The sequence below is a fragment of the Thalia democratica genome, chromosome 5, assembly GCF_965202585.1.
Source record: "Thalia democratica chromosome 5, ktThaDemo2.hap1.1, whole genome shotgun sequence".
In the NCBI taxonomy this organism is placed as follows: domain Eukaryota; kingdom Metazoa; phylum Chordata; class Thaliacea; order Salpida; family Salpidae; genus Thalia; species Thalia democratica.
In genome coordinates, this window is record NC_139169.1 from 42086288 (window position 1) to 42158376 (window position 72089).

Here is a 72089-nt window from a genome sequence, read left to right on the forward strand (position 1 = left end):
ATGGAATATATGCAGCTACATGCAACATATGCTAAAATTTATACATTAGACAAACTATGAAAAGCTTTACTAAGAGATGAAATGCCCACAGAAACACAATAAAGCTAAACCATGAAATAAAAGACCAATTCGCTCTAATTATACACTATAATAAATTTCACAAAAAAATATACCACAACAGATTGAAAATGCATACACAATCCAGTTTTTAGAAAGCCCTATAAGAACTAATTTAGACTATACAGAACAATGTTGGATTAACAAAACTAAGGCAAATATTAATTTAAACAGTGTTTTTAAGGAATAGTTTTAATAAAAAACTCAAAATTTCATCAAAATGTTTTCTTTATCAAGTACAATATTAGGGGAATTTTTTTTAATTGTTTGTTGTTTATAAAAATAATTTTTCTTAGTTACAGTAAACAAAATTAATTTTCTCAGTTTCTCAAATTGAAAAAGTTAAATCAAACATTACTGACTAATCTCAAATATAAGTGTTCTATTAATTTTGTAGTAAAAGTATAAAATTCAGTATTTTAGTAAAATGGTAATTTCTATTTATATTTTTTTTTACAAAATATATTTAATTTTCTCTAGTTGCTAGTATATTTTTTTCGTTTTCTACAGAATTGAAACTCTTTGTTTTTTAATAAACGAAAGATCTCTTCAAAGCATTTGTATAAGACTGAGACTGATTCTTTTGATGCTTCTAACCATTTTTTATATTCGTAAACTTTTTTAGGGTCTATTTTTAGTTTAAAGTTAAGTTTAAGGTAAAAAATGTGCTAAGTAATATGAAAACTTTGAATTGATACTGTTAAGCTACTTTAAATGTTAAAATAAAAATATCTATGACAGACTTTTTGTGTCAAATCGAAATTTTTCTACTTAACATTAAACACTGTTAAAAATCCCAGGTTTTCTAGTCTAAATTTTCAAATTCCAGGTTTTTCCAGGCAATCCTGATCAATTAAAACCTTACAAGAAATACTTGTCCTATTTTTATGTAGATACATTTTTATAAACATAATTATATTTACTTTTTGAATTCAAAAAAAAACTGAATAGCTAAGTGTTAGTAGTTATTTCAGTTTATACAATCAGCTAAAATTAACAACACATAAAAAATGTCACTGTAAAAAACATCACTCGTTTCTGATTATTTTAAGTTAACATAATTATACAATTTTTTGAAGATCAGTTAAGAAATTAAACAAAGTAAAATGAAAATGTAAGATGACAGGCTTACATATACTTGATTATGTATAACGTTGAAGTTTAAAAAATATTAGTTTTCAGTAGCAATTAAAACTATATGACATATATAAAAACAAAAGTTTTCAATGACAGTTAGGCAGAACTCTTTACACAAAAATTTACATGCTTAGAACAAAAATCTACAGAAAAGGTAAGAGACTACATACTTTTAGCAAAAAAATTTTAGCAACACTACAAATAAAATCAAAGTTCTTTAGTTCTTTTAGTACAAAAATTTAAACTTAGTTTAAATAGGTTCAAAAAAAAAAAACGATATATTCAAAATAAAAACATTTAGCTTTAAAAACTGTAAAATTATTTCGTAAAGTTTGATAAAATGTGTACATTTATTCTAATTAATCAAAAGCAAATGTTTTCAAATGTTTACAGTTTTTTTGAAAAAACACTTTTTGGTACAAATAACCAATTTATGATTAACTTAACTAATGTTTTACAAAAAGTTCTAAAATATTAGCACAATCAAAAAATAAATCTTACACAATCACGAGAAATCCAAACTACTTTGTAAAATCTTCATCGGTAAAAGCAAAGTACTTACCGGAGTTTTTTTCGAGAAAGGAGAAAAACTTCTCGCTCGTCTTCTCCGTCTCGTCGACGTGAACCTGCTCCAAGTAGCACTGGGACAGCAAACTGCCGAACACGGTGAACATCCTCAGCAGGTGCGCCGCCCCGTACACGTCGCTCAGCTTCCTGTCCGGGTCGCGCTTCAGCACCTCCCTCGCCTGCCTCCTCTCGTGCGGGTAGAGCAGCTTGCACGCCACCGACTGATCCATGAACTCCTGGATCGTCCTGCCGTACTCCAGGAAGCTGCTCTTCTCGGCGCGGCCGGATCCCGAGCCCACGAACTCCCGCACGATCTTCTCCGTGGTCCACCTGACCGGCAGCTTGTAGACGAGGTTGTTCCTGGTGACGTTCTCGTGGTCGGTGACGAGGAAGGGGTGGAAGGAGGAGGGGAGCTTTATTTTTATTTTCAGGTCCTGAGGGTTGTCTTCGTTTTCGACGTCTGTTTCGGTGATGTCAGTGACCTTTGAAAATTAAAAGTAAATGGTGTAAGTTAAATATGATAGGTGGTAAATACCTTCTCTACGAAACTTAATAATTTTACAAAAACATTTTTTTAATAAAAAACTTTTATCAGTAATAAAAAAACTTTAATTAAATTTACTATCACATTAGTTTATTTAAAACGTTGCAATGATATATAAAAACACAATAAAAATCATACCTCACTATCCATTCTACTTCTTTTGCTAGAAGTTTCATCCTGGGATTCTGTTATTAAAAAATATATTTAAAAAGGCAAAACTTAACGTATACATTTTCCATAAGACTAAAAAAAAGTCTATAGTTACTTTATTAAATCATTTTGATAGGTATTACACTAAACAATTATGTGCAACGTTAGTTTGGTCGATTGTTCTAATTTTTTCAAATAAATTAGTTAGAACTACTCTAGTTTTTATTTATATTATATCCTGTGAAAAATGTTAAACTCGACAAGCTTAAGTCATAAATGTTTATTCTTATACCAACTAGCAAATGAACACAAAATGTAAAAATGATAGAAGTTGTATTTTATATATTTGTTTAATCGGAAATAGTTAATAGAAACTGTTTGCTAAATACAGAGTTAAGAACTATCGTTTAAAATATTTAGTTACTGTTAATTAAAAGTATGTGTAACAACAGTTATTTATATACATTTATACACATTAGTATACTTGAAAAAAAAGTTTTAAGTTTCGTGACAAATTCATGATTAATTCAACTTCTTTTAATATTTTAGAACTAAATTATTTTCAAATTGTTCTTTTAGCTATAAAGATAGTTTTTTATTATATGCGATTACATTTATTTTTAAAGGTTTACAAATATAAAAATTGCACCCATATTGTTTAGGATACCAGATGTTACAGTTTTAAAAGATATTTTTAATACTATGGTATTAGATTAAATAATATTATAAATAACTATTTAGCTATTTAATTAGCAAATCATTAGCACTAAAATTGAAGATAAAAAAGGATCTTTTTGGTATAAAGCTTAAAAAACAAAAACTTTAAACTAAAATTATCTAAATGAAGAAAGTTTCAAAAGAGCATTCCTGATAAAAAAATTTATTATAAAAAACACTTTCACCTTTTTTGTCATTGGGAGTTTTCGAGAGGAGATTTTTGACAGGAGGAAGTTTTCTTTTTTTGTTTTTGGTGAGAGGAGTGTTCATGTTACCACCCTCCTTTAATTTTTTTGCTATGTGCTCAGCCTAAAGTTAAAAGAGTATGTTGAACTGAAGAATAAAAATGCACAAGAAACAAATTTTAATGTACACATAGTACATGTTAATACTCATATTTCAATAATAAGTAGAATGAGACTTTAGATTTTAATCCTATTTACTTTAAAAATGATCTCAATATATACTTATGGCTAAAATACTCTGTATTTATATTTAATTTGCAAAAAAAAATTAAATTATTTATTTAATTACGAGAGACAAAATGTATTTAAGGTAGCTAAATGCTGCACCCCATCACATGATAACCACTGATAAATACCTATTTCATCAAAAGTTTTAAAACTAAACCGTTAGCCCTAACCTGTTTTACCTAAACAGTTTGAAATAATAATGTTTAAAAATAAAAGTTCTTAATACTTATAAAATAATTGACTAATATTGTTTAATTTAAAAACTATGAACATGATAGTTGATAAAAAACTCCTTATGATTAAGGCCATAGGGGGGGGTAGGTTTTTTATAAGTTGATCTTATTTTATAGAGTTTTTACTAAGCTTCAAGTTGCTTTTTACCGTTTTTAAAAACTCAAACTAGTTTTTGAAATATGACCGGCCAAAGTCGGGCCGCATAACAGGTTCCTTATGGGGAAGGAAAAACTAAAACGGCGAAAAAAGACTAATGCCTTCAAAATCTATCTCCTCCTTCATTTTTTAAGCAATCTTCTTCAAACTTTCACAGTCTATTCTTTATACAATAACAAAAAAAACGTTATTTGTGACTTTAAAAAATTCTGTAATCACTTTTTTTTTTTCTTTTTTTTTTGTCATAAAATTTTTATTTTTTAAAATTATTAAAATTCACAAATAACGTTTTTTTCTCATAATGTAAGGAACATTTCCTGAAAATTTGAAGAAGATTGCTTGAAAAATGAAGGAGAAGATAGATTTTAAAGCCAATTTTTTATAATCTCGAGAAAAACGGCTTTAAAGTTACCCTTTATATACCCTTTATAAAGACAACCCTTTATATAACCGGTCATAAAAAAAAAGTTACTTAATATTTTTAAAATCTAAAAAAAGCACATGAAAGATTATAAAATTTACTATAATATAAGTCTATATGTTATTTTTGGTCAAAAAATGGCTTCTACCCCCCTATGGCCTTAAATACTTTATTAATAATGGAAATCTGAAACAATATTAAGTATAAATATAAACACCCATTAATAGTATGAACAATAATATATAGTAAAATGAGCTAAAGTTCAATTATTCTACAGTAGTCAAAACAGCAACTTGAAAAATTAAAATAGAAGTTCTTAAGACTTAGAAGCACTGTACATCTCGCTTAACTTTAATGTACTTATTATAAAAAAAATTCTAACTTGTTCCTTTTTCAAGTTTGTACTATTAAATTTAAGAACTCGTGCTTCATCAACCCATTCATCCCATTTACTCTTCCAATTGACATAATGAACTCTGTATTCAGGATTTCCATTTGATGAAACTCTCACCTAGTTGTTAATAACTTTTAATTAATTTGCATAAAAATAGTTTAAGCACATATTTTAATCAAATGTTCTACACAAATTTCCAGAACAAAACAAATTCAAAGAAAAATGAAGAGTACAAACAATTGGTAGCACTTTGACTTAACATGTGAACTCATAATTTGGGAAAAACAAACACATCTTTATTTTAATAGAAAAGCAACTTATAAACTTAAATTTGTCTATCCTTATTTTAGTAAGGTGTAATAAATGATATTTAATCTAAAAATTTACTCTTTGAAGCAAAACAAGCCCACCTAATTCTTTCAAAACTAACCTGAGTGACTAGATAGTCAGAGTTGGTTAGTTAAGCTACTATGGCCATAGAAGAAGATGTCAATACTAAAAAATACTAAAAACAATAACAAAAAGCAAAGTCTTAAAATTTCAGACTGAAATACCCTAACTTTGACTGACATTTCCTAACTCTTGTTTGTTGGCATCCGGGCTTATAACCAGATGAAACTATATGGGCAAACAGTTATGCAAAGCCTGTTAATTGTAAGACTTTTTAGTACATTTTTAAAATCTAAACTTATTTTATTAGAAAATGGAATATCTGGAAAATATCATAAGAATGAGACTTTTAATCTTGAACTGTAATGTAACTGCCTTAATACATATTTAACATTTCAATTATAAAGTCCTAGCTCACAGAGTCCTTTCTACAAAATCAAATGCTTTTTTAGAATTAAATTCATAGTTTAATAACCAATATGAAATAATAAAAAAAACTGAACCTCAAATTTATCTAGAAATTCATAAATTTTCTAACACTTGTACTGGTAAAACCTGATTTTTTGCCAATAATGCCTTAATTTTAGTAAAGTTAAGGTTGCTTATTTGGAAAGAAGTTTAAAATTTGATAATGTTTAAAAAAAAAAGTGATTCTTATATTTCTTTTAGAATCTCAAAAAAACTTAGAGCATTTGTATTGACAAACCAGAAAATTTTGCCAATATTTTTGCTAAGTAAATTAATAACAAAATAATCAGTGTTCTACTAGATCAAAAAAAAAAGTCATAAAAGCAATTGTATCCAGTCTTGGCTGGATTTTCATTTGATTGGTTTTTTCTGGTTTTAATTGGACAAAAATTTAGATTAAAGTTCCGAATCTGGCATAGGTTTGCCTGATAATAAGCTTAAGTTTGGATCTTTAATCTAAATTTATGTTCAATCAAAACAAGATAAAACTAATTTAACAAACAAAGATCAGCCGGTACTGGATAATAATGTTTTTTCATCAAAATTTTAGTTTGATTCAGAACTTAGCAAAATCCATAGTTTAAACTTGGTAGAACACTAAAAAAAGAAATTCAAAATTTATTAATCTACTTAGAATGCACTTATTTTCAATTCTATTTTAATAACTTACAAATTTTAAAGCATTTGAACTGACAAAAACTGAATTTTTGCCAATATTTCTGAAATAACTAATTTAATTTGATTTAGTCTGACTCGTTTGAACCATGATTACCTCTATACATGCCTAAGAAACTAATAAAATAACTTAAATACTTATAAACTGACTTTTTTTTTTTTTTAATTCTTAATAAAATGATTTGGTATAACTATTATTGTTGATTGAAAATGCAAGAAAAAATATTGTGTTTGAATAATTTTTTGTATGATATCTAAAGTTTATTATTTTTTATCTAAAAATTGTTTGAAATTCTAAGTTATTCCAGGTTTTTGGCAACCCTGTTTACTGTAATAATAGAAAAAAAATACTCTTTACTATAAGAAAAACCCTTTTTATATTTTAGAAAAATTGTATCTTACTTTCAGGATATTTATAATAACTACATAGAAAAAAAGATACTTTAGGACTTATATAATAAATAACAAACAAGTTATAATCTACTTTTTACATATATTTTAACTTGTAAATAAAAACTGTATATTTCTACCTGAGTACATTTAGCTGGGTACAACTTCTGACGATGATAGCACAAAACCTTTTCTCCTTCATCAAACTTGGCTCCCTTGATAACTGCCATTTTCATATACTTAGTATTTATGAAAAAAGTTGTCAAACTACCCTGAAAAGAGTTGCTTTATTTAATTTCAAAATCAACTAAATTTAGGTTTTTATGCTTCTTTATTAATATAATTTTGTAAGTTAATAATTAAAACTTGCTGTTATTGAGTTTTGTGTCTTAAAAATGATATGATAAAGTTTTAAAAACTCATGCCACTTAAAATTTGTAAGACCAATTTGTGAAAGTTGAGTATTTTTAAACAACATATAAAAGTATAGTGTAAATTCATCTTAAATTTAATCAACTATAATAAAGATTAGTAAAATAACTATATTTGAAATCAAAATTATTGTAATCCTTATTTTCAGATAGATTAGAGCCAATCAAAATATTCAAAACCAGTTTATCTATGGTTTTCTTCTTTATTTTGTAAGATTATTTTTAGTTATTTTAACAAAAACAACCAGTAAAAGTTCAATAGTTAATTATATTAATCAATATTTCAAATTTTAACAAGTCGTAAAAAGCAACTAGTAGCTTAGTTGTTAATGAAAAAATTGAGTCAATAAAAAAAAAGGTTTTACCCCCTTCCCATGCCCTTAAATTAAGGATCACTAGTACTTTTCTTCCACCAAAACTCGTCTGCTTCAGTTTCTTAAAGTAGCGTTATTCACTTTTTTTAGTTTTTGACTGCATTGGCGCCGTCATTTGCAAGCAACTCTTACTAATAAGTTCTTTTGTTCAAGCTTTTTAGGATCCGTTGCATACCCCCTTAAGAATAGTTTTGGGCCACCTTGATTGCGTTAGACAACAATGAACTTGCATACAATAGACAATTTTAGACTTGCTTATCCTCTTCTTTAGAACATGAACAAGCCAACAAGCATTCACTGACTGAGGGTAAAGTACATGGTGGTAAAACTGGTCTCAACACTTCCTAGTTAGTGAATGTTTGTTGCCATGCAATTCTAAGGATGCAACTAAGGCAACATAAGTGTAAGGTTTTGATTTTCTTCTCCTGCACGCTAAACAAGTCAATGTTTTGCTACAGTATAGCAGAGTACTGCATAACGGTGGCTTTTGTGTGAATGTTTTAATTTCAGTTATCTCAACTTATTACAATCAAAAAATAAAAAATGCCTGAGGCCTTACCAATAAGACAATTGATTTCTGTGTCTAAAGATGCGTTTTATGCAACATTTCAGTTAAGGTACACAAGTTTTTTTCATTTTTGATATTATTGACATCAATCTTGATTGATGGCAGAGTATCTGTTCCTAAACTTAGGACAAAGTTTTTTGAGACTTATTGTAAGGCAAAAATCTGAGCAGTATGAAAACTGACTTAGTAGTGTCTGCAGGTCATGGGAAGAGTGAGTTACAAGTTAAACATCATCAACAAAAATAAGATTTTGTACTTTAGTAATCTTCAGATTTCCTCAAACTTTCAGACGTTAATCTCAGGTTATAAATTTACAAGAACTATTACATTTTGCAATGCACTTATCCAAAAAAAACTTAAAACATTTTATTAAAGTAGAGCTAGCTATAAGAAAAACAAATTACCAAAGTGGCGGACACTAATTTTTTAGAAAATTCTTTAAGATTATTTTAGTTTATCCCAGGTTTTAACAAATACTACCTTTATTAACCTTATTAGTATAAAATTACTGAAAACATACTGTAATGCTACTTGTATGTATTTGTAAATGTATTTTATAATAGTTAAAATTCCAAATAGTGTATAAATGTTAACGTTAACTATTGAGTTTAAAACAAATAAGACACAGTAATTGATCCACAGGGGTTCAATTGTTTGTGTTTATAGATTATAATTTAATATTTCTTATAATATAGGTTGTTTAAAATTAATATTTTTCTAAATGTTTTATTTTCTTGTTAAAAAAATTAAATCAAACAAATTTTAAATTATTTTACATTTTTACCATTATTATTTTATCACAGATCTCGTTTAAAAATTCAGTGAAACATTGTAATTGTTTTTCTTTAAAGTAATAAATTATTAGATATTATATAGTATAGTTTAGTTATTTCTTATCTAATATAAACTTCAGCATTCTGTACATAAGAACAAAATTAAGTGACTATTATTTAAAAAGTATCATGTTTAATTTTTTTTTTAATCCCAACTTCAAATTCTTGGTTTTAAAGGTAAAATGGCCATCCTAAGTTTAGATAACAAATAAAACAATTATGTCATATAACAAATGATTGAACACAAGAAAAACGAATAAAATAGTATTTAACTAAATCTTGCTTGAATTACAACATAAAACCAGCCTAAGTGTACTAAAAAGTTGTGTTTTAGTATTAAAAACAAACTTAAATTAGGGTAGCAAATTAGCACCAGGCATTTAAAACTTAAGACCAAAACAACCTGAGGAATTTTACTTTTGAAAAAAAACTTGTATATTTGAGCTAAAATTGCTAAAAAAAATTGTAAACCTGAATTTTTGAAGAACTTTACATCTAAAAAAAATTAATATAAGAAAAATATACAAAAAAAAGCATAATTTAGAACTTTGTTTATTTGAAAAAAACATTTAAAGTAGCATTACAGAGTTTTTTCACTAATTTAAATACATCTTAAACCATAATTTTATCCTAAAAAACAAAAAGGAAAGTTGTACTTTTAAAAACCTGGAATAAAATCAGAAAAACAAGAAAATTAAAAAAAAACAGTAACCACCCTATTTTATAAGAATATATGCAGTAGCTACTTTATTATTAGTTAAATAATTTTGGGTACTCTAACAAAGGGGTTGGCCCCCAAATTCAAAATCTTGTGTCTACTAATTTAATATAGTTTTGTTTTCAAAAAAAAATTAGTTTGATTTTTAAAAGATAATTTATAACCTTTTTTTGTTCAAAAGGTAGTAAAAATATTTCTTTTTAAGTACATTGAAATTATCCTTTTTTTTTTTTGACCAGCAAGCCACTGCTTTAACCTGTAGTTAAAAATACCATATAACTATACTGAGTCTTAAGTAGTCTTTCTAACTCTTTACTTTTTTTCAACTAGTCTGAATTAACTTGAATAAGTTTACAAAGACATTATTAGGATCCCTACACCATCAGGCCACACATCAGGCAATTGAGGAGTTATTGTAGGTTTTATTTTAGTTTTTGGTATCTTGTTGTTTGGTAGGGGTGGAGGGTAGCTTTTAAAACCTATAACTAATTTGCATATAAGCTGAGCTTACATTTTTTTTTCAATGTTATTTCTAAATTTTAATTTTTTAGTTCTTTTTTTTTGAGTAACGTAAAAGGTTGTTGATTAAAAAATATATTAAAAAAAATTATTTTAGATATAAATAACTGATTATATACTACCAGAATACTAATGTTTTAAAGTATTACAAGCTAAGTAAAGCTAATTTAAATTTACTTTGCAGCTTTTTCAAAAAAGGTGTTTTTATATCAGTAAGACTACAATAGAAGCACTTCTAAGCAAAATATTGCAATTAATAATAATAATAATAATAATAATAATAATAATAATAAAAATAATAATAATAATAATAATAATAAAATAATAATAATAATAATAATAATAATAATAATAATAACAATAACAATAACAATAACAATAATAATAATAATAATAATAATAATAATAATAATAATAATAATAATAATAATAATAATAATAATAATAATAATAATAATAATAATAATAATAATAATAATAATAATAATAATAATAATAATAATAATAATAATAACAATAATAATAATAATAACAATAAATGTTTTTAGTTATTTAGTGCCAAAGCTATAAGTTATGGTATCAAATGTGAAAAATAGCAGAATTATAAAATAACTTTATACTGCTTGCTTAATTGTAATAAAAAAAGTATATTTTTGTTCTTAATAAGCTCATTGCTTTCATTAAAGGAATTTAAGTTTTGAAGTGAAAACATTGATTTTAAATGAATATATTAAATCTACTTCTCGATTGAAACCGACTTGATTAAGGAGAGACCGGATAAGCAAGCGTCGGATAAACGAGGATGTACTGTAATCTAAGTACTTAACCCTTTTTAAAACAAAAACTTGAGCTTAAAAACTTTTATCAGCCTGTTTGCATTATCATTATTTGATTTTAAACTGTAAACTTTTTGCTTGTTTATTTTGTTTACAATCATCAACAATTGCATTCTAGGTCTTTGCATTAGTTAGACTTAGATGAAAATATAAATCCAAAATTAATAATAATGACACTTTACTTGATTTTCGAAAAGCTCAGTAAATGGGTACATAAACTGTCATAATAGAAACAGTTTTATTTTGCACAATAGTTTTATTGGATCAAAAAGTAGTTTTAAATCATAATGTATTAGTTATTAAAACATATTTCGCTAGTTTTAAAAAAGTGTTAACCTATCTAAAACTTATAAGAATTTTTTTTCGTAATCATATTTTTTTCAGCAAACTTAAATATTCCTAAATAATCTAGTGCGCTCATATATTTTTTTTGATGATTCGTTGTGCAAAACTCCTAAAAAGTTTGAAAGCCATTACACTGTGGTATTGTTTAATAGGTAGACAATGTATATAATAAACTCATAATTCATTACAGCGTTGTACATTTGTTGGTTTTGAAATTACTTTACGTTCTTTTTGTTAAGATTTGAATATTTTATTTTATTAAGGTAACAACTTTATTATAAACAAGAAAACAACAACATCTATCTCAATTTTGATATAATCAATTAAAAAACATCGATCAAAGTCTTAAGAGCAACAGCCTAGAGACTCTTATTTGCCGAGAAACAGCCTTTAGTTAAAATGCATTTTGATAACTGTTGCGTTGTTTGCAGGGTTGCGACTCGTTTTTTCAAAAATTTTTCTCAGGTTTTTCAAATTTCTTCCAGGTTTTTAAAAGTACAAATTTTTGGGTCTGTTTTTAGTTTAAAGTTAAGCTTAAGGTAACAAACTGTGTTAAAAAGTATAAAAATATTGAAAAGATGCTGTAATGTTACTTTAAATATATTTTTAATAAATAAAAAATTTGCTGATGACAAAATTTTTTTGTTTATACGATAGATTTTTTGAGTCAAACCGAAATTTTACTACTAAACATGTGAAAATTGATAAAATTCCAGGTTTTTTTAGTGACTTTTGTTAAAAATTCCATGCTTTTCCAGTTTTTTTTGCCTAAATTGTCAAATTCTAGGTTTACAGGTAAAGTGGCAAGATAAACCCAGTGTTTGGTAGACACTTGTTTTTATACAAATTTCTTTAAACAACTATCATTACAAAAACATTCCAACTTATATACTGTTATACTCAACACACACATAATAATCTTTAAACATATGATAAAACAGAACAGATGTTTTACATAAATATACGATAGTCAAATTTTAAGTACTAAACTTTGTTAGTTAGGCATAAATTTTCACTAAATTTTTAACATACTTTTTCAGCTTTCTTTTACAAAATTAAGCAAGATTATATTAAAAATCTTCATGCGATCTCCTTTGAATAAAAATTTATAAAATTCTTAAAGAAAAAACATTAAGAAACAAGAGTAGATTTACTACTTACTTGTTATATACGTAGAATAATAGTAATAAAGATGTTTTATTAAAATTTGGTTAACCTAATTTACCTTTATACTAAAAATTTTTTAACATTCTACAAGTGAAGTATTTATAAGGCAATTAAATATAAAACTTAAAAAATACAGCAGTAACGGATATATAAATAAAATATTGCTAAAAACAAGTAACAGTTAATCAACAAATACTTTTAATTTTACTGACAAATTAATACTTAAGCTAACATAAAGGCTTAAAAGGTTAATGTATAATATGTCAATCGCATCGTTGCTAAAAAACATTTTAATCTTTTTAATTTAGCATGGGTTTTTAAAAAGCTTTATATTGGATTTTATAGTTATATTATTTTCTAAATATAAACATTTACTTATTAAAAATACCTAAGACTATATAAATTTATCAATTTATGTTATTACTTTTGATCTTTTACAAGAAATAAACACAATAAATTGTTTTATAGCTCTTATAACTTTGTTAGCTTTTAAGTATTTGTGTTAGTAATATTTACTAAATAGGAGAATTGTAAAAAGTAAACAAAAAGTTAAAAGTATTTGTTAAAATCAGATGATAAGTAATTGATAAAAAGAAAGTTTTAAAATGACTATATTTAACTTTTAATAGTTATTAACTAAAAGTATACTTGTATATCGTTTTAAAGTATCTATTAAAATCAATAAATCTAAAATAAAACCCAGCTTAAAAAAGTTTACAAAATAAAAAATTTTGCAACTTAATTATTAACATGTGTAAATAATTTTTCTAACTTTTCATTTATTTTTGGTTTACTAGTCAGCTCAAATTTGCTTAATTTTATTCTAAACATGAAAACAGTCTTAAACTATCACAACTATGGTCATCGAGCTATATATTGCACATTTGTACTGGCTACTTTTGTTAGGTTTATCAATAATGAAACTTGTATTAAAAAATTCCAAGTGTTTAACTAAAAATATTCTAGATTAAAAAACAATTAGCTAGTATGTTGCTTACAATTTTCGGTACATTTATCTAAGCAAAAAAAAAAACGTTTACTTCTTATCTGTTATTGCAAACTTAGATAAATAACTAATTAGCAACTACATAGTTTTATTATTTTCAACAATGGAAGAAGATTTCGTCATGTGTGGGCCGCTCCAGGCCGAAGAGTATGAGAGATTCAAAAACGAAGAAGGAAGAATTGAGAATATCGAAGAACTGAAGAAAATGATCTACCAAAGAGGTATCTGTTCTGAACTAAGAAGAGAAGTCTGGAAGCACCAGCTGGGTCATTTGCACTGGGACAAAAGCACTGATGAAAACGAAGAAATCAGACAAAATAAAGAGCTTTTGTACAAAAACATGAGAGCTACATGGAAAAATTTAACAGAAAAAAGTACCGGGCTAAATTTAACTAAAACGCTTACGCTGATCGACAAAGACGTAAGAAGAACTGGTTTGGATAGAAATTTCTTCAAAAGCAACAATAATAAAAGACATCAGAGCTTGCGCGAAATTTTAAATGTGTACTGTGCGTTCCACGACCCCCATAACGGGTACAAGCAGGGGATGAACGACTTGGCTGCTGTTGTTTTGGAAGTCATCGAAACCGACTCGGACGCTTACTGGTGCTTCGTCAAACTGATGGACCGCTACAAAGGAAACTTTGTGAAAGACGGCATAATGGAACAATTGGACCACCTCAAAAGCATGCTTAGAGTTCTTGATTACGAGCTTTACAAGTATCTGAAGGAGAGAGAGTCCGACGACTTCACGTTTTGCTTCCAGTGGATCTTGCTGCTATTCAAAAGGCAGTTTGGTTTTGAAGACCTGCTTAAGCTGTGGGATGTCTTCTTCACCGATCCGCATTTTCTTCAGTGCAAAAGTTTTCACTTGGTTTTCTGCTTGGCCGTCTTAATAAACAAAAAATCTGCGTTTATGGACAAAGCAAACGTTGACTTTAGCGACATAATAGAGTGCGCGAACGAATTGCAAGGAAGTTTGAGTGTTGAGAAAAATTTGGAGAAGGCGAAAATTTTGGTTGATAAAATTTCTGCTTCAAAAGTTAATTTAGCGTGCAAATTCAACATGGTTTGCAATTCGAGCTTGTTTGAGAGTTGCGGAGGCTGGATGCAATAATTTGGCGGGATAATTTGCTTTAAAATTTCACACCAACACGCAGACTGATTGATGTTCTGTGTTTTTTTAAGAACAAAAAAATTAAGTAATCAACTATCACCGTTACCTACTGAAGTTATATTGAAGAAATACATTTAAATGAAGCAATTGTATTTGAAATGTATTTGTACTGTAATAAAGATTATTTTTTTTCGATTTATTCAAAGGGAAGCTTTCAAAAACAAAGTTAACAAATTAAATTAAAATAATAGCGCATAACTTTGATGGTTCTATATAGACATTTCATTTAAATACAGGTGAGAAATTTATTTTGTACTACTTACTTATTACTACTTTTTTAATAAATAACTTAGTTATATATATTGCAATGTAAATTTTTGTAAATCATAACTGATATTATAAAGTTTATTATTTTTTTGTTTCAATTGTATTTTTTACAAGTAATGCTAATAGTGATGAACATTACACACAATTTTTGTAGTTTCTGTTACAAATAACTGTTATAAAATCATATTTAAAGCTTCAAGTTTAAATTTTAAACTTTCATGAATTAAGTCATCATACATAGTCGCAATCTTTCATCTTGTATTGTTTTCAATCTTCCCTTTATTCCTTTTAATCGAAAAAAACATATAAATAGCTCTAAAATAATTTGAGAAGGTTTTATCGTTAAACCTTACTAAAAACAAAGTTAAAAGTTTTAGGATGACTGTTTTGAGAGTTATTTTCTGTTAGTCATGTTACAAAATACAACAACAGCTTATAAACTTATCTAAAGAGTAAAATAACTGGAAATTGTAACTGTTGTAACAAAAACAAGTACAAAAATAAAAAGACTTTAAAACTATATTTTAATATTTACTTTCTTTCATTTTCCTTTTGTTTAACTGATTGTTTTGTTACTAAATATTTAAATATTTAAATGATAAAAAAAGCTATGTGTAATAGCTCGTAAGAAACTTTATAAGCATGAGGTGTACGACTCGATAACCGAAAGGTTCCTTTGTACACCTGGTCGTTAGACCAACTTTTTGAGCGTTTTTTTTATCGTGCAATAAACAATATATAATATAAAGTTTTTCTTTAGTAAACTATTTCAAAACCTACTTTAAACAAGTATAAGACTGTAGAGCTCTTAATGAATACTATTGAAAAATTATTTCGAAAAACAATTACAGACCTTATAACTAGCCGTATTGTTTTTTTTTACAATTTCAGTTTTCGAAAAAGTAGGAAGACAAATAAATATTTTAAATGCATAATAGCATAATAGATTTATTGTAATACAAAGTTTTTCAAAATTTAATTAGCAACTATTATAAAGTTTGTTAACAATCAAAGTATAAAATATATAACATTTAGAAAAATTAGCAGCCGAAAAACCCAGACAATTTGAGAATTTTTAGTGTTTAACACAAGCATATTTTTACCAAAAAATTTTTGACCTTTTTTTAAACATATAAAGAATTAATGGTGTGAGAAATTTCGATCAAAAGAATACAAAGTTGCTATTTAATGTTTAAATTTTTTTGAATATATTTTAAATATAATAATATAGATATTTTTAGTTATAGGCTTTAGAAAAAAAGAACTATATGTATATAAAAGCAGCTAAATTAATTTTACACCATTAAATGTTATCCCATTACATTCCAAACAACTGTAAATTTTACCTTTGATAAACTAAGTTTAGCATGCTTAACGCATGTAATCTTTTTAAACAAAGCGTTTAACTTATGTTTTAAGCAGCAAACATTGCTTCACTTAATTTAATAAAATCTTTAATAACTTCTAATTGATATATGTCTAAAATTTTATAGTTCTAATTAGTGAAAATTTCATAGTTTTTTTTTACAGTATTGATCAGCTTTAGTTCTAACAGTATTTTACCTTAAGTAATATTCATAAAAGAGTTACTAATGTTTATAACTTTATAGTGAACCCTGATAAGGCTTGTTAAAGTGAGCGTTTTACATACTAGAAAATAAAACAACTATAATGTTTGTTTTCTTATATAAACTAAGCTAGCGATGCATTTTTCTTTAAAACTTAAATTCTTAAAAACTACTGAAAACGTTTAAAATACATTAAAATAAAAGAAGTAGTGTAAAAAAACAATTTAATTTTATCTCTATGTTTCAACTTTTTTAAAATTTTATACTTTGATGTTTTTTTATGTACAGTTTCTGTCAGTAAGTTTGCTTCTTGAAAATATTTTTATAAAAGATCGAGCATTAGGATGAGAGTATGTATTGAAAACCGCAATTTGAAAACGTAATAACTTCAATTTCAAGATAAAAACATCGATAAATTGATAATTATTTGTAGGTTAGGAACGGTTGATAATTTTGTTTGATGTACAAACAAAAGCTTGTGTATTTTTATCTGATGGCATCCGACAGCAGTCTAAAATAGTAGTAAGCTGTCTGAAACTCTTACAATCATCGTTACTGCTTGAAATATTAACAAGTTACAATAAGCTTAGTCTTTTTTACAAAGCTTTTTTATGCTACTAAAGATAGCTGGATTAAAATTTTATTTTGGTACATTTCTAAAATAATAAAATAACTTAAGCAAGTTTATTATTTTCTTCTTACAGCGTAAATATTTAAGTAAATGAATAAGGTATTAAGGTATTGTAATTAGTAAATTAAGTTAACAAAAGTTAGTTTATTTATTGATTAATCTAATTTGTATTTGTAACTAATGTAATTTTGATCAAATCTCCTCTTCATCTTAACCAAGTTTAAATTAATTTACTTTGAATGTGCTACTCTGCAATCGTTATATAATCTTTTTAATAACTTTTTAGCAACACACTGCGCTAACTTAAAGTTTATATTTTAATAATTCTTTCAGTTAAATCTTTTTTTTTCGCCAAAACTATTTAAATTCATCATTTGTTTTGCAAATGAGATATTGTATAAATGCATTTAGTAGTAATAAGCTTATGTTTATTTTGTTATATACCTACAGTGTACATACTAACTCTTATGACTATATATAATCTTATCTGCTTATAAATACTACTTAAAAAGTTTTCCAATATTTTAACTCTGCATACCAACGGAAACTGATTTTTATATTAAGTTAACTTTTATAAAACTAAGTAGTTAGTGTAGATAATTTTTAGTATAACATAAACAGTATTAGAAATTATAGTTAGTACGTATAAACTTTTTAATTCTAAAATAATATGGTAGTTAACTTTTGAATTTTACAAAACATTATCAATTAAGTTGTAATTATATGTACTACTCGTTTACAATTAAAAATAAACTTAAGTCTTTTTCGTATTAGATATCACGCTATAATTGTCTAGTTGTTTTAAAACATTGCTAAATAAGCTTCGAGCTCTTGAAAACCTATTGAATGTTTTGCGTCTAACTCTTCTCACAATGTTGCATAGTTCTAATAGTTTTATATTGCTTTTATATAAGTAATATTTGCAACAATATTGCGAGTATTGATAGATAGTTTGCACAAAACTGTGCTTAAGTATCATGATTCTTATCGAAAATGTTTTAATAACTTTAAATTAATATTTTAGGCTTATAACTTGATTAGTTAATTTTTATTTAATTTTTGGTAATTACTTCTCAGATATTGTTTTATTAAATAGCAGCAGTTTTTTTAGACATAGTTCTATTAGTTTTAATCTATATAAGTTAATATTTACTGAAGCTTATAAAGAACTACAGTTCAAAAATTCCAATAGTATGCAATTAGTTTTTTGTAGTTTCGATAATTTTATTTCTGATAACAACAACAAAAATATTATAAGAATTACCACAAAACATATAATTCAAAAATTATAAAAAAAAAACACAAAAAGACTTTAACCTAGTTTATGTTATAAATATATAAGATATATAAAAAAACTAATTGCACTGGTTTAGGCTAAAAACAAATGAAACAAAAAAGTTTTATTAAAATTAAAGTTAATAGTTAGAAATCGGAAGCTTTTAAATTAAAAATATAATGAAAAAGATTCGTATATAAACGTTAATATTGGTTAAAGTTTAAATATTGTTCTTGTATCTAAAATATAAAAAATAACTATTGCAACGTCAACAGTTTTATTTGTCAGTTTAGTTTCTGGATAAAATAAATCTTGTTTATGTTTTTTTAATCAATAGAAGCTTTTAGAAGTTTAAGAGTTTTGTCTGTTATTAAATTAGCCAGCTTTAAAAAAAAATCATTTAAGTTGTTTAAAAGAATTAAGAGAACTTAGTTTCCTTAAAACTTTATAAAGTGTCATTTATATTATTGGCTTTAACTATTCTATTCTAAAAACAACTTCAACAAAGTGAATGAGAAAAACATAATATATTTGTTTCAAATTTAAAAATTACATAACAGTATCAATCACTGTTATCAGAATTGTAGTGTATTTCCTTAAAACTTTATAAAATGTCATTTATATTATTAACTTTAACTGTTATACTCTAAAAACTACTTCAACAAAATGAATGAAAAAAACATAATATATTTGTTTCAAACTTAAAAGTAACATAACAGTATCAATCACTATTATCAGGATTAGTCCACATATATTAGTTCGTTTATGCAAATTCATCTATTATAAAAAGACTAATTGAATGACTTCAACTTTGTTACTATAACTTGTAGCTTTTTTTTCTATGCTTATGTTGTTATACTCTATTTCACAAAAAGGCTATAAATTGTGGCCTTCAAATAGCAACACACTTATAAAAATTACAATTTTTAGTTTTGTCAACCATAAAAAAAACTTTTTAAGGAAATTTTATGATAGTATTAAACTGTCACATTAACTATGAGATCTTTTACTTAAAAAGCTTGTGTACTTTTTTTTGTTTCTAAGGATAATAAGTAAAATTTAACTGAACAATACCTAATACTTTAAGATTTAACTATAATTGAAAACTCAACTTTTTCGACAACTCGATATAGTTTACCTCTTAAAAAAATAAGTAAAGGAGACAGCTTTGTTTTAAGTTAAGAATCATAAAGCCAATCAATTTGTTACAGATTTTTACGTATAGTTAAATATACAAAAAAATGGGTCGCAACAACACAGCAAGTTACACTCAGGCATCACACAACGACGAAAAGTGTTTGCAAAACTTCAGCTCGGTAGAAAGTAGCGATGTGTCATCAGCGGAAAACGACCAGGGCAGAGAAAATTGGTCGAACAAAGCAGAGTACTTGCTGGCACTAGTCGGAAACGCTGTTGGAATTGGAAATATTTGGAGGTTTCCTTTTCAGTGTAAAATGTACGGCGGAGGTAAGCTTTTTATATAATTGGTATATAAGTACTAAAAATTTTAGACAATATATTTTTGTGTAGCTTTTGCTATAAGTTTTCTAAGTATAGGAAAATAATCTTTTTAGGTTAAATTTTATCTTATTTAATAAAACTAGTATATGTTTTTCAAATTTAAGTTATTTAAAATTTTCGTGCTCGATATTATCATCTAATGAAAAAAATAACATTAAAAAGTTTACTAAGTTGATTAAGAATGAATAAATTTTATAATTTAGAAAAAAAAAATTAAAAGTTTTACTTTTAAAATAAATTTTAGCCATTTTTATGATAAAATAAGGCAGAAAATGTGTTATTAAAGTCTTGAAGTTTAAATAACAATCTTAAAATTAATAAAAAGTAAATTGTGTTTCTTTTGTGTCTGTTATTGTTGCTTTTAAAGTAACTAAATTTAAAACTTCTAATATTTTTTTAAGTATAAAAATGTTTTTGAATAAAACTATTACAGAATCTGTACATATAGATGCATATGGCATTATTTAGTTTCTAATTTCTAAAACAACCTAAAATGAAAAATATATAATTATTCTTTCAAAACATTTATTCTACATCCAGCAGTTGAGGTCTCTCTATTTGTTTACTTACAACCAAAACATATAATAAAAAAATATATTTGTAAAAGGTGCATTTTTGATTCCTTATTTCATTATTCTGATGATGATCGGCTACCCGCTCTTGCTGATGGAGATAGGACTCGGCCAGAAGTTTCAGTGCGGGTCGGTTGCGATGTGGAGGAAGTTGTCACCCTATGCTGCCGGTGTTGGCGTGTGCTCTTTGATTGTTAGTTACATTGTTGCCTGTTTTTTTATGGTGTTAACTAAAACTTCAGTTACAGTTATGAGTTTGTATATGAGAGCGTCTTTTGAAAATGATACGTAGTTTATATTGATTGCTTTAAAACTAAACACTTAAATGTAGTAAATTTTAAATGTATATTAGTGCGTAACAAAAGTAAGTTGCTTTTCACTTTTAAGTATTTAAATTATTATTTTATTTCGTTTTTTATTTAGTTTAAAAGTAACTTGAATTTTGATAAAATAATTAAAACTAACCTGTTTACAATAGCATTAAAAAAAAAATCCCTTATTAAGCACAAACGTGTTTTTACAAATCATTTTTTATAAACAAAATTTTAGAGACTACATCTCTAAAAAAACTTATATCACCTATCTAATTATTTTTTTTGAAACTTACAAATATCTTACTAACACTAAAGAAAGCGTTGCAATATAACAGTTGTAGTAAAACTTTTATTGCAATTTTGTTTAAAAATAAATAGATGAATGCTTTTATAACAATAAAATGCATTATAAGTTTTATGTTAGTTTTTTATAAACAAGCTTTGATTTTACCACTTTTTAGTCTGACCACAAGCTTTTTTTGATTTTAGATATAAGCTTCGTTCTTATTTAAACCTCATCAGTCAGTCATAATCGAAGAAACTTGTAGCCATAAACCTACAGTCAATCATACATTTTAAACTGTTTGTATTTTGATGACTACAAGCGTTTCGGTTACGGCTGAGTTTTAAAAAAACAACTAAATCTATACCTAAATCTACAAAAAGCTTGTGGTCTGATGACCAAAACTTATTAACTTGAGCTTGTGTTTCTCGGCCTATGAAATTTCAGGCTTCGACTTTAATAACTTTCGTCGGTGTTTTTTTAGCTTGATAATAAATATTGTATGAGCTAAGCAGCTAATTTACATGTCTATTAGCTTTTATAACTTTCAAACTTTAGTTCAAGCTTAATTAAGTTTTAGAGATCTTCTAAAAGCACAAGCTATTCACTTATCGATAAAGAATAAAAATGACAAGAAAATTAACTTGATTTTGTAATGATCGTTTAGTTTTACCAGTTTAACTATTTAAAACTTAAAGTCTTATTTATCAAATTTTATCAAAACAAAAAACTAAGGTTTAAAAATAAAACAAACATTTCCTGGAAAACTGTTTGCTTATAAACCAACTATTTATATATTTTTTTACTACTTTCAAAAATAAAGCATAGTCGTTATAGTCAACAAACATAAACATTTACATAAAAACGCTTCAGACGGGTATATGCCTGGGCAGTTATTACATGGTAGTCGTGTCATGGAGTTTTGTTTACTCGGCCAATTCAATGAGGTCGCCTTTGCCATGGCAATCGTGCTCAAACACAACCAAGCATTTGGACGAGTGCCTGAAAAGCTCTCCCTCCGAATATTTTTGGTTCAGAGAAACTTTGAGCTTGCCTGATACACTGAGTGAAAGTACAGGTTAAATTTTATTTACAAAAGTATACAGCTAGGTTACAACATAACTAATGTAGCAAAATGCTAAAAGATTATTTTGTCGTTGATACTTGTTTGCAACATTATTTGTTCAGACGTTTAAACCCCTGAATGCAAAATTAACTTAATAAGTCAGTTTTCTGAGCTTAATAGAAAAATTTTTAAATTTTGTTCTCATAACTCTTTTTTAAATTTTAAAGCTTTGATATCTAGCATAGTAATGACTTTAAACTAAAAATCAGCTATACACTGAATAAATCATGGCAAAAACTGAGCACTATTAACTTTTAGAATTCTATTTGTATAGCATCGGAAACTTTGATTAAAAAATATATGAAATAAATTAATAAGCTTTAATTGATACACAGTTACAAACTACTACTTATCTTACTAAAAACTTCAAAATAATACCATATTTTAAAACATAATTAAATTTTTTTTTTTAAGCGATGTTTTTAATCTAAATATACACGCTAGAGTATTACTGTAATTCAACTAAAATATTTTTGTAAGGTGTTTTATAACTGTAAAGAAAACAACTTAAATAAAAAATATTTTTTCCAGGTTCATTTAATTGGCAGACTTCTCTTTCATTGCTATGCTGTACATTGGTGGTTTTTCTAGGTTTAAAAAAAGGTGTTAAATCCACAGGAAAATGTATGTACTTTGGTGTTCTTTTGCCGTGAGTTGTTGATGTTAACTTTTAAAACCAAAATTAATCCTCAGAGATTTTTTAATGATATAAGAAATTACTTCTGGTTTATTTTATTTTTCATTTTCTAATCAAACTAAATCTCTGACATATAAACGATGTAACTAGTTGTGTAAATAATCTTTAAAAAAAAATTAAGTGACTGAATAGCACGCTTTAATACTCTGTACTAAAACTAGTTAAAGGATAGGTTAAAAAATTAGGTCAAGTCGATTGACGTTTATGGGTTAAAAACTAAAGGTACCCCTAAAACATCCCTATAAATTAATCAGCACATTGTATACAACTTTTCTTTTTATTTTAGGATTGTTAGGTAATTTGTTTTTTCCGTTAGACAATAAGTGTTTTTTTTTTTTTTTTAATTCTTTACATTTAATTTAAAAGTGTTTTAGATACGCTATACTTGGAATATTTTTCGTTCGTGCTTTAACTTTGAATGGAGCAATCGAAGGAATTTCCTACTTGTTGAAAGTTGATGTAAGCTAGTATAAAAGTTTTACTAAATAAAATAAAAACTTCAAAAAGGTTTACCTAGAAATAAAATTCATCAAAAAAAAGAGCTTAAAACTGTTAACTTAACATAAATCTTGCAGTTTTACAAATGCTTTAAAAAAATGAATACAATTCAAAATTATTTTGTCAAACTTATGTATTAAATTTTTTATTAGCTCTGTACCACCATAAAAAACAAACCTAAACAAAAACTTTAACTACCGCCTAAGATTACTTTTTTTTTTTGTTTCTGATAAACAAACCATATACAAACAGTGGTCGAAATTGTGCGAGTTCTCGGTGTGGCAGGCAGCCATCACCCAGATCTTCTTCAGCATCGGGATCGGGTACGGAGCTTACGGAGCTCAGGCGTCATACATGAAGCGCAAGAACAACTGCAAGTTTGACGTTATTTTCGTCGCCACCGTCAACTCTATGACGTCACTGTTGGCCACCGTCATCGTTTTCGGCATCCTCGGTTTCCGCGCCGCCATCAAGAGCCAAGACTGCTACGAAAAGTAGGAATTGGTTTTCACTAATAAAACAACTAATCAAACATTTCATATTTAAGTACTTTTTACTTGGTTTGAATAAGTTAAAGTGCTTGAAATGGCCTTTAATTTTATTTTTTTCAACTAAAATCTTTAAAAAATTTAGCCATTTATCTTGTATGAAGTTTAACAAAAAACCCCAATGAAAATATAATCTTCAAAGTTTAGTACTTTTGTTTTAAAACTACTAATATTAAAGAGTTGTAAATATAGTTAAAACTTGTTTTTAGTTATCATTTCAAATTTTATACATTAACCTTTAATTTAATTATTTACTATAACTTATGCCCCATAAATTTACCATGTTTATAACTTGCATTTCTGTATTTTTGGGTTTAAAGTTAAATTTGAATGTTGTTTTAAAACTGCTTATGTAACTTTATCTTTTTTTGTGACTATGCAATTTATTGATTGGCTGTAAGCGTTTTAGCATGGGCAACCGTGTTTGTTTAAATAATTAGCTTGCTATAAAAAAGTGTTTTACGCTATTAGTTATTAAAAATTGTTTTTATATAAAGCAAACTATTTTTGAATATTTAAATAGTTAGACTAATTTTATTATGTAAATTTAACTTGGCCTTTTAAAAGCTATTAGGTTAAATTATAAATTCAAGCCGTATGATATTTTTTAACTTAAGCATAGTAAATTAATACATATCTTTTAGATTTAAGAAAAAAAAGGTAATAAACAAACAGTTTAAAAATAAAAAAAAATTCAATTGAAATAAAAAAATAACAGTAGTATTTAATACTGTAAAATTAAAATATGTCATAGTAATTAGATAATTATATTTCAATTAAGAAAAATCAACAAGTATTTCAAGTTTGTAATTACTTTAACGTTTCAAATTAACTTTTAACTATTTAAACTTATTAAATTTTAAACTGGTAAATATTTTAAAACTTTTTTAGTCACGCAAGTTTACTCAATACTTCAGTAGAAGAACTTAAACAAGTTACAAATTTCACTAGTTTTGGAGAAATAAACCCAATTAACTGTACTTTAGCAAAACAACTGGACAAAGTAAGAATTAATTATTAGAAAGTTACAATAAAATAAAACTTTCTAAACCTACAATTAATTCTTAAGCGTGTAAATCAAAATTTTCATTTTTTCACTACTTTATAGACGTATACGATTGTACACAACCAATTATAATGTAAGTAGACTATCACAAAAGTGTTTTTGTTTAACTTTTTTTTTTCTAAAAAAGTTATATAGTAACGTATTGTTAAAAAAAAAAGAAACTTAGGATTATTTTAGCTTTTTAGATTATTAGCGCTTCTAAGTTCTTAGATTATTAAACGGTTTTCTGTTTAATGAATATTAATATATTATATACTGTAATATTTAAGGTTTTCTTATTAATCTGTTTTTGAAATAAGTGTTAGTAGACTAGTTTAAGTACATTTTGAAAAGTTTCATTTAAAAAAAAATTGTTTTTGCGACAAACTGGAATATATTTAATACTCTAGAAAAATAAAACTGCAATCAGAAACTGTTTTAAGTCCACTTAAACTTACTCATAAGAAATAATTTCTAGGCTTCCGGCGGTCCAGGTCTTGCCTTCATAACATTCGCAGAGGCTATAGTCAACCTTCCGTTTCCCAACATGTGGTCGCTCATGTTCTTCGTCATGCTCGGAAGCATCGGGTTGTCGTCACTAGTGGGCGTTTTCACCGGCATCGTCGCCTCTTTCGTTGATTTGGGAGTCAGGATGTCTAAGCTGAAGCTAGCCCTCGGACTTTGCATTGGTTAGTCTTCATGAGAAGCTAATGTTTTTCTGTAATGATACTTTCGATCAGTGATGATCAAAATTTTTTTGCACCAAGAACACTTTTTATATTTTTTGATTACTGTTCTGTATGGCTATGCTTGCAAAAACTCTAAACTTAAACGTAGTTTACAGGAATAGTATTAGTATAAGGTAGTACTTTTTCTTATTTTATAACTAATGCGGGTATTTAACTTTAAAAAACCGCTGATAACCAAGCAAGCCGCTGTAAACTAAAAAAAACAAGACGTGTACTATTAATTACTTACTGTAGAGAAAAAAATATATGACAAGTAAACAAAAAAAAAACATTTAAACTCGTGACAAAACGTTTTTGTTTCATACTTCAAAAAAAATATTAAAACTGAGGAAAAACTTTGAAATTTAACTTTATTTTTACAGGAATGATGTCTATCGCCTTACCGTACACAATTGATTTCGGTTACTACCTGATAGATATATTGGACAGCAACGTTGGTAGTTTGACACTGTGCACCATTGGCCTTCTTGAAGTTGTATTCACTTCGTACGTTTACGGCATCGACAGGTATTTTAAGTTTAGAATAATGTACTAAATGAATAATAACTGCTTATTTAATATTTTCTATTATTAGTATATTTTAGAATTTGAATTTTGAAAAATTGTTTCTTACGGCTCACCTTTTTAAACAAATGACTATTTTTACATCTTATTTTTTACTCTAGTTAATACTATTTAGCTTTATCAAAGTTAACGAAAATATTAATCATGTAAATGAATAAAATAATTGTTTGCATTAATTTTTAATTCTCTTTTAACTAATATCGTGAGTTTTTACACGATATTAACGTAGTAACTTATACAAATTAAAATTATGTCCAGAAGTCACATAAATAACGTCAGTTAATCTAAAACAGATTCATGAGGGACGTTAAGGAAATGTCAGGGGTCAGCCTGGGAAAATACTGGAAATACACACTTAAATACGTGTGCCCGGTTCTACTGATTTCGTTCTTCGTAGCAAACTTGATCCGATACGCCACTAATGCCCCTCTCACTTACACCGCATGGAACAGCTCAACCGGAACGCAGGTCAACGTGCCATACCCGACGTGGGCCTACTTCCTCTTCATCCTGACCTCGGTGTTTTGCCTGGTCGCCATTCCGGTGGCTGCGTTGCTGGCGAGGTTCGGTAAGTTCAAAACTTCCCGCCACACAGACGAAAAGGAAGGTTTCTACACAAGCAAGGAAATGGAAGTTTTTGCATAAATGCTGGTTAAAAAAGGCTGTTTTAATGTATTCTAATTTCTACTAAAGCTTAAATTATTAGCAAAATATCCACTAGTTAACTTTAAAAGTTATTACAAAATTAGGCTGACAAAAAGTTTCTGAATAAAAATACGCACTAATAAACTATAAAACTCTAATTTTATTAATTTTGTTTTCTTACATAAGAAATATTTTTTTATAGAAAAAAATCAAGAATTAAACAATTTTTTTCACAAGCTTACCAAGCCAATTGTTGCGAAGAGCAACAAGTTATTAAGGTTTTAAGACATTTATACTAATTTGTTTGTTGTCAGTAATTTTTTTGAAACGTACATATTTAATTTATAAGTTTTGCGTTTCATATTTTTTTATTTGTTAGAGTATTTTTGTGTTTACCTGTTTTAAAACACAGTATGTTTTCAAAAAAAAAAGTATAAACATATTAATATTGTTAAAGTTAACAGTAAATGACGATAATTGCAAGCCGTTTTTCTATAAATTAATTTAATTTTGGTTTTTCTTTATTTGCTAATTTGATTCTGAATTTAAAGTCAAGCTTTTTAATTTCTAAAAAAGTTTTCTTTCTTGTGTTTTATGCTGATAACAGTATGCCTTGTTTTTGCTAGTCTTAAAAAAGTGCAATATATTTTCTTTGTGTGAAGAAATAAATTCTAATGTCAGAAAATTATAAAATAAACTACTATAAGTTTAATGTATTATTTAAGCATACATATTGAAAAAAATATATACTTTTTGGTTGTTATTTTATGAACAATGTAATAAATTTTAAGTGTTTTGTTTTAAAAATTTTACTTTAGTTTTTTTTTTTATCATAACTGATTATTTATACAAATAGTATTTACATAATACCAAAAAAGTAAGTAAAATAAGTATTTTAAAGATTTTTAAAATACTTTACTTACATGAAGCTTTTTAGCTTTATTTTATTTGTATGTTTTTGTGATACATAATCCAGAAAAATTCAAAAAAATATTCGATCAATTATGGTTGATAAACTTAAAAATTAACTTTGGAAACGTTTTTTTTGTTAAAAAAGTAGTTATGTTTAAGAAAATTATTTGTGCACACTAATGTGCCAAAAACATGCTTGTGTTTTAAATTAAACTTTTTGTTAATCCAAATCAGTAATTTAAAAAAAAAGATCGATTTTGTACCGAAAAATTTTTGATTATACCACTTTGATCATCAGACTACAAACTGTAGGTAGACTGATACCTAGGTTTTGTTTGAAATTAATCAGTCATTTGCGACCAAACAAACTTGCAATCGGTAATCTACTACCGAACATGTTAAACTTTTAGTAGATTTATGGTGAATGTTTTTCGTTTGTGACTGACTTAAGAACTTTAAACAAAACTTAGGTCTATGCATACATATTTCTAAATCAAGAGAAAAATAATATTCAAGTCATAACAAAAAACTGAAAGACTTAATTTCAAAATCAACGTACTTGACTCTCAAGCTTATATTTAAAATGTATAACTTTGTAACTACTTGGCCCAGTTTGGGGAAACCCTGCACTAGGCTTTTGCTCTGGTGAATTTGACCGATTCTTTCTTTGATTAGTTTATTTGTTTTTTATTAAGATTGCTATATCAGAAAAAAAAGAAATTTAATTAGAAAAAAGTTATAACAGACTTAATTTCTAAATCAACGTAGTTGACCCTTCAAGCTTAAGTTTGAATATTGACAAATAAGTGATTTTCAAAATTAATTATTTAATCATTTTATGTCTACCTTACAAACAATACCACAGTGCAATGGTTCCTCAATTTTTGAGAAGTTGTATACAACAAATTAACAAAAAATACTAAAATTTTTGTCTTAGACAACATGTTAAAAGGTATCTGTGGTGTGAGAATTGATAACCGAAAGATTTCTTTATGCACCAGATCATAGAACCAAATAGTTTGAGCGTATTTTTTTATCGTTCGATAAACTATACTACGTGCGCACTAGATTGTTTATAAATAGTAAAGTTTGCCGAAGTAAAAATTACGATACAAAGTAAGATAAACAATGTAAGGTAATGTGCTTAGTTATGTAATACTAATTTCTTAATTAATGAAATTACTGAGCAGAGTAAAAATGTTTCTTTGCACATTTCTGTACCTATTTGAGTAGGTAGGAAAAAAAATGATAACGCCAACAAGCTCAATTCTATAAAAATTAAACGTTTAAACAGTAAATGAAAAGTTTAACTGTTTAATTTTATGCAAACAATATATTTTACTACTTTTGTAGCTTTCTTATGGTTCTACGCAGCAAAGCCTTAAGTTTTATAAGCAAAATAAATTTTTAACGATACTTATTACAACATAAATATTTAAACGTTTCTACATTTTAAATAATTCATTTTAATATTCATCATTCTTTTCCAAATATACTGCATACTTTTCAAACAAAAAAGCCCTTAACTGTAGATTGAACTAAAGTTTTATATCATTTTATTTCAAAACGTAGAAAAAAAACATCGCTTTTTTGTTAGTATTTTTGTTACACTAGTCATGTGTATTAGGTATAAAAACACCGATGCACAGAAGTTTGCTTAGTAATTTTTTTATTTGCACTAAATAAGTATATAATTATAAGTTTAGATTTATTTCAGTCAAGGTTGTATACTCTTTAAAATTATTAATTTCTACAACTATAGTATACTTCAATTGATCATTAATAAAAGTTAAAGTTAAATCATTAAGTTTAACTTATAAATTGTGTTGATTAGTTAAATAATTACTTAAAATATTGATTACTTTTGTCCATAAGAATATATTCTTACCCCATAGCATGGTGTTTTAATTGATCTTTTAAATATTTTTTTTTAATCTTTATTTTGTTATCTATTATTTCGCTTAAATAGCCTACAAATATCCTTCTTAAATAAATAGTTTAAAGTTTTAGAAATTACTAAGTAGATTTTAGAAAAAAGTTGCTAAAAGTATTAAAATGATCACAACAAAGCAACAATATTGAGCTTCAATATACTTATTTAGCGTAATATCTTTTAAAAGTGTTCTTTTTTTTCTCTATATGTTATTAATATGCAACTAATAAATTAAAATAAACTACATGTAAAACTAGAATGTTTTTTAAAATATTTACTAAAAACTTTTTATAGTTGTTTATTTTTATGTTAAAGTTTACAACAAGTTTTATGTAAATAAACAATATATATAACATATAAAATACATAATCAATATATATACAGATTATCTACATCTAAATATTAAATAACATGCATTTGTACTACACAAAAACTATAATTTTGTTTTGAAATATTTTGTGTTATAAAAGTTTGTTTATCTAAAAGAGATTTTGATAAGTTTAGGAGTTACTTGTATTTAGTCGCTACTGACTTAAGGCTGCTTAAAAATCATCCCATACTGAACTTGGTTTTGAAAACTTATGCATAATTTAAATTAGTTTTAATATTCTAAGACTAGCGTGTTTTTTGTAAAAGGAGCTTTAAATTACATACTTTACAACCGCACATCTTAATACTTTTGAAGCAAACACCTTTTTAGATGTTCTAACAAGGTATTTTTATGCTTTATTGTGATTTTTTTTGTAGCCATATATTTTATTTTAAATAGAAAATTTTAGAAACCCTATTTTTTTTACCTGAAGGTTGTAATACTTTGTTTTGAGAACAGTTATCTACAAAATAAAAAGAGCGTCTGTTTACTACAATAGTTAAATAAATTAATTTAAAGAAAAGTTAAAGCTTCTTTTGTGTTTTAATATAGCTTTATTTACCAAAGCTTAATAGTTTACTTTACAGTTAAACACTAGATAGATACTTACTCTTTTAAGTTTATGTACTTGTTTTTATTTGTTTTACGTCTGAATGAAACGTTTGTAAGTTTCAACAAACTTTATTTTATATAAATCAAAACTATTTTGAGTTTGAATGGTTTTAATTCTACTAAAAGTTAACTCTAATAACTTATTCTAAATTACTTGTTAGAAAAATGATCTAATTACTTCAATATATAGCTAACTAAGTTTATTTATTAAGCAGTAGCTATACGTAACTTGAGAAAAACTTTCTTTGTAGTATGAAGTTGTAAGCTTTATGTAACAATATTTGCATGTATTTATCACTAGTAGTGATTCACATAGTTGCTATACTTTAGAGCTTTTTTTGCGCTTATTTAAGTTATTTAAATTGTGCTAATTCGCATAAAGGTACTTAAAAGTTTGTTATAATCTTGATTAGCTTACAAGAAATCTTTTTCAGTAAGAATTTTTTGAAATAATTTTACTTTTGCAAAAATTTTTTGTACGAAAAATGTTTTGAAAATAATATTTCATAAGATATTTATAATTTGTTTATTTTAATTAAAATTTGAAATTGAGTAATTAACAAAATTTTCTTTTTACTAAAAACTATAAGTTAAATGTTTTTTATTTCTACCTAATCAAAGTATTTTTTTTAGTTTAAAAAGATACAAAATTTATCATCACTTTTTGAAAAAAAGAGTCTAGTAAACAATACATTAAAGTGGTTGTCTTTTTAAAGGCTTAGAACGTGTAATTACGTTACAGTACATTTAAGTTAATTTGACCTTTAGTCAAACTTATTAGTTATCAATTGTTTAAAATTTAAAGTCAAAGTATTTGACTGTCTAGTTTAGTTAGTCTTGGAGTATTTAAAAACTGCTTGATTCTAAATGTTACATTAGTAAAAGTTTACAATTAAAAAAATCTGTGACGCTTATGTTTTTATTTTATACTTTTCAATAATTTGCTAGAAAACAAAGTTAATTAAAAAAATAGTTTTATGTTTAAAATTACTTTATAAATATAAAAACTAATCTATGAAATTCGAGTAAAATTAATAAATAGTTTTTTTTTTAACGTAAGTACTTATTCTTTTTATGGTAAAGTTTGATATTGTTTATCATCGAATTCTCACAAGAGCTTAACCAAGAATTTTTTAAGCTATTTGCTTTAATTTTTGACATACTTAATAAAAAAAATTGTGAATTTCTTTAAATTATATTTTTCAATTCATCACTTTATGTTCTATTTGTTTTTACTTAGGTAGTACTTTATTGTTATAACATATTTAATTATCAATACATAAAATAAAAATAGTTTTTTACTACTGATTTAAGATTATTTAAACAATTTTTTTGTTGTTTTAATACAAAACATTAAATAATAGTTATAGTTTAAAGTATATTGAGTTATATAACAACATTTTAAGGTAAATATAAAAACACTACTTGTTGTTAAGATAATGCAAATTAATATATACAAATAAATAAAAGAGCAATGTATATAAATATAATTAAATGTATTTTAATTTTAGATACTTTGAATCAAAAAAAACTCAAAATCTTAAGGATTTTTAGAATATAATGATTTAAAAAAAGTTTGATAGTAAATATAATATTGGACTTTAAGTACATTAAAAACTGAAAAAAATTAGCAAAATTTCGTTTTAAGAAACATAATAGTATGAGAAAATAGCTATACGTTAATCGTTGCAACAGTATTTTAAACGTATTGAATTTTTAAACAAGCAAAGACACAATAGTAAATTTCAAAATTTAGTTTATTGATTTTTGCCTTACTCTTTTAGCAAAATTTATTAAGCATGTTTTTTTCTAATTTATTTTGAAAAGTACCACGTCAGTCAAAGTAAATTGCTTATTTGAATTTTTTATTTGATCATTCAAAACTTTTACTCACTTTTCTAAAATCTTGTTTACAAATTATTAGTTTTTAAATACCTGCAGTTTTATTATTGATGCTAGGGGTTTTCATTGAGGTAAATACGTGTTTGTGTTTATAAAAATTTAAGTAAAAGAAAAACCAAAAACAAATGTTAATTTTTGCGGTTGCAAAATAAACGCATAAAAATAATGAAGCTTCTTAGAAGAAATCGGGTTTTTATGCAATACAGCCTTAGACGTATAGTATTTTTTATTGATTTTTTTATTCGTTTAAAGTAATGCTTTTTTTTTAATAAAATATTATTTCAAAAAGTTTTTTTCATTTACTTAAATATTGTTGGTAGATTTATTTAAAGCTTTTGTTTTAAACAACTAGCCTTAATTATAAAATAATTCAGATTTTTTATTTTATTGTTTATTAATTTTATGTATTTATTAATTTTAAACTAACAAAACTCAATGCTATTAACTTAAGAAAACAGTAGAGTAATGGTTAAGTTACAAAAAAACTTCTTTAGATCAGGGATTGGCAAACTATGGCCTGAAAAGAAAAAGTTTTTTACCGGCGAGGAGCTTTACAGCTAAAATCAAAATACTTTAAAATCATAAAATAAAAAGTTTTTGTCGTAAAGACTTGAAATTAGTCTTTTAATTTATCAATTAGCCCTAAAATAATAATACTTTGTATAATTTTCTTTAGATAAAGTTTTTAAGAAAATACCCTTTTAGTTCAAGTATTTTGTTTTTACTTATTGAAACTACTGGTTTATTTATTTTTAATATTTCCTTATATAATAGGATACTTTTCAGCTTAAAACTTTTTACATGTGGCAATTGTCACAAAAAGACTTTATAAAATATTTAGCTGATTTAAAAAAATTTCATGCCAGCACTTTTCGATTTTTTTAAAACCACCCTAATGCAAACTGTATGGGATCTAAAAAATGTGACCTTAGAGTTTTTAGGTCATTTTTTTTTTCTTGTGGTAACTATCTCAAAAACACATTATGCGCAATTCAAAACATTTAAAATAAAATTTACGGAGACACTTCTTATTTTTTTCAAACAAAAATAAAAATTGACGAACAGTATAAAAAACTACTGAAAAAATCCTCCGAGAAACTTTATTTAAATCGTTTTAAGTTCCGAAAAATATGCACCGTATTATATATATATAGACACACACTTCTGAGGAGATGCATAAAGCATCGAAACTAAGTAAACGATTTGAAAACTAGTTGTTTTTTTTTAATTATAAATATAGACACACATATGTATACTTATTTAATCATTTGTAAAATAAAAACTTATAAATTAGTAAAATGTTGCTTTAGTATTTTTATTGGCATCCCTTAACGCAATTTAAGTACAACTTTCAGAAAAACAAAAATGAATAATACAACAGTGTCAGCGAATGCTAGCAACGAGCATCATGCAATGGTTTACTTGACGAGCGATTACGTTTTCCAAGCAATCAACTTGACAATTTCTGTGTACCTGCTAATCGCCTTAACAGTGTACCAGGTAAAAATCGAAATAAAAAAAACAAAAACAAGAGAAAAAATATTTCTCAACTTCATGTGCTTCACCAACGTCCTCTGCGCGTTGATGTGCGTCGCGAAAGACGTGCCGATTTTGTACATGGAGAACAAACCGGGATTGTTCTGCACCCTAATGGTCAACATCGCCGGCGGAGTGCCGTACTTTCTCGGGCTGGCGACAGCCTTCGGACTCCTCTGGTTCCGCCAGCGCAAGCTCTACTCGGACCCGGTGCTGAAGGGGCGCATGTCAAGGGGCTTCTCTGTCGTCAACTACCTGCTGCTGGTCTGCTTCCTCCTTCTCCTGCTCGCAATTGTCGTGCTCTTCCTGCACGAGAACGACTGGCAGCAAGTGGACGGCGTTTGCGTGCAAAAGTTCGCGGGAAGAATCAACATGCTGGCGACCACCTTGTCCTACTGCGTGCTCACCGTCTGCTGCCAGGTGGCGCTGTTCATGTTCATCGCGCAACCGCTCACCAGCTGCCTGATGGGCGGGAAGAAGGGAGAAAGTTTGGCGGGAGACCTGAGGAGGATGCTAAAGAGGCTGCTAGCGTGCACGCTGGGCTGCTGCGTCAGCTCGTTGCAGCTGAACGTGTTCGTGATGCTGGTGGAGAGCAACCACGTCTACTTGTACTGGCCCAACTTGTGCGGGCTGGACCTCATCATCACCGCCGTTTGCGTCATCGGCACGTTTTCAAACTGGCGGCAAAGGTTGTTTCCGTATTTCAAAAAAGTTGAAGAGCAAGACGGAGACGTTGAGGTGCGAACTTTAGAAACAAGAGACTAATAAAGTTTATGTAAAAATATACAAGAGCAGTTTTATAATGTTGATTACACTAATCGGATTAAATATTAATCTATATAGCTGTGTTTGTTGCATTCTGCTTGTTTAAGAAAGTAAACTTAAACACTTAGAAAAAATTTATCTGCTTTATTGTAATTTTCAAGTCTTTGTTCTTTTTTCATGCATTTGATATTTTTTTTGCTGCCTGGCGTATGGTATGAAGTAACTTTCATTTAAACTTTTTAGCCATTTGTATTTAAATTAACTTCCAACAGTTTTTTATGCTTTTTTGAATGGTGTTGTTTGTGTCGCATTTCTAAACTTTAGGTGTTCTAAATTTTTTAAAATCACCTTACTCTTATTTAAACAAAGTTTAAAGCATAATTCATTATAAAAACTGGCTATTTTTAACTTTTGATTTAATTTTTATTTTTATAAACTTTCAAAAAGTAACTTCTATGAAGAATAATATTTGTTATTTAGTAATTTTTTATGTGTAACATTAAATAAAAAAGCAACATATAAATATTTATAATCTAAATCGTTTTAAACGTTAAACATTTTTTATATGTAAAACTACTTTTAAAAGTTTATCATTTTATTGTAATACTTTTAAAATTTTCTTAAACTTTTTTTTTTAATCACTAAACCTAGATTAGAAAATTTACAAGTCTAAACAAAAATTCATGTGTATAATTCTGTCAAAATTATAACTTTTAAAACGTTTTTTTTCATTAACATCACTTAACATTAACCGACAAAAAATTAAGTTTTAAGTTAAAAACTAAAAGTTATGTCATTATATTTGTTTAGAAGTTCTTTTTTAATTAATTTTTATTACTGTATGAAATACACTTGTAAGATTTAAAAAATATATATTTAAGTTTAAGTTTAATTTTGAATTTGATTTTGTAAATTATAATGCTTAAAGATTAAAATTGAAATTTTTTTCAAAGAAAGTATATGTACATTGTTATTTCTTTTAATCGTAACACTCATAACCGAGTTCGGCTGATAGCGGGATTTTATAAATTTTGTATTTTTAAGTATACTGTTTTAGTTGTATGAAACAATAGGAGATAATTGAATCAAATATTAATGAAAAACACTTCCTTTCAAATAATTTATTAAAAAACTAATAAAGGCTCGTATAGTATAGAAAAATTAGTATTAGAAATATACAAAGGTGCACTCCATCAACACAGGATATCCTCTTTATGTGCAGGCTATGCAGCCATTTGAGTTACGATCATCAGTGTCGCACCTGCCTCCAAAACCACAAGCTTTAACTGTACTCATGAGTATCAGGAACATCATGAATATTACTAGTGACACTGTGTTACTGAACATATTTGATTTATATTGCACCTGCAAGTGTTTATATTAGCTTCAATTATTTTTTTAGTAGCGCAAAGTATCAATAGATAAAGTTAAAATTTAATGACCTTAGAAATTTTTACATTTGAAAATGTTTAATGTTGGTTGTAAGTTTGTTTCTAATCAATCTGCAAAATGAATTAGATATTTTTGAAGATATTATATTTCTATAACATTCTATTTCAAGTTTTTAAAGTTGTTTGGTTTCTTTGTTAACTTTTAAACGTCTTTTTATACATAATTTATAAACTCGTACATTTTTTTACTTCCTGCATGTTTAACATCATTTTTTTTAAATGGTAAAAGATATACAAAAACTTAAAAAAGGAAGCTTATTTTAAGAAAAAATCAGTCTTTTTTTATACAACCGTTTAAATTTTAGAAACTTTTAAGTATCTAGTAACCAAACTCTGCTTTAAACTTTCTAACAAAAACCTAACAACGCTTTTTATTCAATTGTTTTAAGAAAATTACAGTGTTACAAGAAACTAAGACATAAATTTTATGAAAAAGTAGTTTTTGTTGTTGTACCATTTTATCCAACAAATATTTATATAAACCTAAAACAAATGCTTAAACTGTAAAAAAGCGTTGTTTAGTAAAAAGTAAAGCGTTTGTGCGACTTTATTGTATATAAAGTGCTTCAAACAACAGCAACATTTTGACTGTAAAAAGTCTTTACGAGTAAATTAATTCAGGCCATTGTTTTTATAGTGACTGTAAAATGATTGCGTAACTGTGTTGTTTTATTACACAACACAAGTAATTTTGTCAAGTTTTTATTAAGTATTGTCCAACTGTATACACTTCCTTCTTTTTAACTGTGCTACCTTGTTTACGGAAGAAGTTTGGTTTGAAACTCTTGTTAGCCACAACACTTGTATTATAACGAGTTCATTCGGGTTTAAATAATATGGCGTCTATGAAATTACAAAAACTAAATAATGTTAAAAGCCATTTTTATTAGCAGATTGGTTTTAAAACTAATACACTATATATAATCAAACGTGCAAATAAATCGAATCTCCAACAGCTATCTTTTTAAATTAATATCGAGTACATAGTAATTACTAATTAAAGATGCTAAACTTGAAAATTATATTTCAAGACGGTTTTAATAAAATGATACTAAACTAGTGGTAATACTTATATTAAAACAAAGTTACAAGGATTGCCAGCTATAATCCAAACTTAAATATATAATGTTTATTTATTTCTACTTACTTGTACTAAACAAATATTTTCGGCAATTTGATTAAAAGTTAACAATAAACGAAATAATATTTAAGACAAGTATATTTTAAATAAATTGAAAATTTATTTCAAACCCAAACAAGTTTAGATTGAACTAATATCTTTAAAAATCGAAAGTACTGGTAAAAAATTTTATAAGACAAAAAAAGAGGATCTCGACATAAATTTTTAACGGTGAATTAATTTTTAAAAATACAATCCTTTTGCACTTACTAGTAAATAAATTATAAATATAAAGTATGTTTTTACAAACCAAAAACTAAGTAGAAAAAAAAACTTCTTATATTGTTTTATGCTTAAATGAATAAGTATAAAATATAATCTTTTTAAGTTGAAATTATTTTACGATGTTTTAATCTTAATATCTCAATCAGATTTAATCTTAATGCTTTCTTGAAGCTAGACTAACAATTTTTGTACTAACTAATTTAACTAACTTTGTAAACTATCAAACATATAACTAATATTTTAAACTCAAACAATAAAACAATAAATTATTAACTGTTTTAGTTTGAAACAAAGCTGATTTTGACAAAAATTACCTTGAGTTACATACCTAAGATTTTAAACAAATTTAAAACAATTTTTACAACTATTTGATTTCTTATATAAAAACTACAATAGTTCAAATTGTCTGACAAAAGCATTTAAAGTAGTAAACAATTTTATATATTTTTACTAGAGTAAATGTATTTATTTAATTTAATTTTCAGATAAATTTTTAGTTTAGTACTTGTTTCATATAAACTTTGAAATGTTTATATATTACATAAAGAGTTAATTTTATCTCGAATTAATTAATACCTTTTTAGTCTACTTAATATACTTGGATAGACTATTTTGGTAACTTAAAATTTTCAACTCATTTAAGAAATTTCGGTTAATACAAAACGTTAATTTCAAATTATCCGTCAGACACTATTTTACAGCTTTTTCATCAATATTATATACATAGTACTGTACAAACTCCTTTTTCACTCGATAGAATATTTTAAAGATACAAAGTACATTTAAATCCTTTTACACTGTAAATCTTTTTATAGCTGATTCGTTGATTTTTTTCCTATAAAAAGTTCTTAAATATTATCCTTTGATAAAGTATAGAAAGTTGAAAAATTAAACTTTCAGTTACTTTAGTATAAAGTCTTTTATTAACAGTTTTTACGTTTCTCAAAACGCCAAATTTTCTCACATAACTATACTGATAAACAAAATAAAAACAAATTATACAGTAATCTTCCTTTATTCTACCAACATATGTTTCTGTGTGTCAACGAATCAACACACTTCAACTGGGTTCTGTAAAAAATAATTACTGTAATGAGAGAATAGAAGCATAGAATAAAGTAGGTGTATATATGTTTTCATTAAAATAAGATATATTCTACAGATAATAGTTATTAATAGGTGAAATACTTAATATTAAATCCGACTGTTATAAAACTATATGATATTTGTAATTATTAAGTCTAAAATAAATAAGTAAGCTAAATTACACAACAAAACATAATATAAACAAACAACTTACGTTAATAGGAAAGATAACTAAATCAAAATTTACTGTCGTTAACTAACGAAAAAAATACATTCGTTACAATTAATAATTACGTCACAATGTAAATGAGGTTATTTAAACTATTTAACTTTATTGTAAGAACGTTAATTTTGTTTTTATGTAATCTATTTAGAACAAAAATAAAACATTAACCATTAGTTAGTAAATCAATAAAATTTAATAAAACTTAACGACGCTGAAGGCAATAAAAGTCACAGAAACTCGGTGTAACATGTATATTATATATTGAATGTTAGTAATGATTGAATCAAAGTTATATAGAATTAGGAAGCAGATTTAGTTCAAATGTAAAAATCAAAAAGTGAAAAAATGAAAAAATTAAACTTGAAGGAAAAAATTAAACTTTAAGGAAAAAACAAAACACAAAAAACATAATTATTACTAGGCTTACAATGTACTGACCGATAATTAATTTACAGCGACATACATAAAATCATAATGACCTGAATTAAATACATATAGTATTTTATAGTTAATAAAATAATTTATTGGTAAAGTAGGAGTCGGCTGTTTAATTTAAATATCCCATACAGATATTTTATATATCTAATAAGTAAATTGTGTTATATGTGAAAGTTAAAATGTAAAACAACAAGGTAGTCATATGCGGAAATGGAATGGAGCATCCTCCACCACGCCAACAATAACACCAGTAGCGCGAGCAAGATCTGCCAAATATGCAACCTTGAACGAATGGCAATTTTAGCAGAAGATAGTAAACAATTACTAAATAAAAGACGTGATATTTCAAACAACTGTGCACACAACCGACGGTTCTTCTTCAAATAACACCTTGGCGCCTTCTCACCTTTCATACTTTTCATTCACCTTCCACATACACACACACATTCACTTAACATATATCAATATAATTATATATCCTAAGTAACATATAGTTTTATTCATTATTATTTATATCTATTTCACACAAGTCACTTTCTATTCTCTGAAATTTCATATATTCACTTTACCCTCCGACTATAATTCTTCACACCTTTATATGTTAAGTTCCAAGTTTAATTGGAAGCCTGTATTCAAATCACAGATAAACCGTGCTTTTTTACCTACTACGCCCAAGAGAGCTAGTAGGTTTTTTACTGCAGGTTTATACTTAGCATATGACTACCTTGTTGTTTTACATTTTAACTTTCACATATAACACAATTTACTTATTAAATATATAAAATATCTGTATGGGATATTTAAATTAAACAGCCGACTCCTACTTTACCAATTAATTATTTTATTAACTATAAAATACTATATGTATTTAATTCAGGTCATTATGATTTTATGTATGTCGCTGTAAATTAATTATCGGTCAGTACATTGTAAGCCTAGTAATAATTATGTTTTTTGTGTTTTGTTTTTTCCTTAAAGTTTAATTTTTTCCTTCAAGTTTAATTTTTTCATTTTTTCACTTTTTGATTTTTACATTTGAACTAAATCTGCTTCCTAATTCTATATAACTTTGATTCAATCATTACTAACATTCAATATATAATATACATGTTACACCGAGTTTCTGTGACTTTTATTGCCTTCAGCGTCGTTAAGTTTTATTAAATTTTATTGATTTACTAACTAATGGTTAATGTTTTATTTTTGTTCTAAATAGATTACATAAAAACAAAATTAACGTTCTTACAATACAAGTTAAATAGTTTAAATAACCTCATTTACATTGTGACGTAATTATTAGTTGTAACGAATGTATTTTTTTCGTTAGTTAACGACAGTAAATTTTGATTTAGTTATCTTTCCTATTAACGTAAGTTGTTTGTTTATATTATGTTTTGTTGTGTTATTTAGCTTACTTATTTATTTTAGACTTAATAATTACAAATACCATATAGTTTTATAACAGTCGGATTTAATATTAAGTATTTCACCTATTAATAACTATTATCTGTAGAATATATCTTATTTTAATGAAAACATATATACACCTACTTTATTCTATGCTTCTATTCTCTCATTACAGTAATTATTTTTTACAGAACCCAGTTGAAGTGTGTTGATTCGTTGACACACAGAAACATATGTTGGTAGAATAAAGGAAGATTACTGTATAATTTGTTTTTATTTGTATTCCAGTGAAGTTACTTTACTAGGATCTTTTGTTAGCAAACAATTAAAACTATATTTTGAACAGTTATACTGATAAACAAAATAGAATACAGAAAACTAAAACCTCATGTACTGTAAAGTTATAAAACGCTGCTGTGATCTACTCATCAATGTTTTAAGTATATTATATATATATATATATTGTTTATTGAATGATGAAAAAGCGCTCGAAAAGTTTGGTCTAAGGACCTGGTGTACGAAAAACCTTTCGGTTATCGAGTCGTACACCACATGCTTTAACAATTTATTACGAACTAAACAATTAAATTTTTTAATTAGAATTTTTAAATCTTAAGAAATAAAACAATCAAAAAAATTAGATAATAGAAAAAGAAAATTAAACGAAAATTAATTAAGTTATGAGTTTACTTAAGAAAGTTCTATTTATAGTAAACTCAAAAACTTGCCTAATAAGGTAAAAGTAAAAATATAGTCTAAGCCTAAAACTCAAGATAAAACATAGAAGTAAATAATGTTTCTAGACTTAAAAAATTAACTAAAGTTGAAAATAAACTCAATTTAACTTTTATAACTAATAATATAGAAAATAAGTACTGTAACAATTGTACACTATGCATTTGATTATTAAAAAAAAACAAAAATAGAAAATAAAGTAAAATAAAGCAATAGCAATGCATAATAATAACAACAGAAAGTTTTCTTCTTTTAAATATTTTATTTAAAATTTCTTCTGAACACATTTCTAAGCCCAAAAATGTAACTATAAAAAAGCAAATGAAATTTGTAGACATAAAAAATAAAAAATCTTTTTAGGTTATCTCAAAAGATTAGATCAATTGATTATTAGTAAACTTGAGATGGTAATCTCAGCTTACCATTTATTTATGTACTTAACTCTCTGTTAAAAAGTACATCTATCACTTTATTTTTATACGAGCACAGTAAAAAAAAATATATATAAAGAAGTTTGTAAATATTCTGAAGTTAGCTCAAAATAGTAGTCTTAATAAATTATCTAAAAAGTTTAAATAACAATAATATTAATTGATGCTTTTGTGTTAAATCATATATAAGTTTGATTTATCCGTGTTTAATTATAATAAAATAAGTTCATTAATCTCAATATTTCATATAACTTATTTATTTAAATTAGCTTCCTTTTATGAAAACTATTCTTAATAAGTTTTAGTGATCTAAAATATTCTATTGGATTGGCAATTGAGCTGAATGTTGAACTATATGGTTATATATAAATATTTACATAAAGTAAAACGAAAAATTAATCCTAAAGTGTTAAATATAGTTTATTTTCACCGTTTATACAGCATATCGTGTTTTTACTTTATTAAGTAAGTAAGTTCATTTTTTGTTTTTTTTTTATCGTAAATCTTTCACGGGTCGAAATAGTTAATATAAAATTTTGCACCAGGTGGTGATTAAAAAAAAACACTATAAACTGAAAAAAAGTTCGTCTAAACAAAAATTTTAATGTATTGATCGTTAGTTAAACACTAGTTTTTACACAAACTAAATTAATAGCTTATTGGTGAGTTTTTCTTATGAAATAGTTTAAACTTGTATGTGTTGCACAATTTTCAAACAACAAAATAACTTCATGTATCAGAGATTTCTACTTATCTTGATTTGACCAACAAACCGTAACTGGCCGACCTCTGTCCTACTTATTTAAATATGTAGAGTTTGAAGTATACTACTTTGTCTGTTTTTTGTGTTTGTTTTTTGGTTCCTCTTATCTTAAACGTTGCATTTATAAACTAAATGTTTGTACTTGATCTTTATATTTATAGTTACAACTATTTAAATAAAGCTTTAATTTGATGTCTTTTTTAAAAAGACAAAAGTTCACTTCTTGAGCTGCATGTTCTTTTTATCTTTAATATTTTTATTGTTTAAATTTTTTAAAGCAATTTTTGGATTTTTATTAAAAGTTTTTTATACAATTTGTACAATGGTACGATTTTTTAAACCATAGAAATTTAATATCTCTTTCTATAGGTAAGACTTTTAAAATTTATTACTAATTTTTAAATGTAACATCTAAACCTCTTTTTATACAAGTGTCAATAGCTAAATATAGTCGTTTGTAAAAACATATTGTTCATAATTTATTACTACCTAATTAGGCATAAACTTTAAAAAAATTGCTTTGAAATTAGTTTTTTGTTATAAACTTAGACCGACTAATTACTTTTGTATGCTTACTTTATTTAATTTTTTATTGTAAAAGTGATAAGAAAAGATTCTTAAAATATAATTAGCAAATTTTAGTGTTCAAACACATGCTAAACACAATAAAACTTATATGTATATTCATACTGTATTGTTTTTATAAAAACCGAAAGAACCAATTCAAACAAAACATTTCAACTTTAAAAGTTTAAAAACTTTCCAAACTGAAAACAAACTAAAAAATAAACTTAAATACTTAAATAATGTCTGAGATTAAAAGTATTCGGATTTTACCTGAAAAAAGCATGGAAGAGCTAACAAGAAAAATTAAGGAGAGAAACAATATAAATAATGCCGACTTAAAGCGACATACTTCAGCAACAGATATAACAAGTAATCAATCTGAAAATTTGAAACAAACATTTCAAACATACTTGGAAACAAAAAAAATAAATACTAGAAACCATTTTACTAATAAACTTAAAAAGAAAAAACGAGAAAATATTAGTACTTTAACAAAATCAATTAAAAAAAGAAATTTGAAGAATGAAAATAAAAGCGAGGGCTCGTCAATTTTTGAAAAATTCCAAAATAAATTTTACGAAAACTTCAAGTCAAATAATTTACGACTAAAGCTTAAATCTCAGCCAACACTAATACTAAATAATAAAACAGAGGAAGAATTTAATAATGATTTGCTAAATTTAAAAAATTGCAAGTCGGCAAAAAATTTGCCAACTACTTGTGACGAACTGGAATCAGAACAACTTGAATTCGATGACAATTTTTCGGTGAGTTTTCACGACTCTTATACAGACTGGGACGATTCAGAAAGTGACATATCAGAACATATATATGAGAGTGTACAGAAAAGCAATGAATCTCTAAGAAAAAAACCTAGTGAGCCTTCTAACTTGAAGTCAAGTCTTACAAAGTTATATAAAAGTTTTACTAGCAAGATGAGAATTGTCAAACTTAATTTTTCTAAAAAAATTTGAAGCTCGTTTTTATAAATCTGAAAATTAAAAAATAATAAATATTCACCATATTTTTTTTAATCTCAATATAAATATATGTAGAAAATATATGAACGTAGCTAGAAGTTTCTTTTTATAGTTTGTCTAAACATTGTAGTATCTAAAAGTTTGTCGTGAAACTGAGTAAACTAAAGATTCAAAAATACTCAAAATTAGATACTGTATAATCTTTAACTCTGAAACTAGTAATAAATAGTTGTAACATTGAAAATTCGTACGTTTATTTTAAAAGTAATTATATGAAGTCCAGAGGGCACCTGCTTTTTTTTTCCGTTATAAGTCCAAATTAGAATCAGACTAAATACTAATGTATTAATTTAAGAAAAACCACTACTTTTTCTAAAAAAAGTACGGTGCTGTTGTTTCGTTATAGTGCTAAAGGTTAAATTTTGTCCCTTTAAATTTTGTAAATTTTTGAACGCTACATTAGTTTTTAGTAGTTTATTAACAACTGTAGCAATTTAAAACTGTAGCAAATTAAAATAAATTTATTAATTGTTGCTATAGGTTGATGGCACTTTTTCTTTTTAATTATATTTAACTAAACATGAAATTTCAAAGCTATTTAACTTAATTAAATTTATAAGTTGTAAAACATTAAGTAAAAATTAGTAGAGAAAACCTAAGCTTAAGGTACGCACAGAAATATACTTTTGCACTTAATTTTCAGCTTAAACTAAAACTTCAATTACAAAGCATATACATAGATAAGTCACAAAAACTAGTTAAAAGGTTACTACAATTTATACATTTTATCTTAAAATGGCAGAAGAAGAGTTGTTTAATAACATATCTAAAATTAGTTTTAATATAAAAATTTCGGTTAGTTTGATAACAGTTTTGTTAAGTATGACATATTATGAATATACTTTTAAGACTATGATGTAAATTTGCTATAACTATTACTTTAGCTAACTATTTGAAGCTTTGCAAGCTTAATTTTTTATCACATGAGTCATTAAAGACTCATATTTATTTAAAGACTGTGCGTTTATAGCACTATACTATGTATAAAAATTAAAAGTATTTATTTTTTTAGTTAACTAATATGCTAGGTAGAATACAAAGCGTGAGGAGCTGCTCTAAGGTTTAAATTTTTGTAGAACAGATTAAACTGCTACAAAAACAAAATATAGATTACATCATGCTATAAAGTATTATTTAGAAAACTTACATATTCTTGCTTTTTTAAGCCTTTTTTCTGAACACATGTATATTTTGTTTGATTATATATGTTTGAACTGTTTATATCTTTATATTCATTTATCTCACGAAAATGTATACTAACACTACCTAGATTCATACACTTAGATTAAAAACTTGTAAAAAGAAGGTATGTAAGTAACAAAAATCGTTATAAAGTAGGAAAACATCGATGAACACGATAGTTATTTGATGAAAAGAAATTAAAACTATACTAAAACTTAATTAGAAGTATTTTCAATGTAAAAACTCATTTTAAAAATTGAATTTAATACATATAAACAATGTTTACATCTGATATCACAGGGTTGCAGTACACTTTAGCAATAAATACTACAATTATTTGTCGACACTTGTCATCAAGTTAAGGTAATTGTTAAGTTAGGTCACATAAAGTTTGAAAAACTTTTGAGTTTGAAGACTGAATAAAATAGTGATTAAATAAAGATTGAAATAACTTGATATACGCAGTATAGAATGAATTAATAATCATTAATTTTTTATTCTAACATAAGTATAATAGGTTTGTAAGTCTTGTTATCTTTCATATGTGTAACATTTTTATCAAGTTTATTACTTTGGGTTAGTTTCTTTACTAACCAGAAATTTATTTAAATAAATTTAATTTTGTGCTAGAAATATTTATCATTTTACTTATTTTCTTATGTTAAACTCATACATATAAACATATTTTATTTTTCTACACAGCACACCAATTAAATTTCAAAACTTGGTAAGAGCTAAATGTCCTATTCTCAAAAACCTTTTACTTGACAAAGCTATAATGTTTAAAAGCAATACTTGAAATTATGAATGTTTTATATAATAAACAATCATAAAACTGAATAAGTATTAAAAACATAATACAAACAACCCTCTTATTCAATATCTAATCCATATTTTATATATATAATCTTTCAATATTAATTTTGTATCATATTAAAAATAAAAGTTTTTATATTAAAGTTATTTAGAAAAAGAAATTTTAGTTTAAAAAACCTCTGTATTTGTTTTATTAAAAAGAAAAAGTTGTAGTAAATTAAGTAAAACAAATGTAAAATGTGTTTTTTTTAATCTGATAACAATTTTCAGCAGCTTTTAAAAAATTCCATTCCTATAGTTTTACTCCAAAATTAATAGAGAAAAAAATGACTAACTCAGATCCAAACCAAAATTCAAACAAAGAAACTAAACAGGTTTGTAGCAATTTTTTTATTTTTTGATACTGTCTTAAATTAGCTTTTTAGGTAAAACTAGAACAATTAAAATTACTTTTTAGGTAATAAATTTTAAAAAAAGCTTTTTTTTTTTTAATTACTAATCCTGTACGCTATAAGCGACTTAGTTATTAATTAAAAAAAACTAATGATTATTACTAACTTTTTCTTTCAGTTTCAAAACTTGTATTATTTAAATTTAACAATAGCTAATAATAAAGTAGTTAATGATATAACTCTGCAGGATTTTTTTAATCTGAATCTAATGTCAGCTTTAAGTGGTGAACATAAAAAATTAACTGTTTTTTTAAACTATAATCTATCATTGCTTATAAAAACGTTTATACTTTATAGGTATAATTATTATATAATGGTATTTATTAAAATTAAAAAATCAAATATTTTTATTTTACGCTGAAACCTTTAAGTCTGACGTAGACACATGTAGTTCATTTTACTTTAAAATTAAAATTATCACGATGTTAATAATTGTATTTTTTTATAATTTAATTTAAGTCTATGAAGCTTGTTAAACTTTTAAGCATATTTAGATTTAACTTTGTAATTTTAACCTTCAGGGTCCTTCTCATAAAGTGTCTAAAAGATCTGGCTGTCGAATGACTCAAAAAAATACTCATTTTTCAAGCATTGTGAGCTCTGATTCAAATGGAAGTTCCACTAGCTCTTTGAGCCATAGTTCTCAAGTAAGTTGAATTGTGAGTACAGTAGAATTTTATCCCCTAACTATTAAGTTGTTAAAATTTTACTATTTTAAAACTAAGTGATAAAGTATTAATTATAACATTGTTTATATTTTCTCAATAAATTTTTTTGTTAATGTTATCGTAAAACAAATTCTCGTAAAGATTCAAATAAAGCCCTAACAGCATGTTTGTGCTTATGATATCATATTGTATTTTTTCTACTACTCCTAAACTGAAACTAAAAACATTTTAGTTGACAACAACTTAATTTTTATACAACATTTCTGTGAAAGGTTATAGAATTTTCTAAACGTAACTTGTAATTAATCACGTTATAAGTTCACAAAAATGATAAAATGTTGTCAAAAGCAAAGCTTCAAAGTTTCTAACACCTTAAATGACCGCTTTAACATATTAAAATTTAAAATAGGTAAAGCAAGTATAAACCTTGAAATAAATATGGCATGGTTTGTACAATTACTATTTTTAAATATCAACAGGGAACGCTATACCGGTTTTCGAGCACACCAAACCAAGTAAGAACCGGGACACCAATTAGAATAACTTTTCAGATAGTAATTTAGAAAAAAAAATATTAATTTTGTACGCTAAAAGCAAGTTACTATTTAATTTTAAAATCTAATGATTATCACTAAGTTTATCTTTCAATTACAAACTAAGTTTGAATTGTTCAAATATAAACATTAACAATAAAGTAGATGATGATACAACTCCGCAGAACTTTAAATCTGAATTTAATATCAGCTTTTCAAGTGGTGAAAACAAAAATAAACTGTTTTTTAAAATTATTGACTATCATTGCTTTTTAAAACTTTTATACTTCAAAGTTTTAATTGTTATACAATGGAATTTAATAGAAGTTATAACTAAAAAAAAGTATTTTACGCTGATTTAGTATAGTTATAAACTTGTTTTTATTGAAATCTCTAAATCTGATGTACACACATGTAGTTCATTTTGTTTTAAATTTAAAATTATCACCGAATGTTAATATTTTTTTGAATAGTTTTATTTAAATTTATAAAGCTTATTAAACTAGTAAGAATATTTAGTTTATGTTTGTAATTTTAAACTTCAGGATTCTTCTCCAAAAGTGGCTGAGAGATCTTGCTGTCGAATGACCTCAAAAAACACTCATCAACATAGCATTGTGAGTTCATCATCTGAATTAAATGGAAGTTCTACTAGTTCTAGGAGAAATAGTAATCAAGTTAGTTGTATTGTAAGTACAGTGGAATTTTATCTCTTTAAGTATTAAGTTGCTAAAAATTATAATTTAAGAATTAAAAATTAATTGATAAATCATTAAATTTAAAATTTGTTTATTTAATTCTCAATAAATACTTTTGTTAGTGTTAATTGTAAGAAAAAATACTCTTAAAGGTACAAATTAAGGCCCTAACAACATGTTTGTGCATTTGATATGATATAGTAGTTTATTTTTATATTATTGTTAAACTGAAATTATAAAAATATTTGTTGACATAAGTTTAACTTTTATACAACATTTGGGTGAAAGGTTAAAGAATTTTCTAAACGTAACTTATATCTATTACTTTAAAAACTTACAAAAAAACAAAACGTTGTCAAAAACTAACCTACAAAAGTTTTTAACACCTTAAATGATCGCTTTGTAATATTATAATTTAAAATAGTTAAAGCGTGTATAAAACTTGAAATACATACAGCATGGTTTGTACAAAAATATCAACAGGGAACACTACACCAGTTTTCGAGCACACCAAACCAAGTAAGAACCGAGAGTCGTACCACACCAGGCCTAGTCATACCCGACATCCCTTTCTCACCAACTGACTTGAGTATAGTGAGCCCGCCTAATTCAACAAGTAGTTGGGGTTCAACTATTTACTTAAATAACGACCTAGAGGTGAGCATGGAAAAAAAACAGTTTCACAAATTTTAAAGCTAATACTTTTCTTGAACTTTTTGCGTGTAGTTGTATGTTTTTTTTCGAATCCCTTAACGATAAAATTCGTTTACATCAGCAGCTGAAAGTCTTGAGTACCTTAAGTGTTACAAATATAATACTGATACAAATAGTCTTGTATTATAATATTTTTTTGTAATAATATAGGAAGTTTCGCAGAACACCGGACTATCATCGAGCATTGTTAACAGTTTCTCAACCATCAAAGCCGATGAAACTTATCTCGGTGAAAATTGTGGTGTCTGCCAGTATCCGTTTGAGATGGGTGTGGAAGTTAGAGAGTTGAGCTGCAAACACAAATTTGACAAAAAGTGCATTGATAGATGGTTCCTTGACCACAGTACGTGCCCACTTTGCAGAAACGACTTCAGCATAATGTTCAGTAAGTAACTTTTGTTCTAAGAAATATTTTTAAGTGAAATCAAGTTCACTTTTTTTCTATATATTTATAAATTGAATTTGTTTACAAATATTAAATTTTCAAACTCAGCAGAAAAATTCTAGTAATTGCTGTTAATTTAAATCTTTATTTTTACTCTCTTTTCATATTAGTGGTTATAAGTTTGATATATGTTTTTGTGTTTTATTGAAATTTTAATTTTTATATGCTAATAAACTCTATAGAATTTATTAGCATGTTTTACGAGTATCAAATATAAGCATTTATAGTTAGTTATTACAATCGTAACGTATGTATAACGTAACAGCTATATAAATTTGAAAACAAGAAATGTTGAGGACTTTATGATTCAAATTACATTAAAGGCTTAAAAAAAATATAGTACATACATATAACCACATGTAAAATATTCAAGTAGTTTTTTTTTAATTAATTTTTTATTAGAAGCCCTATTGTGATGTTGGTAGAGAATAATTGGTTTTTAACTATTATTTAACTAGCTCAGCAGATGAGCCGTTTATTTAGTCCTAAGCTTTTTCTCATAAACTTTTTAAAAAAGTCTATAGAACGTAATTCTAATGAAAACCCAAAACAAAAATAGAGACTTATTCTTTACTATGTTTGTGATCCAAGCGCTGCTGCGGTACTTTTTAAAAATTTTTGAACTGCATGTTGCTTGATCTTAGTCAACTAAAAAAAAGTTATATAAAATATTATACAAAATCATATTTAAATATTATTTTTGATTGACTAATAATGTTTAAGTTTTATGCAAGCTTTACATAAGAGAAAAGTAAAACTTTAGTAGTAATGTTTTTTAATCAAAATCCATTCTTTGATTAAGTTTGTTATAAAAAACACCTATCAAATTGCTTAAAAATTAACTGCTAATCTCGTAGAATTACAATATATCATAAAAACATAAACGTTCAAACCTTTTCTAATATAGCATGAAAAACAATATATTAAAACATTGATACCTAAACAAAATACTCTATTTTTATATGTTCTTCGAGTCCGTATAGTAAATTTAGTCTTAAATAAATATAAATGAAAGCAATTATAAGATTTTGTCAAAAACTAAGACCAAAGTTAAACAGATATTGTTCTAGAGTCTAGACCATTAAAATTATTTTCGTGGATTCATTATTTAACTTGACCAAACCTTTTCTGAGATCATAATACTTACCAGTTAAAGTTTTATAGGTATTTTGATTTTTTTATCAAGTTAATAAAGTTGAGTACTTCTCACTTATACAGTTTTAATAATTTTCCAGATGAAAAATAAACAAAAAAATTTAACAACCTTTTTTTTTTAATATTACTTAATTTGCTCTAACTTTTTGGACTGGTTTTTCACTTGACAGTATACAATTGATTTTTACTTATAATTAGTTATCTTAATGTTATGATTAGTTTTTCAAACGCAGTAAACTTTCAGGTAGTTATCAAATAATAAAAAAGGTCAAATTTTTAAACAGTGCAAGCTTTTAGTCAAGCTTATATATAGTAACATTGTTTAAAATGTTACAAAATACTATAAAATTTATCGGTAGATTTTTATTAATTATACATATGCTTTCTTAATATATCGAAAAGCATGTATAAAATATAACACTCAAACCTATCCGAAACATGGCCAAAGTTGTTTTGTGATTTTTTCACGGTATCAAGTAGAAATATAACCGAATGATTATTAAACACAAGCGAAACAAACAATAGATCTGCACTCAAACTACACTATGCAAAAAACCATTTAACAGCGAGCAAAAACTTAGAAGGAGCAAGTTCAATTATTTTCACATATTCAACATAAAATCATACGGACTCGGATTACTAAGATTGTAAATGGATAGATCTGTTACAAGCAAGCATAAACAAAAAATACTGCATTTTTATCTATACGCATCACTGTAAAACCGATAATTTACAACAATTAGTTTTTTGTTAGTATAGTTCTATCTAAAATTTTGTTAAAGAAAAGTTTTTAGTACACTTTGAATCACTTTTTTATCACTTTGATAAAAGTAAATGATATAACCTAGCTGTTTTTTAAAAAATTCAAAAGTTTGAATACTTATACAAAACAAACATTTCAACGATTTGTTGCATTATTTTTGATATTTTGTTACCAATTTTTTTACAGAACTAATGGTGTTTTAATTTTGAACAAATAAAAGTTTAAATATTAATTAAACCTCATTATAAAACTAGTTTTAATTCTTGATTTAAAGAACTTAATTTCTCAGCTTCTTTGAAAGGTCTTTATCATAAAAAAAGTGTTTTATCGTTCAAAAATAGTTCTGGATCAGGAAAAAACACCAATTAAACTTCAAATAAAAATTAATGACAAAAAAAAAAACTTTTGAAATAACAAAGCATAGCTCATTTTTTTATAGCTTTTCCATAATGAATGTGAATTTTTTTAACTCTAAAGATACAACAAATCGATTATTCATTTAATTTTTAAAGCAACAATTTTGAATATAAAATAAACAAAATATATAAAACACATGTTAAAAGAAGCGAGCATAACTTGAAGAAAATTCTAAAACAAAGCGAGCAATAAACAATGATAATCTTGAGGCATTTGACGGGTTTGAATGTGAAAGAACGAGCAAAACAATCAGGGACAACTGTGTATTTCTGACAAGTCGCTGATGGAACTCTTCGGTGTGGAATTGAGCACTTTTGAGCTGGAATAAAACTGGTGGGAGAGTCGGTTCGAGTCCCTTTTGGATTGGCGAAGCAAAACTTCGCAGTTTCGCCGCAGCTTGCCGTTTTCTTTGTCGATCTTTTCCAGCTGGTTCCTCAGTTGCAGCTTCGTTTTCCTTTCAAATGACAGCAGAGTTTCTGATTCGGTGATCTGAATTTACAGAGATTTAAAGATTTTTATGGTTTTTGAGTTACTACAATTTATAAATCAATCAAAAGTGTTCGTATGTTATAAATTTTAAGTGTTAAAATTATCTCCAAACTTATCAATTTAAATATTTAATTAAGAAAATTTGTTGGCGCTGGGCATTGACTTCTATAAAGAGCTTTTAATTACAAGATTATTGTTTACTTGCAAAATATAAACGTGTATGTTAAAAAATATTCTACAATATTTCTGCTTGTAATCTATGCAAAGCAATATAAAGTTAATAGTAGCTTTAACTGATCTATGTTTAGGTCACAAGTTTATTTTTATTTTTAAAAACATAAGTAAAAAAAAAACTTGATTTTATTATTTTTGTATGATTTATAAAACGTAAAAAATTTAAAAAATTAACATTATAAAACCAATACTTTTTTTTTTAATTAAAAATTAAAAATACAGTGCTTATTCACTTATCCGGACATGTTGGGCAAGATTTTTCTGTAAACATGTCCGGATAAGCATTTTTGCGGATAAATCGCAATGCAAAATAAATAATAAAAGCGTTATAGTAAAAACAAATAGTAATTATAAGTTAAATAAAATAAAATTATAAATAATAAGAGCTTAACTTTAAATTATTTAATTTAATTATTTTTTTTAAAGTAGAACAATTCAGACTTAGTAACCCTCTGCAACGATATACGTTATTTAAGGGTCAAGCAAGTAAATTTAAATAAATATTTTTAATTCCACCTACCCTTACTTCTCATAAAAAAAAGACTGTTTTTTGTTTATAAGAAAAAACAAGCTAAACTTATCTTTAAAAATATAAACAAATCGATCAAAAGGAAAGCAAACCAATCCTTATTTTGAACTAAGTTTTAATGTAAGCTTTAGTAGTATTATAAAGTCATAATAATGAACAAAATTACAGAAATTTTAAATACACTTAACATTTTTTACAGCATGATAGCTTTAATATTTTTATCAAACAAAAATGGTGTTTAATATTGAATTTTTTTTTTGAATTATTATCTCGTATGAAACTGTCCGGATAAGCGAGCGTCCGGATAAGTGAAGTTCAGATAAGTGAATAAGCACTGTACTACGTTTGATAACTTTAAAATAAGTTACTACAAAACACCTTTTGAAAAATCATAGTAAACTTTATAAATACAAACATATTAAAACTTGAAGCCGGATATAAGTATGATAAATACTAAGTTTAACTAAAAACACATAATGTTATTTTTAAAGCTTTCTAAAGCATGCGTATTTCCGTTTTCAAGTAGATATTTAACACTTGAACAACTTTATTACCAAGTTAAAAACAACAATGAGAAGTATAAAACCTCAAAAAATGCTAACCTATTTGAAGTAGTTGATTATAAACCATATTTAAAGTAACTGAAATATTTTGATGTCACTAAACTATTTTATTTTAGACTTTTGGTTAATACTAAATTGGTTATAAAACTGTCTAGATTTATAACTGTTATTTACCAAACATGAACATTAAATGTTAGTTATATTATCTAATAAAATAAATCAATAAACGAGTTAACAACTAATAAAAAAAATAACCAAGTGTAAATTTAAAATAGTCTCATAAAACTTTAAGTTACAAAAAACATGTACATTTTACCTATAATGACTCTATATCTATAAATTTTATGATTTTTTTATTACAACAACATAAACTTTGATTTTAAGTTGGTAAAGATAAATGAAAAAAAATCTAACTAACTTTATGATTGAGTTGTAAAATTTGTTGACTTTTGCTTTTAATTTCTTCATGAAAACTTCCTGTTTTGTTCTTTAGTAGAAGTTCCAATTGGCTTATTTCTAAACTTGACAGCTCATCCTTTTCACTTTTGCTATTTTCATACATTTTTAGCATTTTATTAGTGGAAATAAGTCGTTGGCTTAGCTCTAAATTTCTGTGAGATTTAAACATCTTATAGATAAACAGATATAAAAGTAAAATAAAAACTACTAAACTGTTTCTCGACAAGTTTTATTTTCAAAAGCTGGCCACAAATAATTTACTAAAATTAATTTTATTCTTTTAGGTTCGTACAAACTAGCTAATGTAGCACACAACGCATCATATAATTGAAATAGAATTTTATTCCAAATAAAAAAGTACTTAAATAGTCTTTTTTTTCTGGTACCACAAACTTCAAACTGACTTATCGGAGAGCATTTGAACAGTTTCCTTTTCAATCTGAACTTCATTCCGCAGTTTAGATATATCCTGTTCTTGCGATGAACATTTTCTTTTGTTCTCATACTTTAGTTTCAATAAAGCGTCTTTTTCGTTTCGAACCAGTTCTAATTCATCCCTACAAACATACGTCAAGAATTTTAAAAAGTTAAAATACTTTGTGTACTTTTACATCATCATTAGAGTTGATAAATATATATTATAATATTAAACAGAGTTGCCAAAGGTTTTCTGATTTTCTTCCAGGTTTTTAAAAGTACAAGATTTTGGGTCTACTTCTAGTATAAAATTAAGTTTATGGTAAAAAATGTCTTAGATTTTATTATAACATTTAAAAGATACTGTAAAAATACTTTAAATGTATTTATAAACAAAAAATTAACGATTAAAAAAAAATAATATGTATATGATAGATTATTTAGTCAAATATAAATTTTAATACTTTACTTGTAGAAATAGTTCAAAATTCAATATTTTTCCAGGTTTTTTTTTTCAATATTCCTCAAATTCCTGGTTTTTTAGCCTAAATTGTCAAACTATAGATTTTCCAAAAAAATAATCTAAATAATAATACAAATAGTAGGCAGTCAAATACATTTGATTACTTTGTAAAATTAAACAAAAAAAAGTTAAATAAAAAAAAAAACAATTTCTAAAGATTGATAACATTTCTTAAAAGTTAGTTTTTTTATCCTTTGCTATAGTTACGATAGCATGCTTTGAAATTATTAGGGTTGCCAACGGTTCTTGAGAAATTTCTTCCAGGTTTTCTAAAGGACAAGTTTTTAGGTCTAATTTTAGTATAAAACAAAGTTTAAAGTTTTGAAATTTCTTAAATAGTATATTGAAAACATTTTATTACGCTGTTTTAATTGGTATTTTAATATATTTATTTTTTTATTATATTTTTTTTATAAATATCATAGATTTTTGGTGTCAAATCAAAATTTTATTACTTAATAGGTAATCTTTGTTTAGGAATCTAAGTTTTTTAGGTATTTTTAGTATTTTTGTTCAAAATTCAAGGTTTTTTAGGTTTTTTCAGCCTAATTTGTTAAATTTCAGGTTTTTCCAGGATTCCATTTTTTTAGCAAACCTGTATATAAATATTATTTTAAAGCTTATTCTAAATAGGTTATGTATATTATCCAAAAAATACATTAAAAGTTAACTTAAATAAAAGCAATCGAAACTTGGCCACGACTTAAAAAGCTTATACATGCACAGTACTCGAAAATTAATAAAATATTATGTTTTTGTTTAGTTCTTTATTTCAAAAACTTCTACAACAACATTTATAGAAAAGCTTAATAACTATTAAATTAGGTCTGAAATAAATGCAAACATACATTATTATTTTTAAATTGTCTACCGACTACTATATTAGTACAATGTGAGTATGCATTATGTACTTGTCTTAATTCTATTAACTAATTGATTTTGATAAACTACTATAAATTTGTCGTCAAGTATAAACTCACAGTTAAAGTAGCTGTTTAAACTTTACATCCTTTATATTTAGTGTGTACTAAGTATTTTTGTTCTTTAGCGATCAACTATACAAAGTTGTATCAAGCAGCTATAATCAAAGGTACAAACGAAAAATAAATTACAGGGTATAAACAATTTGTAACAATAACTCAAAACTGTAGATACAAAATATAACGAACTTTAGAGTAATTTTGTCCTGCTTAACATAGCGCAACTCTTTTTGAATTTCCTGAAGATTCTCTATTGCAACAGCAAGCTTATTATTGGCTTGCATTTTCAAACTTTTTTCTTTTTGAATGAAGTATTCACATTGCTCGTCGCGCTGCTTTTGCATTGTACTCCCCATTTGCTGTACAAATATACGACATTAAAATTTCACAGTATATATTTCAATACAAAATATCCGAATGAAAAAAGCTCATTTAAAAGACACTATTAAATTTGTTTCACTCTTTTTTTCTTATTCTTTATTTTACAAGGTTAAGAAAATGTTTTCGGAATTGGAATTTTAGCACTTCAATTAAGTTTCATGTCTCAAAATCTGCTGTAATATACTATTTTTCTGTTGCTAAACTCTGTTTCATTACCTAATAAGCTCACTATGATTTGCTTTAAAAATTAATAAGTTAATATCAACATTGGACTTTATTGCGCGGGAACACCTATATGAAAAAAAAATAGAGAAGCTAAAAGAACCAAAGTATACAGTTTATGGTGTTGTGAAAAAAGTTCCAGAACAGCAAAGATCCTCCTAAAATCGGACGCTTTTACTTATGTCGTACGAAGAGCAAAATCAACAGTCGATCGAGAGGGGGTAAGGAGGGACCCAAAACACTCCATGAAAACAACGGCTCGTGATTTTTAAATGGAACCAAAATCAAGGAGAGCAATTGTTAAAAACGATCTCAAGCTAACATCCTAAAACTAAAGAAAGCGTCAACATCTTACTGTCCTTCAACATAGAGCTGAGATAGCAAGCTTTATTTGGAATTTGTTGAAATTTGACACGAAAAAGAATAAAATATTTTTTCAGCCAAAAAATCTTCACCGATATGAACAAAATAAAATAAACAAAAGACAGAATTACTCGCCCAAAGACGTTACTGAAGACATAAAACCGTTTATCGCCACTAGAAGTCACACCTTTCATGATTTGGGCTGCGGTGTTATTTGTGAAACAAGGTGCCAAAGTCACCACAAATGAGTACATCAAGAAAATTTTAGCCTCTCCATTGCGTAATACAAAAGAAAACATCAAAAATGAAGATTTAGCATTCTAATAGGACGGTGCTCCCTCTAAAACCTCAAACAAAACTCAAACTTGATGCAGAGACAAATTCCCGAAGTTTTAGAACAACGAATCGTAGCCTCCCTCATTGCCTGATGTAAATCCAATGGACTTATTTGATTCGTCTATGTAGGAAAGTAAGGTATGTTGTCCACGACACAACACTGTGGAGACTTTGAAAGACTTTGGTTTAAACTTAGCCAAAAACACCGCAGAAAAAATCGAATGCATCAGTTGCTAATTGTGTCAGAGGACGAACTTAGCAAGTAATAGCTGCTAAAGGAGGGCATGGTAAAAAATGGATTGTGTGTTGTTTGGTGAGGCTTTGAAATAAAGTATGGAGCACAAAAAATGTTGTTCTTTCATTACTTTCATGTCTCATAAGAAACATAGAAATGTTATATTATAAAAGTTCACAACTGCCAAAAATAATATACTAAAAACGTAGTATAATTAAAATAAAATTTATTTGCAACACTCGAATTAAACAATTATTGTTTATTAATAACTCTAGTTTACATAATGCACTTTTATTACTACTTTTTTTTAATAAACTAAAACAAATGATAAACATATCTAACAAAAAATAAAAACAAACTTCTAGTTCATCCACATGTGATCTCAGTGTCTTGCCATAGCATTGCGATTCTCTCAGTAAAATTTCAAGCTCGTTCTTTTCTTCATTCAACTTGCATTTTTCTTTCCTAAGCAGCGCGCAATTGTCTTTCAAAGACTTGTTTTCCACTTGAATGCTTCTTAATTGGTTTTTCAGGCGAATTTTGTCTTCGGTAAGGGACTGAATTTTACTCGCTAATTTTTCTACTCTGTTTATAAACAAGCAAGTAACTAATTAATGTATCATCATGTGTCAAACTTAGTTTAAGGACAAAGGGGGGAAAAGCACTTTTTTATATGTTGATCTTATTTTAAAGATCTTTAACTTAGCTAACAGTTGCTTTTTACCATTTCTTATAATGAAAAATAGTTTTTGAGAAAGGAAGGGACAAAGTCTGTGAGTTAAAAAGGATCATATGGAAGACAAAGTTAAAAAGGCAAAACATATTATTTCATATAAATCTATCTTTTCCAACAATTCTTTATTTCAAACATTTAATCTTAATTTAAAAATAAACAAAAAATTTGAAGAAGTTTTTTTTAATCTTGAGTACAAATTTACCTAGAAAAAAAATGTGTTTTTTATTCTTTGGGTCATAATTTTTTTTTAATTGTTACAACAAAAAATTTCTTGTAACAAAGGAAAACTTCCTGAAAATTTGAGCTAAATAGCTTATAAAATAAAAAGGAGATAGATTTTAGTAAATTGCCATCGATAAAATTGTGGTCCATTCGTTTGTATCGGAAACTTTTTACAAACTAACTATATCTCAAAAGTTATTGATAGTATTTTTTATTTTCTATAAAAACTGATTTATAGTTTGTATTTTAAATTATAATTTAAGAACCAATGTTAAATTTTATAAAAAATATGCCTTGACCCTTTCCCTGCTATGCCCTTAAAACTAAAGCTAAGAAATTTTCAATATTACTTTTAGTTTCTTAAAAACTTTTGCACAGTATATTAGAATCTTTATGTATGTAGTTTTTAGGAGTAGCAATAAATAGTGGATAACGCTACTAAACTTTTGGAAATCTTTGAGGATCTTTTTAAAACTATCAGTAAGAGATCATGCATCTTATAAGAATTAAACTAGTTTAACTTTATAATTATTTCATATGGACGTAACCTATCAAAAATAAAGTGACTATAAATCGTTTTTATTTTATTTATATCTATATAGATACATTAAAATACAATTTAAGAATTAATGGTATTCGTTTAGAAAATGTAAGTTTAGTTGTTTGAAATTTTAATGATGACTTATATAACCTTTTATTAAGTGAAACAATTTCTAGTTGAAGATGACTGTTTGATGATAGAGAACTTTTAGTTTCTACGAGACCTTCGTCACAAGATAGACTATCCTGTGATAAAGAGGATATTTCAAAAATTTTGAACTAATTTTTACTCGTTTGATAAAAAAAAAACTTACGATTGATTTAGATGTTGAACTTAGGTTTTGATCACTCATGATTTTTTTAATTTATTTTTTGATATCTATAACAATTTTTAAAACTTTCTTGATTAAGTATGAATCAGAAAAATAAATACGAAAAATATAAAAACTTAGATAACATAATGATACTTAAAAATTACAACAAAAAACAAACAACTACTGGTTAAAAAAAAAATAGTTGAATATAAGTGTATGAAATTTCTAGGCCAGTTAAAAACAACAAACTAAGTTATATTTAAGTACACCAAACATACTATGCATTAAGGTCTTTTATCTATTTTTATAGTTTGTATTAGTTATAAAATAGTTGTGAGAGAACAAAATTATTTTTTTACATAACATTAAACTAACAATAAATTATTATTTATAATGCGTTCATGATTGTAGCTAACAAGTAGAAGCAATAAAAGTTTTATAAATGTTTGTGACGTTAAAAAAAAAAGTAATTTTTTTTATAAATAAAACACTTCAAGAACTTTTTTCAATACCAATAAAGTCCCAATTTATGCTTAGATACATACCGAACTTAATACTTTTAGAATTTTAAGCTAAAATTATTGTTTCTGACAAAAACAAAAAATAAAATTTTCAAAATGTCATGTTACTGTGCTAAATTAAAAGATAACGTAAATACATTAACATCATTACATATATCTACAATTTTGTAAGTAGATAACGCAACAATAGACTATTCTATTTACAAGCTATAATAAGATAAACAATTGTTCTAAGTTAATTTTTACAAAGAAAGCTAAAAATAATTTTAAGATTAAAAGTGCTAGAATTTTAATTAAAAACTAGTCAAATCAAAAAACATATAAACCTGTACAGTCATAGAAAAAGCAATGCTTTAAAACAGTAAAATAAATCAAAATTACAGAAACCTTAAGTAGAAAATTAGGCAACAAAATTAATTTAAATGAAAACAAATCCTTAAAAGCAGTTTTTGAGTTCTTACAAACTTTAAACTTTTTGAATTTTCGCGTGAAATAATTTCTAATGCTTCTCAAAAAAATCTTAAATAAAAAATAGTACTAAGACAAGTTTACTTCTCTCCATATTTCTTTTCTTTATTCCTCGCATACGGCGCCAACACGCTGTCTGGATTCTGCGCATCTTGCAAGTAAAGGCCGTGCTCCTCAATATAACCGATCACAGAGTCGGGAACGAGGTATTTCACACTGTCCTTGTTTTTAACTGCCGATCTGACCACAGTGGAGCTCAGGTCGTTCATCACAAGTTCAGGCACAACGTGGATGTGCTGCTTCAGACCGTTGACCAATCGGTTGCTTTCAATGAAGTTTTTGGCGTCGTGCCCCGGTCTGGTGACCACCAGCAAGCCGTGGCAGGCGAGAATGTCTTCAACGTCTTCGGGCAGCCACAGGCCCTCCTTACCGAAAGTGGCGAGAAAGTCGCTGCCGCAGACCAGCATCGTTTTGACTTGTGATTTCAAATCGGCGCTTATGATTTCCTGTGTTTTCTTCAGCACTTGAATGGTGGGTGTCCATAGTTTCTGGATGAAAAAAAATATTGCTTTTAATAAAAAATAGCTTTAAATAAGGTTATAAATTATATTCTAATTACTATAACAAAATTTATAAAACTGAAAATAACTTTATAAGCATAAATGCACTACTTTATATTTTTTACACTTATAAACAGTTATTATTCATTATAGTTACTAATCCACAAAGTTTACATATATTTATTATAACTTTTTTTAAACACAGATCATCTTATGTAATTTTTTTGACTGCAAACTGAGTAGCATGATAAAATTTATAAGATTAACTAAGTAGATTATCATATACAAAATATAATCTACACATACTTTTTGAAAAATATAATAAAAACTTTATAGTTTAATTTACATTAACTATTTACAATTTACTTGATATTGTTTCAAAACTCAAACCTGATCTACATTTTAAATCTACTTATTTTTTTAATTTCTATGAAGTACTACAGTGTAAATATCTTTGTACTATAACTTGTTAACAAAGTTTCTCAAATATAAATTATTACATAATAAGTTTTTTAATTTTATACTGTTTTTAATATCTACAGCAAATAGTAAGAAGACTTTAATCAGCTTCGAAGTAATTTTTTTTTTATTACACTAATATTTAAGTTTATATATAATTACATATCTAACATTGATTTAAAAGCCAGAAAAGTGCTTTTTTAGTAACTGTCATCGCTTTGCAAACTTATATTTTAATAAATAGTTTAAATTAAAAGGTTCATAGAATTTATTTTTGACAATTTAGTAAAATAAAAACTTAATTTTGAAAAAAATTGTAGAATAACTATTAAGCATGTATAAGATGTTAGAATACCTTTTTTTTGCAAAACATAACATTTTTAATGTATAGAAAAATCCACACAGTTGATTTTAAAATGATAGTAAGGCAGTTTTAACATAACTAAGTTGCTAAAAATCAGATAAAGTTAAACAGGATATATTTTACATAACACATGCAGATTTCATAATAAAAATATTTAAATATTGAGCATCAATTTGTACTATATGACAGCATGAGTTTCAACATCATAAAGTAAAGATCAAGCTAAAGTTTATTTAGTCTCTAATTTAAAAACTAAAACAGCTCAAAGATATTATTAAGGAGACAGTGGTGCAAGCCAGATTGAAAAATATATCAAAACTAGCTTCGATTAAAATACCTAAAAAATTGTCAATTTTTTTTTTTGAAGTTTTGTAATTACTATAAGCTAAAATATCTTTCTTTTTGCATTTTATCATAAATTTATAGTTAACTATAAATATATATTTCTTGACAGATATTGTACGCCATAATCATAAATTTTCGAAAGGTTCAACAAACAAAAAACTTGTTACACACAATTGTTATAGAAAAGAAAAACATTATATACTTAAGTTGTTTAAATAAAACGAGCAATACTTTTCAAAACAATTTCAAGTTATACTTTTATTAGGGGACCAATCTAAAAATGTCTAATATGTTTTAAAGAAGTTTAAATTTTTAAGCTGTAAAAACTTAAAGATAAAACTTCTTGTTATGAGTAATTTTAAATTTTTACTTCTACAAATACTTTGGTAGGCTAGTGTATTTGATGCACTTTTTTTTTGGAAAATAAAAATAAAATGAATTATTTCAGTAAACAATATTATATATATAATATGATTTTAAACCATTTCGTGTTAAAAATGGTAAAAATACTTAATTAGCCAGATTATGAAACTTTGAAAAAATTTTCAATTTAAGTCTAAACTCAAGTTCAGTTTGTTTGAAATACTAAGAAACTACTATTAGATTAAGTAGTACTCTTTTCGTTTTAAAATATGAACTTTTACATATATACTTTACATATTCTAATTTTAAGCTATAATATGGTTGTTTTTTTTTTTGTAAAAACTTGCCTAAGACACCAAAGTCTGTTATGTATGAGTCAGTGTAAAATTTTAAGTAAACCTTTAAAAGTTTGCTTACCATATCCTAATTAGATCTACCTAAGGATTCTACTAAACTATAGTAAAGCTACTTAAAAGGTATGTAAACAATGTGTATTAATATTTAAAAATCAGCTAAAAATAGTTTTATGTGATTGAAACAAAGTTAAGAAATTTTTAAACTAAAAATTTTTAAATAAGTAACTGAAAGGTAAGTAACTGATTAAAAATATTGTTTACGTGTTAATCTATATAAATTAGACTGCTCTAACTTTTTAAATTAAGCTTTTTAGCAGCTGTTTTTTAATTTAAACCAAAAAGAACCATAAATCATTTAGCAACTTATATCATTTGAGAAAACTACACAACTTACTTTCAAGAATTTAAATAACGAAAATAGTTTTAATAAACTACAGTGGAACTTTAAAAAGAAAAACTTTTACAAAAAAACTTATTTTAATACCGTAAACCAGTGACGTAGCTTGGTAGGTTTCTGCAAATCTACAGAAACGTATACTTATGTGCGAAAAAACTTGCTTTTATTTCAGCTTGAAAAGACTCTGCTGTCTTAGCTTTTAGTATTCATTTGTGCTTAGTTTTGCACTCCTGAGAGATAATATTGACATATATGTACTCTTTAGCATTTTTAGTGTCGTATAAAAATTGAACGAATTAAATACATCCATATTGTTACATTTAGGGCGTTAAAGCTTTATTTTGTCAAAAAGCTGCAATGCAAAATTGATTCTAAAGGAAGCTGTAGCTTCAAAAATCAAAATTATACAGTTTTATGTTACAAAAATTTGCATAACTTGTTGTTACTATTGACTATGTTAAATGTTTGATTTTCAAAACAGTATAAGTGTTTTTGAGTTAAATGGTGATTTTTTATACTTATTTTTAATGAAGGGTAGGACTTTTTAACTTTTTATGGGTAGTTTTAAGTATTGGTTACTTTTAAATGCCTCAATTTTGCAAAAAAAAGTACCCAATATGTTGATGATGTCATTAATTTTACTTTGGGTAGTTATTAAGGTTTAACTTTGTAAAAAAAATAAATTTGCTGTCTAGGCCTATGATAAATTCACTTTGTTTATTTTTCTAAATATAAAAATAATTGTATCTGAAATAAAACTATACTAAACATTTCACTATGTTAACAAAATTAAGGAAATATAATTTTCAACCTTGATATTTTTTGTGTAAGTTACAATTTTAAATTCAAACACAAATTAAGCTATTGACTTTGAAAATTTTTCTTTTAAAAAATTATTGATGACTTTAAGTTATCATATTTTATAAAAATTTCATTATTTTACACGTAGAAGTAGTTTAAAAATTACAGATTTTTTTTAAAATACTAGATTTTTTCAATTTTTTTAATTTCAAAAGTTCAAGGTTTTTCCAGTTTTTGTTTAAGCTGTCAAGTTCCTGGATTCCAGGTGTTTTGGCAACCCTGCTCAAATTTTAAGGAAGTGTTCCTTTCAATATTTAAAAAATAGTAAAAGATGACAATTAAAACCTACTGTACTCTCCTATTTTAATGTTTTATATCAAAAATTTGTTTTGGTATAAAAAATCTGTATAAAGATACTTGTAGTTTAGATTAAATTTCATAAAGTGACATCAACTTGTAATAAAAGTGATCTACACCCTCCCTGTACCCAAGGTGGCTCCTAAAGTTTTTTTGAAACTTCTTTCAATTTTTCAAAATTTAATATATTTTTTTAAATTCAAGTCTTATTTACTTTTCTAGATAAAATAAGTGATCAGAATTTCAAGTCATTCTAGGACTTTATATAACATTCCAAGATTCCCATAAGTATTTAGGTTTGATGGCCACCCTGTTAACTTTATTTCAAACTATAAAAAGGTAGCTTTTATTGAAGTACATAACTCATGTATAATTAGTTCAAAATTTTTTATGAATTAAATTCATCAATAAACTATAAAAAAAAATTTTTTTAATCTTTTTTTTTAATTTGTGTTTGAATTTAAAATTGTAACTTTATGTTAACAAAAAATATTTCTATAATTTTGTTAACATAGGGAAATGTTTAGTATTATTCTATTCTTTTATTTCAGATATGATTATTTTCAGATTTTAGAAAACTAAAAAAGTGAATTTGTCATAGGCTTAGACAGCAATTTTGTTTTTTTTACAAGTTTAAGCTTCAAAACTACCCAAAGTAAAGTTAATGACGTCATCAAAATATTTGGTACTTTTTTTTTTTTGCAACTTTTGCTGCAATTGAAAGTACCACATATTTAAAACTACGTATAAAAATTCCTACCGTTTAATGAATTTTTTCTTGGTTTACACAAGTGGCAAGACATAAAGAGTCATAGGGGGTGTGGAGCAAATTAAATTGCCTTGTATACAGTTATCACTCGTACCTCAACATTCCATTTTTGATGTATTAACATAACTGCATTTTTTCAGATTAAATTCAATAAAATTAGAGGTAGTTTAAATTGCTGTGTTCCCGCTAGGACGTTATCACGAGTTATATCAGATGTTTTAATTTTTGCAGATTTGTAACTTTTTTGAGCTAGCTACGTCCCTGCCGTAAACAGAACAAAAATAAATATAAAAAACTTATGTAAACAAAATATGTTTCATAAATATTCAAAGAAGACCGTCAAAACATATCATAATTAAATAATCTAAAACCCAACTTAACTATTTCAAAAGGAAATCAAACTAGCGTATTTATTGATATGAGAACTATTTGTGGGTGTAACTAACACTTTTTTGAACTGCTTAAAATAAATAGTTTTATCTTTAACTATGGTTTCTAGCTGACAGTAAAACATGTAAATCATTTTTAAGTTTAAAAAGTATATGTTTTTAAGCTTGGTTTTTTGTTAACTTCCACTGAGGTTCTAAGGTAAAACAAATAATGAGTATTATTTTAGACTTATATGTTTGTTGTTTACTTAAAATTACAAATTATATTTAAACTAATACAAATATCTATAAACTTTTACACAAACATAATTTGAGGACATGTCAAATATGCACATAGACACTTTTTCACGAAGGGTCTCTTTTGCACAAAGGATCATTTTTGCACAACAGTTAAAACAAAATTAATTAAATAAAAAGAAAAAATAATACATAAACATAAATTATTTGAAAAAATATTTATATTGACCAAGGGTATGGGTTAAAGGTAACAGTGATAGTAAAAAAACAATTAATAATAAGATTAAAAAAAACCTTTATAAGAAAAAATACTGACTAAGGATAAAGTTTAACAGTTGTAGTAAAATAAATGTTCTTATTAATAGAATAAATAAACAAAAATAATAAGAAAAAGAAAACAAAGTTACCGACCAAGGGTAAAAGGTGAATGCGATAACTAAAAAAACAAAATAAAATAAAAAACATTTTTTCATTTAACATTTGAAAAATAATTAAGTAGATTTGAAAATCTTCAAGTTAATGAATTTTTTTAATTAAAAACATATTCATACTAAGTTGCAAATGGTATTTAAATAAAATAAAAATTATTCTAATATAAGAATTAAAAAAAAGAATAAAAAAAAAAAAAAAAAAAACAAAAGCTACTTACCAAGAGTTAGAGAAAGGATAAACAGAGATATTTAAGAAAAAAGAAAAACATTAAAAGAAAAAAACTAATTTTTAAATAAATAAATAAAATAAAAACATTTTCAATTCATGCGAAAGTGTCTTCATGCAAAATGCAAAAATGACTCTTTGAGCAAAAGTGACTGAAAGCCAAAGTGTCTTTGTGCAAAAGTGTCTTTAGTGGATATTTAACACCTAACTTCGTATTTTAATATTTTTTAGTATTGGATTATTAATATTTTATTAGTTTTCTTAGTTTAAAAAATGCTGTATTAATATTATTTTAAATAATAAAAATAATTTTATCCGTAAACACATAAAACTGTTTATTTACTTCTTACAGATACTTGTTATATTAACACAATTAAATTGATAGTTACCTGTTGCGGCTCCCAGTCAATAATTTTGATCCACTGATTAGAAACAGAGTTCAATGCCATCTCACACATTTTAAGCCTGTTATAACAGAATATAATTTTCAAACTTTACACTACTTTACAAACAGATTTTTGATAAATTAATACAAAATTGTGTATTGATACTTTTTGATCAGATACTAAACAATAGTTTATAACTTTTGAAAAATTAAAAAGAAGGTAAATAAATTAAAACAAATTTCTACCTGTGGCTGCTATTTAACAGGCCTGGCTTTCCATAACCATCACTGACAGGTGAAAAGTAACCACCTACAAGCTGTGTTCCTTTCATATTTTTTAACACATGGTCCTTTGCTCGCTCCATCATTCTCAAATGCATGTAAGTGACAGGGTTGAATGACCCACACGCAACTAATGCTATTTTTGTTGACATTCTATGCAGAAATCATCAAAAAGTCTAAGAAAAGTAAAGTAATTATTAAAATTTATCTTTGAAAAACCTAATTTTTCAAATCATTTTTTTGTAGTTATTGATCTTGTCTAACTTTTAAAATTAAAGTTTACAGTTTATTTCTTAGCTATTCCTGGCTAAGTGGCAATAAATAATGTATATAAATGGTTTTAATAAAATAGAAAAAAGGTTTTTGCTTTATGATCAGAAAAACTGTTCTGATTAATTTGCAAGTATGTAATTACTTCTGAGTCAAAAAAAGGGGGACGGATCAAATATGCATGAAAGCACTTTTGCAAAAAAGATCATTTTTGCTCTATAATAAAAAAAAATACAAAAGAAATTAACAAAAAAAAAACTGACCAAGGGTAAGGGGTAACAGTGATAGCAAAAAAATACATATAAAATAAATAAAAATTTTAAGAAGAAAACAAAGCTACCGATCAAGGTAAGGGTTAGGGGTAATGCTGATGGTAAAAAAAAATTAATGAAAAAATAAATAATAATAATAAATTCAACCATGCAAGAGTGTCTTTAAGAAAAAGTGTTTTCATGCAAATGTGTCCCTTAGTGCATATTTGACACCTACTCAAAAAAAAGTTTTAGTGATTAAAAACTAGCCTGCATGACTATAACTACTTTGAATTTAAAAATATTTTTTTTAATGACAAATTATCTTTAATCAATTGGGTATTGTGAACAGTAGATTGTTAAAATTTTTATTTACTTAAACTTTTATATTTTTAGTTATACAGAATTTCTTAATAAAAGTAAAATCCTTAAACTTTAAAATTCACATTTTTAAAATAAAGTTTTGTTTGAAAACAGGGATTTTAAAAATTCACTGCACTGCAAATATAGTTACAAAAACTTATTAGTATTTCCTTGATTTCATAGCTCCGATGAAGTGTGTTAATCCGTTAACACACAGAAACATGTGTTAGTGTAATATAGAAAGGATACTGTATAATTTGTTATTATTATATATTCAAATGAACTTGGTTTGCTAGGATCTTTTGTTAACAAACGCTTAAATTTATATTTTTGAATAGTTACAAAATCTTATATATTAAGTTAATATGGAAGACCTTTATAAAATTATTTTTATTTATTTTCTTCTTAGACATCTCTCTATTCCTTAAACATCAATTGCTATGAGAAGGTATTCAAGAGCATAATGGCTAAAAATATTCTGAATTTAAAGTCAATCAATTCAGTTAATATGACATGAAACAAATAACTTAAATAGTACAAATCTATAGATTTCAAAAGTTAAAAAGTGGATTTTTATAAATATCTTCACAACAAATACAAAATTTCATAATCATATATGTAGTAACTTTGCTCAAAACATGGTTCTTAGGTAAAACCAAATACTTATTGTGAGTTCACAATTACTGTATGAGTCAACATAAATTTTAGAATTTTATTTAAAAACGTTTTAATAGTACATATACAAGTTTACACAACTGTATCAGGGTTTCTACTGCTTTTTATACATTTCTTGACAATTTTCTGATTATCTTACAGGGATTTTTAAAGAGATGATTTTATCACGGTTTAGTACAAAATTAATGAAAATATACTTTTAACTATTTTAAATACTTTCATACTAAATTAAACTCAGAAATATATATAAACTTTATTTTGTATGTGAAGGTTATTTCATATTTAATCAAAAATTTATAAATACTTAAAATTCAAGATTTTTACCTAAATTTTGTTTATAATTGTTTGTTTTAGTATGATACTATTTTTGTTATGGTGAAAAAAGGTGTAAATATCTGCAGTGCTGACTTTGATATTAGGTTGGTTATCAAGAACATAAGTATAATATTAATCTAAAAACTGGTTATAAGTTATCTAAGCATACATCAGTTTAATAGTAACATCATAGAACTTTCTAAATTATTATTTCTTATTACAAATAAACAGTATTTATTTTGGCCATCATCAAACAAGTTAGTGTGAAGTTCAGTATTTATTATTATAAATAACATAGTTTGAGAACATAATTAGTTAACATTTCATTAATATTACTACTATATCAAGATAAAGAGTATTTAATGCTGCCTAATAACCAAACTGATTTTGCACAATTTTTTTACTTTGATTCCATGTATACATTGTCTGGTCTATTTTAGTCTATTTGGCTTGATATCTCTATTAGTAATTTTTTTTCTAGCAATAGACAAGTGGATCAAAAACATATATAATAATATACTGTTATAAATTATCTCATAAACTGTTTTATAAATCTCAATAAAACTTCAATACTTGTGTGAAAAACATTATTCAGTTATTCAGAAACTCTTTTATGCAGCTAAACCTAGAAGAATATTCACATCAAGATCATTACTTTTGCTTGGTGGAAAAGATATAATACTGAAGCAAAAAGAATGGCACTTTACAAGTTTGACTGCTTATGTAAGACAACAGGGTTGCCAATGTTTTTGGCAAATTTTCTCTAGGTTTTTAAAAGTACACATTTTTGGGTTTAATTTTAGTTTAAAGTTAAGTTTAAGGTAAGAAACTGTATTAAATACGATAAAAATATTGAAAAGATACTCTAAAGCTACTTTAAATAAGTTTTTTAATAATAAAAAAACTTGATGATGACAAAAAAATAATATCTATATGATTGACTTTTTGAGACAAATCAAAATTTTACTACTTAACATGTTAAAATTATCAAAAATTTATGTTTTTCTAGGTTTTTTTTCAAAACTTCTCTAATTCCAGGTTTTTCTAGGTTTCAAAGTTTTTTGGCAACATTGTGAAAATCACCATCTATTTCAGAACATTTAGTAAAAAACAATCATCTGTAAAAAATTTCATGTGCATAGATATTAAATAATCAAAAATTAGAACAAAATTTTTGATTACATTAAACTAGAAGCCATATGTTTTTTATAAGAAAAGCATATCTTTGTAAACATTGAGACTTTGGTACACTGCTTCTTTATTTTTGTAATGTGTCATTTTTTGTTTTATTTTTAATGTAGTTTTGTCTTCATGTCTGTTTTTTTAGTTTTAAAGTAGTTAAAGTAAAAAAATAATAAAAAGTTTTTTTTTTATATTAAATACTCACGTTTTGATTATAATTAATTTTCATGACTATTTTATGATTTTATAACTTTTCTAAATTATCTTTTTTGGAGTCTAGTATGTATACTACTAATGAGAAAGTATGAAATGTATTTTGTATAACAGAGTTTTGACTGGTCTTTTATCTATTATTAACATACTGATTAGTCACACAATGTTTTTTAACCTAATTTCAAGCACAAAAACTACAAAAGAAACTTCTACAATTACTTTTAGAAACCAATTTTCAATCAGATCTCATTTATGTTAATTTTTTCAAGGCTTCACAATAATTATATAAAAAAACAAAAGTTATAGAATGACATGCTTAAAGACGTGTGGGTATCTGCTTTATTATCTATATTTTAAAAAATTCAAGATTTACAAACATTTTCACTTGCTCACTCTTTGTTAAGTATCTATTTTTGCAGAAAATGAGTAAATTACTACTCTAAACATTAAAGTAAAACTCAAACTTCTTAAGATATATTACAGTTGTATTTGTGTTGAAATTTAAAACACTTCAAGCATTTATTTGCAACTATAGTTTGCAGAAGCAAAAATTAGCATTTTTGTTTCATAAACAGTTGGGTGGCGTTAAAGTGTATTAAAGTAATTGTATTAAGCTTTCAATCAGCGATGTTTTTTATCATAAACTAGCATAACTAAAAACAAAAAGAACAAAGGCTTAAACTCGTCTAGTAAAGGTCAAGCAAAAAATTTATTTTTAAGCTTTTTTACTATTAATGAACTACTTTGAGTACTATTCGATTAACTACTAGTTGCTTAGATGGTTAGACTACTAGTAGCCCAACTACTTTGAGGACCACTAGTTCCCCAGTCCCCACCTAGTTGGACAACTAGTTTCCTAACTCTTTAGACTACAAGTTGCCAAAATACTTTAAATACTAGTTGACAAATTACTTAGACTACTATTTATCCAATTAATTGGCCAACTAGTTGCTCAACTACTTAGCTTATTAGACACCTAACCAGACATGTTATAAAGCATTGTTTTTTAAGGTTATAAAATCCCCGGTAGTAGG

The 72089-nt window shown here is 25.7% G+C and overlaps 5 protein-coding genes across 5 annotated transcripts; 2 read left to right on the plus strand and 3 right to left on the minus strand.

Moving 5' to 3' along the window:
- Positions 1-1608: 1608 nt before the first annotated feature.
- On the minus strand, positions 1609-7100 carry LOC145835954 (mortality factor 4-like protein 1). The gene is made up of 5 exons (XM_082943724.1): positions 6974-7100; positions 4899-5027; positions 3418-3541; positions 2504-2550; positions 1609-2303 (listed from the first exon to the last, which is right to left on the minus strand). The coding sequence occupies exons 1-5, from the start codon at positions 7067-7069 to the stop codon at positions 1776-1778; spliced, it is 924 nt and encodes a 307-aa protein (XP_082799850.1). The 5' UTR covers positions 7070-7100; the 3' UTR covers positions 1609-1775.
- Positions 7101-13733: 6633 nt separating this feature from the next.
- On the plus strand, positions 13734-14747 carry LOC145836552 (TBC1 domain family member 15-like). The gene has a single exon (XM_082944347.1). It carries the CDS (start codon positions 13734-13736, stop codon positions 14745-14747), a length of 1014 nt encoding a protein of 337 aa, XP_082800473.1.
- A 5019-nt stretch (positions 14748-19766) lies between these two features.
- Positions 19767-27536, plus strand: LOC145835963 (sodium- and chloride-dependent transporter XTRP3-like). Its single transcript, XM_082943734.1, has 10 exons — positions 19767-20016; positions 20678-20835; positions 22113-22317; positions 22897-23014; positions 23437-23521; positions 23813-24054; positions 25000-25111; positions 25632-25842; positions 26265-26409; positions 26760-27536. Exons 1-10 carry the CDS (start codon positions 19791-19793, stop codon positions 27109-27111), a joined length of 1854 nt encoding a protein of 617 aa, XP_082799860.1. The 5' UTR covers positions 19767-19790; the 3' UTR covers positions 27112-27536.
- Positions 27537-52379: 24843 nt separating this feature from the next.
- LOC145835405 (uncharacterized) lies at positions 52380-60150 on the minus strand. Its single transcript, XM_082942978.1, has 7 exons — positions 60077-60150; positions 59914-60008; positions 58624-58849; positions 56917-57086; positions 55212-55364; positions 54767-54959; positions 52380-53022 (listed from the first exon to the last, which is right to left on the minus strand). Exons 1-7 carry the CDS (start codon positions 60113-60115, stop codon positions 52783-52785), a joined length of 1116 nt encoding a protein of 371 aa, XP_082799104.1. The 5' UTR covers positions 60116-60150; the 3' UTR covers positions 52380-52782.
- Positions 60151-60298: 148 nt separating this feature from the next.
- Positions 60299-67957, minus strand: LOC145835406 (nicotinamide/nicotinic acid mononucleotide adenylyltransferase 1-like). The gene is made up of 3 exons (XM_082942979.1): positions 67751-67957; positions 67509-67584; positions 60299-61613 (listed from the first exon to the last, which is right to left on the minus strand). The coding sequence occupies exons 1-3, from the start codon at positions 67936-67938 to the stop codon at positions 61146-61148; spliced, it is 732 nt and encodes a 243-aa protein (XP_082799105.1). The 5' UTR covers positions 67939-67957; the 3' UTR covers positions 60299-61145.
- Between the last annotated feature and the right edge of the window lie 4132 nt (positions 67958-72089).

Bases quoted from the DNA above. Each gene is read 5' to 3' on its own strand.
- LOC145835954 (XM_082943724.1), bottom strand. From the start codon at position 7,069: ATGAAAATGGCAGTTATCAAGGGAGCCAAGTTTGATGAAGGAGAAAAG. The intron at 2,551-3,417 runs GTGAAAGTGTTT...TTTTAATAACAG, and splicing joins AACTCCCAATGACAAAAAAG to AATCCCAGGATGAAACTTCT. The intron at 2,304-2,503 runs GTATGATTTTTA...TAATTTTCAAAG, and splicing joins GAAGTAGAATGGATAGTGAG to GTCACTGACATCACCGAAAC.
- LOC145836552 (XM_082944347.1), top strand. From the start codon at position 13,734: ATGGAAGAAGATTTCGTCATGTGTGGGCCGCTCCAGGCCGAAGAGTAT.
- LOC145835963 (XM_082943734.1), top strand. From the start codon at position 19,791: ATGGGTCGCAACAACACAGCAAGTTACACTCAGGCATCACACAACGAC. The intron at 24,055-24,999 runs GTAGGAATTGGT...AAACTTTTTTAG, and splicing joins AGCCAAGACTGCTACGAAAA to TCACGCAAGTTTACTCAATA. The intron at 25,843-26,264 runs GTTAGTCTTCAT...TTATTTTTACAG, and splicing joins AGCCCTCGGACTTTGCATTG to GAATGATGTCTATCGCCTTA.
- LOC145835405 (XM_082942978.1), bottom strand. From the start codon at position 60,115: ATGAGTGATCAAAACCTAAGTTCAACATCTAAATCAATC. The intron at 60,009-60,076 runs GTAAGTTTTTTT...TCTTTATCACAG, and splicing joins GTTCAACATCTAAATCAATC to GATAGTCTATCTTGTGACGA. The intron at 53,023-54,766 runs GTTAGTTAGATT...CTGTAAATTCAG, and splicing joins TTTTACAACTCAATCATAAA to ATCACCGAATCAGAAACTCT.
- LOC145835406 (XM_082942979.1), bottom strand. From the start codon at position 67,938: ATGTCAACAAAAATAGCATTAGTTGCGTGTGGGTCATTCAACCCTGTC. The intron at 67,585-67,750 runs GTAGAAATTTGT...CTGTTATAACAG, and splicing joins CTGTTAAATAGCAGCCACAG to GCTTAAAATGTGTGAGATGG. The intron at 61,614-67,508 runs GTAACTATCAAT...TTTTTCATCCAG, and splicing joins TTGACTGGGAGCCGCAACAG to AAACTATGGACACCCACCAT.